The sequence below is a fragment of the Phyllostomus discolor genome, chromosome 13 (assembly GCF_004126475.2).
Source record: "Phyllostomus discolor isolate MPI-MPIP mPhyDis1 chromosome 13, mPhyDis1.pri.v3, whole genome shotgun sequence".
NCBI lineage: Eukaryota > Metazoa > Chordata > Mammalia > Chiroptera > Phyllostomidae > Phyllostomus > Phyllostomus discolor.
In genome coordinates, this window is record NC_040915.2 from 40,930,732 (window position 1) to 40,998,806 (window position 68,075).

The 68,075-nt window shown below is 65.5% G+C and overlaps 2 protein-coding genes across 2 annotated transcripts; both read right to left on the reverse strand.

Annotated features, from left to right (window-relative positions):
- Positions 1 to 3,982: 3,982 nt before the first annotated feature.
- Positions 3,983 to 5,927, reverse strand: FOXL3 (forkhead box L3). Its single transcript, XM_028528909.2, has 3 exons — positions 5,594 to 5,927; positions 5,046 to 5,214; positions 3,983 to 4,767 (listed from the first exon to the last, which is right to left on the reverse strand). The coding sequence occupies exons 1-3, from the start codon at positions 5,830 to 5,832 to the stop codon at positions 4,384 to 4,386; spliced, it is 792 nt and encodes a 263-aa protein (XP_028384710.2). The 5' UTR covers positions 5,833 to 5,927; the 3' UTR covers positions 3,983 to 4,383.
- Positions 5,928 to 13,957: 8,030 nt separating this feature from the next.
- FAM20C (FAM20C golgi associated secretory pathway kinase) lies at positions 13,958 to 35,040 on the reverse strand. The gene is given in 13 exon segments (XM_036013646.1): positions 13,958 to 14,397; positions 15,059 to 15,118; positions 15,806 to 15,834; positions 15,836 to 15,888; positions 16,120 to 16,229; positions 16,784 to 16,964; positions 19,138 to 19,253; positions 19,946 to 20,038; positions 27,470 to 27,545; positions 27,950 to 28,139; positions 29,899 to 30,089; positions 32,535 to 32,713; positions 34,411 to 35,040. Coding segments are annotated over 13 exon segments (2,130 nt in total). The 5' UTR covers positions 35,013 to 35,040; the 3' UTR covers positions 13,958 to 14,147.
- Positions 35,041 to 68,075: the final 33,035 nt, after the last annotated feature.

Sequence of the window (68,075 nt, forward strand, 5' to 3'; positions counted from 1 at the left end):
GGCGTGGAGGGCGCCAGCCGGCCCCGAGGGTCCCACGGGTACGGGTGGGCGTGCTGAGCCAGCGGGTGTAAAAATGGCTGCTGTGAGCACAGCACCCTGGGGCGGCACGTGCGAGGGGACGGGCCCAGCGGCAGGCCGTCCCCTCCCGGGCGAGTTGTGGGAGGTTCGCCGTCCCCTGCGGCCCCCTCGCGGCACCACATCCCGCACACACCGCCGGGGGAGGGGAGCAAAGTTCCAGAGCTCCCGCCGGGGTCCCTTTTCTTTGTAGCACGGCGCAGCCGCACGGCTGCTGGTGGGGAGGAGCCCGCAGTGCAGGCGGCAGCTGCGTGCAGGCTCCTCTGGCTTGGACCCCGGCCCTCGTCGCCTGGAACCGGCTGAGTCTGATCTCGCAGAAGCATGGGGGGTGGGCGTTGGTGCTGGCGGCAGCCTGGTGAGCGGCACCTGCGGTTCTGAGGAACCAGTTTCTCCGGCACAGCCGGGACCAGGCCCATTTGTGTGCCGCGAGGTCGGCCTTTTCCACTGGACACACACACACGGGATTCCGCACGTGCTTATGGGTTGTTCCTGCGGCCGGGACAGGATCAAGCTGCAGGTGATAGGCTGCGCTTCCCCATTCTGGTTCCCCTCCAAATAGTCAGGTGAGGGCTGCTCTCTACGCTGATCCTGTGGGGGGCAGTGTGGACCCCCCAAGGTGTGGCCAGAGGTCCACACCCTCACTTCATTCCAGGGTTCAAGGTCCCCGACACTCAGGGGTCGAACGGTGGCCACAGCCAGTGGGCAGAGAGTCCCAGGAGTCTGATTACTCCACCCTCAGCCAGGCACTGGGAACTGGGGGGCGGCCGAGGACCCCCGTCTGCTCCGACAGGCCCTGGGAGCCTCGGTCCTTTTCCGTGAGGGGGCGCTGGGTGTCTGCCCATCCCCCACTCACAGCGCTGCTAGAGCCCCAGGAGGAAGTCAGGGAGATGCTGTGGAGAAGCACCCACATTTCAGGACCTCCTAGAGGGCCCTGGCGAGGACTTTGGCTCTGGGGAGACAAGGGTGGTCGCTCCAGGCCACCCTCAGCACCTGCACCTGGGCCCTGGGTCCCTGAACTCCGTGTGCCAGGTCCAGCATAGGACAGGTCTGCTAAGAAGGCTTGGGGACAAGAGCAGAGGCTGTGGTGGGCGTGTGCTCGGTAAGTCAGCCGGTTTGGAGGCCACATTAACCGAGATAACTGCTCGGAATGCGGGAGGTGGTTGTCCGTCAGGCGTTCTGGGCAAAGTGACACACAGGCACTTCAACAGTGAAAGAAAAGGGGACTTTGGCCTGGACTGGGGGGCCAGGAGGGCAGCCTGGGGCCCTCTGGTGCACTTCTCCCTTCCGGCACCTCCGGCCCACCACGTTGGCCCTCGTCTCTTCTGCAAGCCCCTGCCCTGGCTCCTGCCCAGCACAGGGGCTCCGCCCGCTGCCCCTGCCTGTCCTAAGGGGTCCCGCCCGAGCATAGTCCAAGCTGGTTGTCATGCGCACCCCGAGGGCTCGCAAGTCTGCGTGTGCCCGGCGGTGGCTTCGCTGCCTGCGTCAGGAACACAGTCGATGCCTCCGGTTCGTGGCTGCGCCCCAGCACCGTGCCCCAGCTCACAGCACCCGGCACGGCTCACGGGTGTTTGTTGAGTGAATGAACGAACACCCCCAAGTGTGCCCAGCAAAGGGAGGAAGGAGTTTGGAGAAAAAGGCGGCCTTTCTGCTGCCCTGGGGGAGACGGGGGGCCAAGGGCAGCAGCTCCGTGTGGGGGCAAGTGCCCGACCTGGTGCTGCCCACGGAGAGGGGCCCCCCGGGGAGGTGCAGACCCACCCAAGGCTGGTTTGCACTCACACACCTGCCCGCACTTCCCACCTTCTGCCCTGGCCTTGCACAGGCGGGCCCCTCCCCTCTCCAGCAGGGGTCAGGGCCGTCCTGGCTCCAGCTGCCCCCGGCTCCCGAGGAGGCCCCTTGCTTGAGCCAGCCTCTGCGAGCAGGGACACCCCACAGTGCCCAGGTGGCTCGGGAGAGGCGTCCCGGGCCCAGGTGCCGCCAGCCCGGGAAGGTGGCTCTGCACGGGAGCCGCTCGCCGGCGTCCCCGCTAACTCGGCTCCGCAGCGCCTCCCGACTCTGTTAATGGAACCTGGTGATCCGTAACCGCGAGTGGCAGCCGTCTGCTCGGGGTGATGGGGCGGCAATGCACACACCGGTGATCAATCAGCGGATTTGCAAGGGAGGCATAAAGTATTTAATTATAATTGCGCTGGCAAGTCGGCGTGGCCGCGGCGACATTTGAATAGGTCAGCGCCAGCCCTCACCCCGCTGTGTTGTTTGGTATTAAATGCCACTCACGGGAAGGGCTGGGAGCCCTTCCGAAGTCGCAGGGTACCACACGCTGGCAAATTGGAAATGTCCCTTCGCTCTTAAAACATGATTGATATCCTCTGCAAAACAAATGTTACACCTTGTAGTGCACCGGTCTCGCCGCTGGGGCCGCCCCCCAGCGCACAGGCAGCCCGGTGGGCTCCGCCCGGCAACGCGGGCGGACCGGCGAGCCGCACCGCTCCTCCCTCCCAGGCTGGGGCCCCCAGAGATCGTCTCTTCAGGGCAGAGGGTTTTCTGTTCTCAATCAGGCTTCCCTCGCCAACGGAACTCGGGCAAAGAGCAAGGACCGGAAAGATAAAATGCATGTTATATCTGCCCAGTTGAGAGCAGAAAAATGGACCTCCGGACACTCTAGACGCCGCTCACTTGTGAATAGCGCACCATCCAGACTGTTCCTGGCCTCGTTTCAGACACTGCCATTAGCACAACCGACAAAGGGAATAAATAGGAGGAACGCAGACGGACACACAGCGCACAGTCACAGCGTGCGCGCGCACGCCTGCCCGCGCACACGCCCGCATCCAGTCCGGCCCACGGCGCTGCCAGCCCTCCGCTGAGCGTGCGGACTGAGTGACAGCTCCCGGCGGGGTTCAGCGCCACCCGCGGCGGGCAGCACACTCCCAGCAGTCGGCAGCTGTCACTCGCCAGGCTGAGGCACCCCTTTCGTCCTGCTCTCGGGAGGGCAGTGTGAGGCAGAGGTTGTAGATGGCCAGCTGGGTCAGGCCGGGGGCGCAGGTGGGAGGGGCGTGGGCCATCGCCAGTGCGCACTCCCGTGAGGGCCAGGCAGGCACCGCATTTCTAAGGGCCGGCCTCCTCTTCTTCCCCAACGGTGGAAGGAGCGCGCGGAGTCTCTGTTTACAGGGCGAGGGAGGCAGCTCACGGGTCAGGGAAAGGTCATCTGAGTCAGAAATGCATCCGCCCGGCGTGGTCCTGTGCGTGCGCCGTCCGCCTGCCTCGCTGCACGCCCGGCCCGTTTTCCAGAGTCCGACAACGCAACTACGCATTCCCCGCGGAGAGAGCAGCCTCTTTGGGCTCCTGTTCACCCTTTACAAAGCCGGGCAGCCCGAGTCACCTCGTCAGTCAGACTGGGGGAATTCTTACTGAGGCTCCAGCACAGTCACAGATAGCAATGGATTCTGCAAAGACGGGCTCATGCAAAACGATAAGACTTCAAAAGTTTCACTGTGCATAACTGTGTTTTTAAAAAATGCCCATCTCTATATGGCAATTAAATAATTTACATTGACAAATGGAAGTGCCACCTCCGATGCTCGGAATCACGCACACCTCCCAAGGGGGTGGGGTTTGTCCCCGGCTGCTGTGGGTGTGACCAGGTGGGTGCACGGGACCTGCTTGGATAGGAGCTCACACACTCCCCTTAGAAGCATCGAGGTGAGCTTTGCCTCCACGTTGTCCCAAATTTGGGCCCTGTTTCTTCCTCCCTCCCACCCTTCCTTCTTCCTTCCCTCTTCCCTGTAGGAAAAAGTGCATGGACTTCCTGAACAACACGAGATGTATTTGTCATTTCCACGGACACAACCCCTAACAGCAGCACGGTCAGAACGGGTTGGGGGGGCAACAGCCATGGGTCGAGTGGCACCTGCCTTCCGCGTTGGCACTTCATGGCCACTTCCACCTGCGAGGAAGAGGCCCACCAGTGTCCCTAGCTGTCCCGGCACACACAGGCGGCTCCAGGGCGTGGCTGTCGGTGACAATGACCCTGTGCTCTCGGTCCCCGTGCAGGACTTCCCCGAAAACCCCCAGTGAGGCAGGCAGCCGGTGGGGTGTCCTGCACGGGCGCCCCGTCCTGAAAGGGCGAGCTGCCGCCGGCCACAGACCGGCTTCCCCTCCAGCCAGGCGGGTCCCAGACTGGGCGTGAGCTGCAGGTTTGTCCAGCGCTGCAAACCCAGCTTCTCGGGCGGACGCGAGGCTGGAATCGCCCAGGAGACCCCCGACCGTGTGGGTGCCGGCCCCTCAAGGAGCAGACAGCCTCGGCACCCCTCACATCGCCCAAAAGTGCAGGTTCACCTGCTGGGCCTCCTGCCCACTGGGCGGCAACCGGGGCCCAGGACAGGGGTCCGGGGAGGAGAGGATGTAGTCGATGCTGAACTTGATGTCCTTGTGCGGCTCCTTGCCCAGGGCGGCGGGGCTGGCGGGGGGCGGCGGCTCCTGGCGGAGGGCGGGGGACCCCGTGGCAATGGCCTGCTCCTGCGGACCAAGGGGACCCTGGGTGCACCCCCCTGTCGCCCCCTCACGCTTGGCTCCGCGCCGGCGCCGGCGCCGCCGGTAGTTGCCGTCTTCAAAGAGGTCCAGCAGCGACTCGCAGCCACCGGCGAACGTCCAGTAGTTGCCCTTCCCCTTCCCCTGGCCCTCGGTCCTCGGCACCTGAGCGAGCGACCGGCGAGGGGGGCTCAGCACTGGGCTGCGCCCACCCGCGAACGCCCCTCCCCCATCGGGGCTCACATGAGGCACAGGGGAGTCCCGGCCGGGGGCGGGTGGCCTTGCTCTCGGAGCAGCTGGGGGAAGCCCAGCTCGTTAGGACTGACCTTTCCCGTTCCTCCTCCTGCCACCCCCACCCCCGCCCCGGGGCAAGATGACTTGACCCAGGTGTCCCCAAGCCTGGGACGCTCGGGGGCGCTCGAGCTGGGGGGGGCGGGGCTCACTTTGATGAAGCAGCTGTTGAGGGACAGGTTGTGGCGGATGGAGTTCTGCCAGGCGCGCTGGTTGGCGCGGTAGTAGGGGAACCTGCGCATGATGAAGTCGTAGATGCCGGACAGGGTCACCCTGCCCGCGGGGCTCTGCTGAATGGCCATGGCGATCAGCGCGATGTAGCTGCGAACCGGGGTGCGTCAGGCGGGGGCGGAGCGGAGCGCCCAGAGCGAGCCCCGAGCGTCCCCCCTCCAGCCCTTCCCAGGCGCCCGGGACTCCTGCGCAGACCACCCGGCGCCTGGCGCGTGGGAGGGGAGAGCAGGGCCCAGGAGTTGTTCCGGGAGCGGCCCCTGGAGCCCCCTGCTCCTCCCCTCCTCCTGACCCCAGAGCCTCTGGCTCTCAGGTCGTCAGCGCCCTGCGCCCCCACCGCGCCCCCATCTGTCAACGTGCGCGGTCCCTTCTCGGAGCTCCGCCCGGGAGAGGGAAGCCCTTCCTCCTTCCGTCCCAGGCAGGTTCCCGCGCCCCGAGTGCCCCGCGGAGGGTGCCCTGACCCCGCGGTCACCTGTACGCCGGCCGCGTGAGCCGCTTTTCCTCGTCGGAGCTGCCCGCGGGGTAGTCGTCGGCGTCGTAGTTGAAGCAGTTATAGGGGTACTGCGAGCTGTCAAACATCCTGGCGCGCGGCGCTGCCGCCTCCACCGCGCTGTCCGCCGGCCACGGGGTCTGCACTGCGGGGCGCTCTCCTCCAGAGCTGGAACCTGGGCTTCTGGGGTCCCCGCCCGTGCCCACCCCGTTCTCTCGCATCCAATCCCGGCGCGGGGGAGGCCCCAGCCACCGTTAAAGAGGCGGAGGGGAGCGGAGCGGCGACCCGCTGACCGTGGGGAAGGGGGAGGAGGGTGGGGCGCTGGGTGGTCCCACAGGCCGGGCGCCGTTTGCTGCCTCCCCTCGCTGCTCAGCGCCCTCCCCAGAGCTCCCGGCGGGACCCCGAGGCGGAGGGGCTGGGTCCCTGAGCCAGAGCTGGGGGTCCCCCAGGGCTACCTGCACCGAGGGACTTCTCCCGGGCGCTGGCTGTCCCATGGGTCCTGGGTGCACCCGGAGACATGCAGGTCCTTCCCGCGCCCCTAGGTCCCCAGAGAGGACTTTCCGGCTGGTGGCTCCCTCCCCTGCCATTCTCCCCCCCCCCCCCCCGCCACCCCCCCCCCCCGCCTCTTCCCCTCTCTCTGCCCCGGAGAGCAGAGGCGGCCAGCTGGGGTGGGGTGGCCATCTATCCGGGGTGTCGCTGCCTGGATCGGAGCCCGTCCAGCCGCCACGGTCAGCACTTCTCTGGCTCCCTGTGTCCACACAGCTCTGAGTCTCACTGCACACGGGTGCGCCTCCTCCCGGGCCCTTGGGCCAGCTCTGAGCCCGGGCCAGGTCAGCACTGAAACCGAGCGCCGTGTGCCCGGGCAGCAGAGCTGTTGCCACTCCTCTGCCCCCGAGGGCTGACGCTCCTGCTCCCCGTGAGAGCGGAAGAGAAGACCAGGGAGTCCAGGGAATATCAGGAAAAAGAAGTGAGGTGGGCCGTGGGGGGGGGGGGGGGGCGGGGCTTTGTTTCCCTGTGGAGATGCCACCCCAAGGAATTTCCACGAATAATCTGCAGAATTCTGCCCGTGGCCCATGTCTGTGCATCCGCCTGGTGCTGGAAGGCCGGACAGTGTCCTCCAGAAAACTCTCCCTTCGAGCAGCGCCCTGACCTCTGGAGCGGCCCGTGCTCTGTCCAGCCAGCAGGCCCAGGGGTGCCAGTGCCGCCTGAGGCCCCGTGAGGAAGGGCGGGCCGGCCTGCCCCGGCGGGCGTGCAGCGGTCTGCTGGAAACTCCGAGGTGGCCGTGCCATCGCCAGTCCCGCTGTGGCGTCGTGGCCGCCCGGCTTTGGCCAGCAGTCTGAGACCCACTCGGCTCCAACGCCCTCCGGGGCCCCCTGCTGTCACCGCAGCCAGGTGGTCGCAGTCAGGGGACCCAGGGAAGCATTGTGGGGTGCAGGGGTGTAACGGGGTGTAGCCCCTCTCAAAAACTGAACATGCTGCAACCACCGCGTGACCCAGCAGCTGCACCCCGGGGCAGTTTTCTGGAGGACGTCACAGAGCACCTGTGTGCAGCCTTCATAGCAGCTTTATCTGCGACACCCCCGTGTGGGCGTCGGCCCAGACGACCTGCCACAGGGAAGCGGTGGGACAGGCTGTGGTGCGTCCAGGCCGCGGGACACCACCCGGCAATGCGAAGGACCAGCTGCGGAGAGCGGGGCACTGGGTGGCTGTCCGACTGGTGAACCGCGCTGGTCTCAAAGGGTTGCATACATGTGGTGCCAAGTAAATGACCTTCCTGAAATGACAAAATGACCACACGGAGAGCAGGCTCGTGGCTGCCAGGGGTTGGAGGAGGTGGGGGCCGCCGGAGGGATGTGGTCCTGGCTGCAGCAGGTGCCCCGAGGGGCTCTGAAAGGTCCGTGTCTTGAGAGCATCGATGTCCTGGTCCCGGTCCCGGTCCCAGTCCCGGTCCTGGTCCCGGTCCGCACTAGGGTTCCCATGATGTTGTCGCTGCAGAAGCTGGGGACAGGGTGCATGGGACCTCTGGGCTTTATTTCTTACAACTGCGTGGAATCTGCAAAGACCCCAAAATGAAGACTTTAATTAAAAGCCTGGAAGGGCTCTGGAGGCCCCCAGAACCCTTTGTGCTGTGGTTACGGGAGCTGCATCCCAAAGCCGCCGACGCCACGGGGACGCACTGACTGGACGGGGTGGCTTGGGTGCTGAGTCACCCATCAGCGCCGCAGGGACGAGCCCCCTCCCCGGCCCTCCCCCACCCCGTGGGGCTTGCTCTGCTGAACCGTGGTGCCCAACCCGACTTGCCCGCCAGCCCCCATCCCCTCCTCCCTCTTCCTCCCTCCAGGAGGCCCGGTCCTGGGCTTGTCCTCCTGGGGGCCCCACGGGCAGGCAGAAGCCGAGCGAGGGGGACGAGGGGGCAGGGGCCTGGCGGAGCTCCCAGCCCGTCCCCCGTCCCAGCCTGCGTGGTCAGTGACCCCGTGCTGTGGATTAAACGCTCAGCCCTGTGGGAGGTGGAGCCACTCCAGCCTCCGGGGCTGACCCAGACCCCGCCGGGAGGGGAGTCTGTCCTCCCTGCCCGGCACAGCCCTCTGTCTGCGGGACCGCACACTCCGGGGCCCCTGCATCCGAGTGTGCAGACTGTCTTCCCTCGGCGAGGGTGCACTCTGGCCCCCCGGGGACAGGGGACAGGGGTCAGGGGTCTGGGGTCTGGGCCTGCAGCTGGCGGCCCTCCAGCCCGGGTTTGACACCTGCCCTGACTCAACAGCACGTGCTACCCAAACCCAGGGCCGATGGAGAACCCTGAGCCAAAATGGCGTGCCGCGGAGGCGGAGCCTCCCTCTGGCTGCAGTCTGCCCTGCTTTGTTCTGGTGGGAACAGCCCCAAGCCCCACGAGGCGCTTCGTGACCCCGCCCCCCACACACCGCGGGCGCAATCCAGCTCCCAGTGGGAAGGCGGCGGACTCGTCCCAGGAGGCGGTTCTGCTGGCGCCTGTTTGGGGGTGCAGGCGGCTCGTCCCCCAGCTTCTGCAGGGCCTGACCTGTCGCCCATCCCGGCGGATCCCTGGGACCCCCTCGTCGTACCTGCACCCGGGGCCTGGGCGTCTTCTGGGTCACCTGCCGGCTGCTTCCAAACCCACCCACACGGAAACACGGTTCATCTGCGGCCAGCAACGACAGGAGCCGCCACAGAGGACGGTCGCAGAACGACCCGCTGAGTGAACCCGCCGCCGGCCTCTCTCTCGGGAAGCCGAAGCCAAGCCCTGGGGCCCCTCCGGCGTGAAAGTGCTCCCGCTCATCCGGCACGTTCTCTGAGGGTCGCTGGGGCCGGCGCGGCTCAGGGTTCTCCACGTGCACGAACTCACTCGACCGCCAACAGCCGCCGGTGAGCGGCACACAGCTCGTACCTGGCAGAGGCGGGGTGTCACGCAGACCTCGGCCCCCCTTAACAAAGACCTGGAAGAAGCCGCCCTGACGTGGTAGCTCGGGTGACCTCTGGGGAGAGAACAGCCTCGGAGCTTTAATTTTTATGAGGACGGTGTACCTCTCGTGAAACAAAATGATGTGCGAATCCACACTGATTTCTGGAAAGTCGTCGATTGCTGGGTAACCCACCGCCACAGGCTTCGTGGTGTAACCTACTGCGTGCTCACCAGCACGCAGCTCTGCGGTGAGCAGCCAGGCACCGCACACAGAGCGAGGGCACCCTCGGCGGCAAGGCCAGAGCTGAGGGGGCAAGGCAAGAAACCCCACTGCCCGGAAACGCCACCCCAGGCAGTGCATCTGAGCCTGGCTTACCTGCAGCCCATGGCCAGGGGGAGGCTGGAGACCCCGGGAGGCAGAATTGGGGGGCTGGCCCAGCAGCTCTTCTCACGGCCCCCTCTGGATGTGCAGGACGCCCCCCCCCCCACCATGGTGGAGAAATAGCCAAACCGTTCACTTGTTTAATTGAATAGAAAGCCAAGGCTGATGGGTTAGAAAATCTTTCTAATGAATTTCGGTTTCTTTGAGTCCTGAAACGATTACTTCTTTTTATTTTTTTTAAGATTTAATTTATTTTTAGAGAGGGGGAAGGGAGAAAGGGAGAGAAACATCCATGTGTGGTTGCCTCTTGCGCCCCCTACTGGGGACCCTGACAGCAACCTAGGCATGTGCCCTGACTGGGAATTGAACTGGCAACCCCTTGGTTCATAGTCCAGTGCTCAATCCACACCAGCCAGGGCTTACTCCTAAAAAATAATTTATTAATTAATTTGGAGCCTGGCAGTGGAAAGCCTTCTCTAATCTTTAGCCACACGTTTCCTTAAAACACCACCAATAATGGCAGGCAGTAATGTCCCACGGTGTTTTCACAAATACCAGCTTCTCGGACGATCTCACGAGTGAGGTGCTGCCCTCGGCACCAGGGCCGCTGGAAGTCCAAGTTCAGAGCCACGAATCGGTACTGCCGATGGATGTCACACAAGACTCCCAACACCAGAGCGGAGATGGGCGGGGCCTGGGACCTCGGATCCCGGCTCTGACGGTGACGCGCCACTGCTGGTGGGAGCCTGCGGTCTCCCAGCGCAGCCAGGGCACACGTGCGTGGCTCACAGGGGTGTGAGTGCCAGGAGGAGGGACCTCAGGGCTCTGCCTGGGGGCTGCAGCCCCACAGGGGAGGCACGCCCTCGGCTCCAGCAGCGTGGGGCACGGAGCACAGGGAGGGTCAGAAGTGCCCACACCAGGACGCAGAAGGAGAGCTGGGTGTGGCGGGGGGCCCGTGCCAGGGCCCAGTGCTGATGGGGGCCAGGTTGGAGGGGGTGGGGGCGTGGAACCTGCCACGCTCAGCGGTGAGAGACAAGCAGCAGAGGTCCGCAGGGCCAGCTGTGCAGACCTGCTCCCCAGCCACGTGCAGAGAGGACCTGGGGTGTGGGGGGCTGTGCGGCAGGTGCAGGGGTGTGCACCTGGCTCCAGCCTCGTGGGGAAGCCACATTGGCTACGTTGTTCCAGAAAGGCACAGCCCGGACCGGGCGGGACGGCCTGAGAGAGGACCTGCAAAGGCGAGGACCAGACAAGCCCTCTCCCAGGGGGATGTGGGAGCAGCACTCAGAACCGGGATCAGCGCTGTGCCACTGGCCTGGAGCGGGGGGCTCTGGGCTGGAGGCTGTGCTTCTGGAAGCTTCTGGAGGCCCCGAGTGCTTCCGTGGCTTCCATCAACTTGCAGATGAATTCCAAACTTCTGGTTGAAGGGCGAGTCTGTAGATGTTCACTGCTGTGCCAGATCCTGGCAGGACGGTGGAGGGTGGGATGCCTGGGGCTTCCGGTCCAGCCTGGGCCGGCCGCAGGAGCCAGACGCTGACAAGACAGGCTGGCCTGCTCGGGGCTCGGACGGCTGGCAGGGGCCTGCCTGGCTGGGGCCCCACCTGCCCGGCAGCAGGGGTCTCTGTGTCACTCGGACTCGGGCTTCCTTCCTGGCAGCTGAGCCTCAGGAGCAGGGGGACCCCCACCAGCACTGGTTCTCTGCCCTGCAGTTCTCAGGCTGTCCTCCAGATGGCGCAGTGGGACTGCGCATGGCCATGTCCCTCCAGCCAAGGGCGAGGGGCTTGTGGGGACCTCCCACCAGTGCAGTTGGAGAAGACACTGGTGTGCACCCCTCACCGCCTGACCGGGCTCTGGGCCGTCAGCCCCAAGGGCTCCGCCCCCCTGCTTCCTCTCCCCACTTACCCCATGAAAGCCTCGAGGCCAGGGGCGATTGCCCTCCTCCAGTCGGGGCGGGCCCTGTGCCCAGCTCCCAGAAGGCCCGGGCCCCAGGCCGGCGGCCCTCCTGGCCCACAAACCCCTTCCTCACAGACACCACCTCCGAGTAGGGTGAGCAAGGCCCCTTGCGGCCCCCGGCACACACAGGGGGGCTTTGTGCTTCTGCTGCACGGACAGGTCTGAGGTCTGCCTTCCCCCACCACGAACCAGGCCCCCGCCCCTGTCCCGCTGCCCACAGCAAAGGCCACTGGGCCCCTTTGGGTGGGGGCTGTGACCCATGGTGACTGGGCAGGGGTGGGGGGACAGGCTGAGGTGAGTGCACTTGGGGGCCAGTGTGGGGGCCCAGCGGTGCCCCTGTCCACAAGGCGCTGTCCCCTTCAGGCCACGGCGGGTGGCCCTGGTCCTCGTCCGTGTCAGACCTCTGGGCGGGCGCCGGGGGTGGAGTGCGTCCCCGAGCCCACGGTGGGCCCCGTGCACACCTCCAGGTACCTGCCCACTCACTCGCTCCGACCCCAGGAGTGGCTCCTGCCCTCAGACCCACCCCCCCCCCCGCCCCGTCTGCTGGCCTCTTGCTCCTCCCAAGTGAGGTCCCAGGCCGTCCAGGGAGGGGATTGGTCTTGATTTTTCTCCGTTTTATTTATTTTTTAAATAGTGTTTGGATTCTCGCCCATGATTTCTCCTGGACCCTCTGGCAAATGCTGCCCCAGCTGCTGACAAGGCAGGCGGCTCAGCTCTGGGGGAGGCGGACGTTTGCCGGTCGGGGTGGGGTGGAAAGCCATTTTCTTCCTGTCGGTCGACTCCCTCAGCCCTGGGCCCACACACCCTCCCCCGTCTCCGCCCCACACCGATCCGTGGGCCAGAGGATGGGCGCACCGGGTGCTTGGGCGGGACCCCGGCGATCCAGCCGTCAGGCACACGTGGGCCCCAAACGCCACTCTCTTCTCCCAGAACTCAGGAAGCCCGCCCACCTGCCAGAGCCTGGGTCAGACGTCATAAACCGGCAGGACGGGGCAGGGTCCCGGCGGCAGAGCCCTCTCGGGGGCGCGGCCCCAAGGCAGCAGGGAGGGTGCCCAGGAAGCTGTGGGCCCCCGCACCAGGTGGCCGGGCGTCACACCCCACGGCTGAGACTGGCGGACGGGGTGCCCATGCAGAGGCCGCGAGGCCACAAGCATGTGGGGCAGGAGTTGGGGTGGGGACAGGCGTCTGGGGGCCGCCCCAGTGTCACGTCCGAGGCCTGGCACTCAGCTCAGCTGTGTGGGTGAGCCGGCCGGACTTGAGCTTGGCCCCAGGCGTCCGGGGGCCCGGGGCCCAGGCTCTGCCATTCCCGGAGCCCAAACTGACCTTTGCACAGAGAGAGCTCACCCTCCCGAGCCTCAGTTTCCCCATCTGCGAGGTGAGGGAAACATTGACTTCTCAGCTCAGCTCTGGGGACCAAGGACACTGGACAGGGACGGGGCCATGCCAGGGCCAGGACACGCCCAGTGAGAGGCCGGGAGGCTGATCTCCAGACTTGGCTCCGGGGTCCCTCAAGCTCTGCGAGCACTGAGGCTCATGCCACCCCTCGGGCCGGGCGTCACGGTGCCCCGTGCGTGCTCTCAGGAGACGGACGCTCTGGCGGCTTGGAAAGAGCCTGGACCTTCCCAGAAAGGGCTCACCGAGGCTGCCTCATGGCCCATGGCCAGCAGGCGAGGGGAGCCTTTGGTTGGGGGGCTGGATTCTTAGGCTCTCCTTCCTGCAGCCACCGCTGTCCCGGCTCCCCTGGGTGACCACGGTGCGCCCACCCGGTGCTGCCCTTGGGGGCCGGCCTGCGCGAGGGGCAGTCTCCACCTGCCTCTCAGAGCTGCTCCCTCAGGAGTGGGGCGGGTGGTGCCCCGCCCTGCCCTGCGCGCTCTCCCCCCAGAGAGCTCGGTGTTGCTCCAGGCCCCTCCTTCCAGCCCCAGGTGCCTGGCCAGCGTGGACACTGCGAGAGCTGGGGCCTCGGCCGTGCCCATCGCCAGCGCTCGCTCACCTGGGGGCAGGCGGGATGGGCCCCACGGAGGCCCCAACATGCACTGGCTGTCTCTTTATTGCACTTCCGTCACATTGCAGACTAATCGGAGAAGGGCACCGGGGTGCCTGGAGGCCCGTGTGACGCGCCATCGCTGAGTCTCCAGAGCAGGGTCAGAAGGTGAGCTTCGGCCTCGGCTGCCACCCGGGAGGGTCCCAGGTACTCGTGGGAGGTGCTGAGAGACGGAGTAACTGGCCGTTTTTGCCACTTTAAAACATACGCTTGTCTGTCCACGCATGTCCGTGCCGGCCGCCAGGGCCGTGGTCTCGGAGGGGGCCCTCCAAGTGCGGCAGGGAGGGCGGGGAAAGAGCTTTTATTCTCAGTTCGGCCAGGAGCCTGCGGGCCCTTCGCGGGGAACGTGGCCCAGGAGGAGGCCCCCTCTGTGTGGACCCGGGGTCTGTGCAGACACCTCTATCCACACACGTGTGATCTGTATATACATACAGAGCAGTGAACCAGGTTCCCGTCTGTGTGCAAGGGCGGGCCGCCACTGTCCTCGGGGCACCGTCCCCGACGCTCTCTGGTCGGGGAGACAGACAGAGCGTGTCCTGTGGGGCCCACTGCCGGGGGGCGCCTGTCCTCGGGGCACCGTCTCCCACACTCTCTGGTCGGGGAGACGGACAGAGCGTGTCCTGTGGGGCCCACTGCCGAGGGGGGGCGCCCGTCCGAGGCTCCCGGGTCCAGGAGCGGCCCGCGGGCTGGCGAGCGCGCAGCGTGGGCGCTCGTGTCCGTCCTCGGCGCCGGCCGGCGGCTGCGGTCACTACCTGTCGGCGGAGCCTCTGTGCCCGGGGTCCAGGTCGTCGTCCACCACGCGGCGCAGCCCGTCCCTCCCCACGCAGTCCCCGACGGCCTGCAGCACGAGGCGCAGGCGCCGGTCCAGGGCCTCCAGGTGCGGCTGGAACAGCACAGGGGCCACGCGGTCCCGGCGCAGGGACTCAGCCATCAGCAGGCTCAGCTTGTACTCCTCCTTGGCCAGCAGCTGCAGCCGCAGGTAGGTGGACTTCCTGATCCTGCGGGGCAGGAGACGGCGCTGACCGGCTGCACTCGGGGGCCGGGGCACGAGGGGGGCCAGCGCCTCGTCAGCCCCAGTGGGTCCCGCCTTGAGGCTGGTGGCGCCCGTGGGGCCCAGCAGGCACCGTCACCCCAGGCAGACCCCGGGGAGAGAGGGACGGCCTGCTTCTGGGGCGCAGTCCCCAGCTGGGAGCTCAGAGCAGGGGGCACGGAGCAGGGTGCACGGTGAGGTGCTCCCCTAGCCCAGTGCAGGTGGTCTGCCCACAGCCTGTGCCCCCAACTGGGGGGGGGGGGGAGGTGGGGTGGGGCACCCCGTAGAGGGTGGCAGAGAGGCCAGAGTCTGCACGAAGGGCCGTGAGGGTGACAAGAAGCGGAGCCCTGAGCTTGGGCTGGGCAAGCGTTGGGGGACGGCTGGGGCGCTGCGGGGCAGCCGCTGGGCGGCGGGAGGGGCTGTGGGTCGTATCTGGGGCTCGGATGCCCTCGTTTTCGATTCTGGCGCAGCGAGGGGCGGGGGCGGGGGCGGGGGTGGGGGTCGGGGGGGAGGCGCGCACAGCGGCTTGGCCTGGTCTGTGGCTGGGGCCACGGGGCCCCTGCAGCCGGGGGCGGGGTGGGGCGGAGCGGGGGGCGGGGCTCCCTGCGGGGCGGGGGCGGGGGCGGTACCTGCAGCATTGCTGGAGAGGCACCAGGATGGAGAGCTCGTCGTGGGAGTACTTCCCGAACCTGCGGGAGGGAGAGCAGGCCTGTGGGGAGGGCCGGCAGCCCAGGCCCCTTCGGGGTCAGGAGTGTGGGAGGGGGGCATTGGGGGCATCTCCGGGGCGCCCAACACAGGGCCTGGGGCGCTCTGGCCACTGGGCAGAGCAGAAGCTCATCCCCGAGGCATCAGGCAGCCCCGGGAGACGGCGTGAGGCCTGTCGGCCGGGTCAGCGTGGCGGCACCTCTGACGGCTGGGACCGCGTGACCCCCACACGTGAACCACCCAGGCGCCCGGAGCCGGTTTCTCTGAGGCCCGGAGCCCTCGCAACTCTGACTGTCGAAATGGGGTCCCCTGCCCGCACACTCCCTTCCCGACCCCCAGGAATGAACGACTCTCCCGCAGGGGGAGAGGGGCAAGGGGGCCGTTTGTCCCCGTGTGCCCGTCCCGGATGCTGGCTCGTGGGGTAGACGCCCCTGCCCGCTGCTTGGCCAGCGGCCTCCCTCGGCCCCAGTGTCCCCACAGCCATGCGGGGGCATGTAGCAAGGCCCCGCTCCCACGGTTCCTGCGAGGATTAGGCGGGAGACTGTCGCAGACCCTCCCTGCCTTCGGGGACCGGCGGGGCACAGAGTGGGCCCTGGGGGAGACCCCGCCTCCCGTACTGGGCTGGATCTCCGGGGAGGTGGGGGCAGGGCAGCAGTGGCGGCAGGGCTCACCCCCTTCCGTTGTCCAGGTGGATGATGAACTGTCTCGTTCCCGAACTTCTCGAAGGTCTCGTAGTGGTGCCGGTCCATGTTCCCTGGGGAGACGCAAACCCGCCACGGCTCAAGCCGCACGTGGCTCCAGGGGGCTTCCCTCCGCCCCCCCCCTCGCCGCAGTCTGCCCCCCGCCCCGCGGAGCCCTGATCGCGGAGTGAAAGTGGGGACTGGGCGGGGAACGGGCCCCTCTCCCCATCGCGGCTGCAGGGGCGTCCCTGCGGCCTGGCGCCCGGAGCTGGGGGCTGCATCGCACTGGGGCGGGCCGGATGTACCCATGAGGAAGTCGAAAATGGTCATGTCCATGACGTCCAGGATGCGGTGGCTGCTGTCGTAGGGGGGCGTCCGCTTCACCTCCTTGCAGTAGTCGGGGTCCACTTCCCACCTGCGGGGGGCCCGTGTGAGAGGCTGGCCCTCCCGGGGCAGCAGGGGAGGCCTGACCCCCTGCTGGAGCGGCAGCCGCCTCACGAGAAGGGCTGGGTGCGGGGAGTGGGCACCACTGTGAAACGACAGGTCTGCAGACGGACATGCCCCGGCCGGCTGCCGCCGCGGCGCACAGGGATGAGGCAGCCGCTCCGCTCTGCCCTAGAGTGGCCACAGCTGGAGGCTACCATCGGCCCAGGGTGCCTGGTGTTTGGAGGGCCACTGTTTGGGGACATGAGGGACCGGAAGGGCGGGAGGGGTGGACGCCATGTGTGAACACAGAGGCCGAGCAGGCAGGGGGTCACCCCTCAGGGCCACATCCAGCTCTCGGAGTGAGGGCACCTGCCGGACCGTGCGATCACGGGGTGGCCCTCACACACACACACACACATTCCTGTGGACAAGGCCCACACCCCTGCGGCCCCTCCTTCCTGCTGCGAGGGGGCAGAAGCAGGCCCTCCCGAGACCCCGAGAAAGCCGGAATCGGCCGCCACAGCCTCGGCGGCTCACACTCACTCTGCCTTCTTGCGCTTGTGGTAGGAGCGTCGCCAAGGGTTCCGCCACGTCTTCCTCTTGGCCAGGGACAGGTCCGGCAGGAAGGCGGCCAGCGAGCCCTCGATCTGGTCGGGCCGCCCGCACAGGGCATGCTCGGTGGAGCAGTAGTAGGAGCACTCCCCGTAGAAGCAGACGTTGTTGGCTGCGGGCGGGGGCACGCTGTCTGAGGACCCCAGAGCCACGGCCCCGCCGGCCCCACCTGCAGTGACTGCCCAGGCCAGGCCCGGTCCTCCAGGGAGGCTCCCCCAGCTCTCCCCTTCCGCCTCAGCGGCCCGCCCCGACCCCACGCTGCAGGAAGCTGGCGCCAGGAGGGCGGCCGGCCACCGGGGAAGGTGGCACGAGTGTGCGGGAGGGTCGGAACCAGGAGCTCCCTGCTCGCCCTCCGGGTTAAGGGCCCGAGTCTGCGGGAGCCCCAGAGCCCGTGCTGATGGCTGGAAAAGGCGTTTGTGCTGTGAGGAGAGTGGGGAGACAGCCCCCCCCCCATCCCTGAGGGGGAGCACAGCGTTGCCTGACCAGGACCCGGCCTTTCCCCCCTGCAAACAGCTCTGGCAACTCCACACGAGAAAAAAAAGTGGCCTGTTCACCAGTGGGCGAAGGAGTTCGACGACCATTGCTCCAAAGAAGACCCTCGAAAGGCCCGCAAGGGTGTGAAAAGACGCCCGGCCTCACTGCTTGCCGGAGAAACGCACGCCGGCTGGTCAGCAGTGAGATGCCACTCCCCCCCACCCCCACCCCACTGGGGCGGCTCGGACCAAAAGAACCGGCCGGAGCAAGTGTTGCAGAGGACGCGGAGGAACCGGAGCCGGCGCAGTGCTGGTGGGAGGGTGATGCAGGCGGCCACTCTGGAAACAGGCGAGTGTCCTCAGAGTGAGACACAGAGTCACCGCAGGACCAGCGAGCCCGTCCCAGGCTCCCCCTATAGAGCGGGGCAAAGGTGGGCCCACGGCAGGCACCTGGCGCCCACGGCAGCTTGGCCCCCTCAGCGCTGGGCAGACCCACCCGAGGCTGTCAGGCGGTGCACAGACCCACCGGACACAGACGCCGCTCCGTGTTGGGAGGAGCGAGGAGCTCAGTGGGGGCGGTCGGGCCCGAAAACCACGCGTCTGTGACTGTTCTCACGCGCAGGGCCCAGAGCAGGCACACCCGGACAGGGGTACTGGTGGGCGGCCAGGGCTGGGGGAGGGGACAAGGGGGGTGACAGCCAACAGGGACGGGGCTGCTTTGGGGGGGGGGGAGCGTTCCGGAATTAGGTAATGGTGATGTCGCACGACGTCGCAAGCTGTTCTAAAACCACCGAGCGGTGCAGTTCAACATGGCGACCTTTACGACACGTGACCTGTGTCTCAGTCTAAAAGGAAGAGTAACTTAGAAAGCGCACACGCTTGCTGCCGGACCCGCTGGGTGCCACTGTCCACCGCTGTCCTGCGAGGCCACGGCCGCTGCCTCCGGCGGACCGGCCCGGCGGGGCCAGCTTGCTCGTGCATCTCCCGCCGGGGTGGGCGCGTGTGCTCCGGGGAAGCACCGCACTGGTGTGCTTGAGGAACCTCGGGAGCCTGGGCGGTGCAGGAACGTGGGGGCCGAGCACCCTGGACCCCATGGTCCAGCCCGAGGGGCCACACCCACAGCACGTTCTCGGCGGTAGCGGAGCCTCCAGCCCCTCTCTGCCTACCCTGAGACTGTCTCTGGGGCGTCTCCATGGAGACAGCCCTGGAAACATGGCACGGACACGCGTCTGACGCAGGAGGGCGCCAACTGGGTGGTGGGCGCAGGGGAGCCTGGTGTGGTCTTAATTTTCGAAGCTCTGAAATGCGTCCCTAGAAACGTGGCCACAAAAACTGCACGAGAAAGCGGACGGGCGCGGCCAGGTGCCCAGGCAGCCCAGCAGAGCGGTCCCGGGGGCGTGGCCCGGGCCAGACCCCAGGCGGTCGGCACCAGGGACAGCAGAGTCTCCGGGGAAAGTTTGGAGACCAGCGGTCTCCCTGGCTGGGCCACCTGGAGAAGATTCCGGGGAGCTGGGCGGTTTCCCAAAATGATTTCCTTTTGCCTTTGAAAACAAGCAAACGGTAGAAACAAACCCTGTGCCCACCCAGGGACAGGCCGAACAGGCGTGCACCGCGGGCGTGGCGGCCCCTCGAGGCGGGAGCGCGCGCGCAGGCGGCGGGAGTGAGCGCGAAGGCGGCGGGAGCGCGCGCGCAGGCGGCCACCGGAGACTGACGCTCCACAGTGTCTCCGTCGCTGGGAAAGGGAGCCGAGCTCCTGACTCCTGTGAGCAGCAAGCCGGTTGGGGGGGGGGGTGCGCCCCCAGGAGAGCTCACCTGGAGAGATGAAGAAGGTTCTCCACAACTTCTTGTCCCGCGTGACGTCCCGGATTTCCCTGGTCATGTTGATCATCCTGCCGGCCACGGGAGGGACCCGGCGGAAGTCCAGGATCCTGGCGGGACAGGGGTGCGGGAGGGAGGCTTCACCTCGTGCCCCTGTGGCCAGCCCGAGGTGGGGCCCAGTGCGTGCCCTGCCCCCCGGCCCTGTGGTCTGGCTGGTCTGCAGGACCGGGGTCAGCCCGGGGCTCTGTGCTCCAACCAGCCTGGCAACATCGTCGCTCTGGGCCCCACACCCCGAGCGTGAGGCTCCGGAGCCAGGCATGGGCACTGCCCCTGGAGGAGGCAGAGCCGCATGAGCCCAGGGGCAGCTGACTGTCCGTCCCTCCCTCCCAGTCACACACTGGCCACCTCCGCAGCAGCAGGAGACCTCGTGGAGATCAGAGAGGAATTCCTTCCGCAGGTGGAGGTGCCCCCGAGACAGGTGCCTACGGCGGGGGTCCGTTGTGGAACTTTGTCCCTCCCGCACCCCCCAGAGAAAGGTACCCGTGCGACCCCTGTGCCAGACTCCCGGCACGTGATGCCCCCTCCCCTCTCCCTTCGTTCCCAGCAGGCCACCGCCCCGCCCCCCCAGGTGCCCGGCCACTCCTGAGTCTGTCCTGCCGATGCTGTTTCAGGGGTGGGCACAGCAGGGCATGTCCGTCTGGGCCGCCATGCCGGGGGCGGGGGCCAGCCCTCCGGCGGGGGAGGGGCAGTTAGGCGCAGGGGCCACCGGCCTCCGTGGGGAGCGGCAGGTGGGCGGGCTCACCTGTCCAGGTGGAAGGCAGCGATCTCCGCGTTGTGCCTCTCGTAGTCCGAGAAGTAGAAGAAGTCAGGAGGCGTCTCCTGCTCTCTGGTCTGCCTGGGAGATTGGACGAAACGGGAAGGGCTCGTCCCTGGGGAAACCTTCCCACAGAAGGGCACTGGCGGCTGAGCCCCGTCCCGCCTGGACCCTGGGGCCAGGTTCCCCTTCTCACCGGCTCCCAGTGCCCCCCAACCCAGGACAGTCACAGTCAGAAATCTCCCCCCTCCCCCACTGGTGCCGCTCTGCTCCCTTGGCCTGTGGCTCCGCCACCCACCGCTGACTCCCAGCAGCCCCCGCCCTGGTCCTGCCTGCCCCCGAGCCCTCCCCGTGCTGTGCCCACTGCGCCCCGGCCGGTCTCGGCCCCAGGGCCCCTCCCAGCAGCCCCCGACAGGCTCCTCCACACCCCGGGTCGCCGTGTGCAGGGCCCGGGCAGGAGGGCCTGGCTTAGCACCTGCTCCGAGCGGGTGCTCAGCAGAGGGTGGGCCGAGGGGTGGCTGGGGAAGACTCGAGGGGGAGGGGCAGAGATCCCTGTGCGGCGAGAGCTCTCTCCACTGTCGTTTCGTCACACCCCATCGTCACCACGGCCATCGTCACCGTGGTCACCACCATTGTCACCACTGTCACCTTCATGGCCCTTGTCCTCAACACGGGGCAGCCTCCCACTGCCTGGCGTGCAGGGCCCCGGCTGTGACGCAGAAAGGTGAGCCTCTCTGCCAGGCAGCACTCTGGCCTCTGTCCGCTCTCCCTGCCTCTGGGAAGGTCACACACTCGGACCTCGGGTGGCTCTGAGCCCTGTGGCTCTGGGAAGAGCCCAGCCACTTCCTGCAGGCACCGTGACCGGGCAGCAGGGCTGTTCCTGGTTCCCTGCCACCCGCCACCTCAGGCTTCCCCCGTCCCTGCTGTTCACAGAAAGAGGCAGCGCGGTCCCAGCCTGAGGCCACACGGGCCCGGCTGCTCTGGTGTCCTGACACCCCTCCCTGGAAGGCCCGGAGCTCAGGGTCAAGGTGAAATGTTTTTCTGTCCGTGCACCTGCAGGCTGTCCTCACACCTGAGGGGGTGAGGGGCCCCAGGGCTTCCGCGCCGTGTGGGTTCCCCCCCCCCCCCCGCACCGTTAAGGCTCCCACGGACCGGGAGCTCCCGGGGCAGGGGCCCAATTCAACCCGATCAGGGAGGAGGGTGCACAGGCTGGCGGCCGACCCTGGTGGGGGCCTCCCCATCCCTCTCTTTTGTCGGACGCCCACGGGTGGGTGTGGAGGTGCCCGAGCTGGCGGGGGGCTGGCTGGGCCCCTCAAGGAGGCTGCGGGAGTGCACTCCGGCCAGCTCCTCACCCTCGGTCTCCCCGGCCAGGACACAGGGGCCCTTTCTGCACATCTCCACCCTCACAGCACACTCAAGCAGGGCTCCGGGTTGCGGCTGGCGGACCCCGGCCCAGCTGGTCCCCCCACCCCCCAGGGAGGAGCAGGAGGAAAGGCCTGGACTGGCAGGAAGGCCCCCGTGAGGGGTGAGGCTGAGAGTGTGGCACAAACCCATGAGCCGTGGGCAGCCAGCAACGTAAGGGAAGGAACAGGGCCCCCCCCCAGACATCTGAGAGACGGTGGCCCCTCGAACCACCAGCTCTGCCCCGGGCAGCTGCCCCTACCGCCAGCCCACGCCTGAGGAGAGTCTCGGAAGGGCGAGAATTTGCCACAGGGGGCGAGACGCTGCCCTCGGGGCCCAGCTGCCCAGCAGGGACCCCGTGAGGACGGGCGCGGGGAGGCCTGCGCCCCCCCCCCCCGGGCCACGCTGCAGAGCAGGAGGCGCTGCGCTGACTCAGCCATTCCGGGGAAACACTTCGGAAAAGTACTGACCCCGCTGCCCCCGGCCGGAGGCTGGACTCGCTGAACCTGGTCACCTGGCAACCTCCCTCCTCCAGGTGTCGGGCGGAAGGTGTGCCCAGGGTGGGGGCCGGCGCAGGGCAGGGCCCAAGCGGCTGTGGGCTTCCTCCTGGGGCCGGGGGTGGACACGGTGAGCAGCCGGCACCTGCCCAACGAGGTGGGGGAGGCGAGGAGGCCGGGGACAAGCGTCTCCTGGAACAGCCCCCAGGAGCGCAGCACGCAGAAGCCTGGGTGCCCTGCAGACCACAGGGGCCAGCGAGCGGGCGGCCTCCTGGCCCGGCCCTGGGCCTCCTCGCCCCCCGAGGGGCGGGGTGAGGGCCCTGAGCCTGCCCAGCAGGTGGTGGAGAAGGCCCAGAGGCCGACGTTGTGCAGTGCACGCGCCACGCAGCCAGACACACCAGCGTACAAGCACCGCATTCACACCAGACTCCCCAGGCGCCCTGCCGCGCTCTCTCTCACACAGGCCGCCAAACGGGCCCGTGCAGGGACCCCCCCCGTGTGCTGGTACCAGGGCCTCGAGGACTCGGGCGTCTGAGTGGCCTGCAGGGAGCCCTCGGACCTGGGGGGCAGCAGGGCAGCGGGGCAGGGGTCTCCTAGCAACACGGCTCCTGTTTTGGCCAAAGGTCTGTGATGCCATGAGCCTCGCGGAGACCACCCAGGGCCGAAGTGGCTCCCTGCCGGCACTTGGTCCCTGAGGCCAGACCGGCACGGCCCCCGACCGCCCGGCCAGCGCTTCAGAACGGTGGCTGGCCGCCACGCAGGCAACCACGAGGGGGCTTCCGCCTGCCACGCCGCCGGTGGCCTTGGAGAGACAGCGAGACCCCTTCGGAGCGGGAGGCAGACAGAGCAGGGCCCCGCTCTCCGGTCGGGGCAAACAACCAGCCCAGAAGAGGCTCCCAGGGCCTCGGAGCCCGATCCTCGGAAACCAGGCGTCTGACGGGGACTCAGAGGTCGCGCCCCTCGGGAGGTCTGAGGCGTGTCCTCGTGACGATGACCGCGGTGACCGGGTGGGGTGGGGGGCAGACGTGCTCTGTGACCTCGGATCTGCCGGGTCTCTAACGCCCGCTGTGGCGCGTGCAGCGCTCGCGGAAGTGACTAAGGCACGGCACGGAAGTGGGGACGGGAGCGCCTCCCCCGGGGCCCCAGGACGCAGGTGGGCACGCGTTCGCCGTTTCACGGAACGCGGGGAGAGTCGAGGCCGCTGCCGTGCTTTCCCCCAGCAGGAGGGGCACTCGGGCCCTGGCGGCTGGCGGGCGGCTCCCCCTCGGGGCCGGGCCGTGCGAGGAGCTCTGTGGACACCGCCAGGCGGGTCACACGGCTCCTGGGAGAAACGCCCCGACTCCCACTTTCCTTCTGTATGAGGAGGATGAAGACCACACCTTCTTCCCCGGCTTTTCACCCCCCCTTCATGACAAGTAGGGTGCCGGCCCCCCCCCCCCCCCCACCCAGGGGCTGCAGCAGCCAGAGAGAACACACAGATACACTCTGGACACTGCCGTGAAGGGCGGTGGTTTGGGGGGGCGGGGAGACGGCTCACTTGCTTTGAATTTAAATGGAGGGGGCAATCTTTTCCAGAAGCCCCCAGGGAAACGCCGCCTCGGTCAGCGAGGCGTGGGGAGACTGAGGCGGGGAGGTGGGAGGCCTGGGCACAGCTGCCCACCCGCGGGGCAGGCCCGGCGCCCACTCTCCGGGTCTCACTGCGCTCCTGCCCTCCGAGCAGCTCCCTGCGGGGCTGCAGGAGTGTCGCCGGTTCCCTCTTCCTCTCACCTGGCGAGCAGGGGGTTCTCAGGGCCACACAGAGCGGCTGGCTGACTTTCGTGGCCAGCCCGGCCCGAGGTGCGCGAAGGGGTGTCTGGGGAAGCCCGGTGGCCTCGGTGGGCAGAGAGGCCGGCTCGGCCCCCCCCCGCCCATGGAGCGTTCAGGCCGGCCAGCGCTGGCGCCACGCACTCTGTGAACCGGCGGCAAGGACAGCCACTTTCCAGGTGGCTGTGAGGGCTCGGAGAAGCCTGCACCCACCTTGCCCCGGGGTCCCACTCCTGGGTCCCAGCAGAGGCCCCACCCGGCCCCAGGGCATCCCTGCCTCGAGGCTCGGCCGGAGTCCTCCCCAGGGATGGACCCTCTGACGCATCCCTGCTTCTCTGTCCGCCCACTGGCCGTCGGCTCCCGCGGAACTGCAGCTCCGTGCCAGGCAAGACTCCACGTCCGGTCGCATGGCGGCAGCTGCCGTCGGCCCTGCCGGCTCTGCCAGGGTCAGGGGGCGGGGCCGGGGCAGGGATGACCCTGGCCTCCAAGACTGTAAGGGCTGGCTCTCCTCCGCACAGGGGCAGGGAGGCCCCGGGTCGGCCCGGTGCTGGCAGATGCAGCCCACGTGGGGCCCGGGGCCTGGAAGCTTCTGTGGAGCCAACTCCGACCTGAGGGGGGACCCTGGCTGGGCCCCCACCCCCAGCGGGGAAGGTGCCGAGCTCCTGGAAGTCAGGAGGCGGCCAGGCGTGGGTTGGAGGCAGCCCAAGCCCCGTGCGGACACAAAAGGGTCCTTGTCCACCCCTGGCCAGGGCTCCCCCTGTCTCCACACCCAGCGGCGGGCGGTTGGGCAATCTGTTTGCCTCCGGGCCGAGGGAGGGCACCTCTCAGAGAAAACAGGGAGTGTTTACCGGGAGAACGCAGGACGCGGATGCTCCCAACCGAGAGAGATCGCCGGCCCAGAAACCCTCCTCCCCGGGGCTTCCGCGCGTGAGCCCAGGGGCAGCTCCTGCTCCCCCCGCAGCACCCCCTCACAGGCCTGCCCCCCCCCCACCTGGCTCCTTCCCGCCCCCTCCCCCCGGGGCAGCTTCCCACGGGGTCCTACCCTGACTCATGCCTGGGTCTGTCCACCCACCGCCAGGGCACCATGCGCCCAGCACCCCGACCACGGGACCCGGCCTCCCGCTGCCCTGCCCTCCTCTGCCTGGGCCTGGCGGCCTGGTGCACGCGGAGCAGGGGAGGCGGGGGGGGGGGGGGGGCTCCAGCATCTGTGTTTGGAAGCGCCGGGCTGCCACCGTGCACGTGTCTCGGCCACGAAGGACCCCTGGGCCCCGAAACCCCTGTTCCCAGGCGGTTTCACTGGGACACGTGCCTGCTACGTGCAGAAGGAAGGGAAGTGGGCGCCCCGTGGGGAGGCTCTGGGACGTGGGGTTGAGTCTGCGCGACGATGCCCGGCCTGGCAGGGCACTGGTGGACCGAGGCCGACCGGGCACGCCGCCCAGTGCGGGCGGGGGACGAACCAGCAGACCGGGGGCCCCTGCGCCGTGCGGTGACCCTGGAGCCGCTGACGTCTCAGCAAAGACGCCCCGGGCGGCCTGTCAACGGCCGGACGTCCAGCCTGGCCGCGGCCCTGGTCTGCGCCCCACCCCTTGTTGACACTGAAGCGCACCCGATCCCCCTGACGGACAGTCGGCGGTGAGCCTGCCCGGGACGGGAGGCCGAGAGACTCCGAGCGAGAAACCGCGTCAGCGGCCCTGGCGGGTGACGTCCGGAGCGGAGACGGTCAGGCACCACCACCCACACGAGGAAGCAGCTGTGGCGGGGGCGGGGGGGGGGGGCGCTCCACCGGGCAGAGCAGCCCCCAGAGGGAAAAGAAAGGGAGGGAAAGCGGAGCCGTGTTGGGCGGGGCGTGTGGCCCTCTGTGCACGGGCGGCGGCCAGCAAGCCGGGAGGGAGTGGACAGAGGACAGAGGCCCCGAGGAAAGGCCTCCTGGCCCGCAGGCGCTTAGGGGACTCCAGCGGGAACTCCAGAGCTCCAGCCCCACACGCCACCTGAACCGCTGCTCACGGGGCAGGCGTATTTTTCCACATCAAAACTGTCACACTGCCCTGGCCCGTGTGGCTCAGTGGGCTGGGTGTCGTCCCGCCAGCCGAAAGGCCGCCAGTTCGAATCCTGGTGAGGGCACGCACCTGGGTTGCCCGAGCCGGCCCGGTGGGGACACATTCGAGAGGCAACCGACGGAAGCTTGTCTCTCCCACTGAAGTTCTCCTCCCTCTTCCTCCTTCCCTTCCCCTCTCTCTGAAAGTAAGTAAATGCAACCCTTAAAGAAACCCTCAGGGTGACTCTATCATGAGTTACACTCCAGCAAAGTCACAGGCACCAACAAGACCTGACTGCACGTCCTCAGAACCCAGGACACCACCACCACGTGGAGAGGGCCTCGCGTCTGAGAAGTCGGCCGACCTGCTCCCGAACCCGCCCCGCCTGCCGGAAGGGAAAGGCCCGGAGCAGCACTCCTGCGAAGACCGGCCTGGGCCCATCGGGACCCGCAGGCCATGGCGGCGTCAGCCAGCAGGGACACGCAGGGCGAGCCCACAAGGGGGCACCGCTTCCCGCCCGCCGGCGCGGCCCCAGACGGAGGAAAAAAGGGCAGTAATGAGGGGTGTCGGCGAGCGTGCGAGGCTCCCCCAGGATTACGGGGTAACTGCTGCGGACAGCAGTCTGGCAGCCCCGCGGGCAGGGAGAGCCGGTCATTACTCGACCCCGAGTTTGTGCGCCTGGGTGTTCGCCCCGAAGACACAGACACAGGTGTCCGCTCGGAACCAGCAGGCGAACGTCCCAACAGCAAGACTCACGCAGCAGAGCTCCGGGATGACCCGCACACCCACAGCAGAAGGACACGTGGCATTCACCTCGGGGCGGGGGGGGGGGGTCAGCCCGGCCCACCCCCGAGTGCAGCCCCGTGCACGGCCCCGAGGACACGCCGCCGTGCTAGAGGCGCGGTCACAGAGCACACACGTGTCATGACTTGGTTCACGTGAAGCCCCAGAGCAGGAAAACCCACGGAGACGGGGGTGGGCAGGGGCTGTCCAGGCCCGGAGGAGGGCTGGCGGGAATCGGGGGCACCGCGGGCCCCCGGCAACACTCTGCCCCAGGTCTCTGGGGTCACGCTGATGGGGCGCGCGGGGAGCTAGGTCCCATGTGCGTCACTTAGCCGGTGGTGACACCTTTCTTCGCCACCTGCCCTTTCCCAGAAAGCTGCAGAGCCCCCTGAGGCCGCTGAGCGGGGACCGGCTGTGCGGCTGCTCTCGGGAGCCCGACACCGGGCGCGCCGACCGCCACGCGTGCACCGAGGCTGCTGAGCTGTGGCTGTGAGTGGGCGACGCGTGTGCCGTGTGACCTGTGTCCTGACCGAGCTGTTGAAACACCCCGCACGCGGTCAGGAACTCACGGGCTAGCGTGCTTGTTACCTGCTTTTCAAAACACGTACGTGGCCCTTCAGCGGCCAGGTCGCCCACAGGTCAGGACCGCGGGCCCCACCAGTGTCACCGGCGGCCCCTCCCAACTTACCTGCTTCAAGATCTGGGCGTGGGGGGGACACCACCATCTAATTAATTCACACTACTCTGCCAACAACTTAGACAGAGTGTAGGTTTGTAAGAGAAAGTTTTTAAAATTTGAAGATTAAACAGAAAAAAACCTGTATTTATAGCTCACCTCGAAAATCAGATCTCAGGGCGGGTGTCCAAGACCTGCCGAAGCTGCCTTCCCAGCAGCCCTGGAGCTGCCCCCCCCCCCCCACCCCCGGCAGGAACCCCCCCCTCCACGCCCCGCCCCCCCCCCCCCCCCCCCCCCTCGCCGGCGCCGCACTCACTTCATGGGCTTGAACAGCGCCTGCCCGTAGTTCTGGAACGTCATGACGAGCTTGAGCTGCGTGCCCCCCCGACTTCATGGCTGCAGAGGGGGCAGAGAGACAGGGTCACCCGCTGCCCCGGCGAGGCCAGCTCACCACCGACCCCGAGGCCTGCACCCTGGTCGTGGCCGGGGACCCCTCTCCCAGGGAAGCGTGGGGCTTCCCACAGTGCTGCCCTGGGCCCCGCCTTTCCCTCCTCCCGTCTGGGGCTCACGTCCTCCACGACGCCTGCACTCCCGCCGCCAGGCTTTGGCCGCGAGGAGAGACGTCTGGAACTCTGCCCTGGAGGCCACTGTGTCTCCCTACAAGACCAGGCACAGCTTCCGGGGCCCTGGCAGCACCCAGGGTGGGCAGGGGCACAGCTGCCCAAGCCTCATCCCCTCGGGACGGGCCTGGGGGTGGTCAGGCCGGGGGCCCCGGCAGTGGAGCTGGGACACCAACGACGGGCTTTGGGGAGCAGGGTGCGAGGAGTTGGGGGGTCCTTCTTGCAGAGGAGCCGCAGGTGGCGGGAGAGGTGCCGTGGGGGCACAGGCAGACCCCAGGCGAGCAGGCTCAGACCCCAGGTGAGCAGGCGCAGGCCCTGGGCCAGAGCTGCTGGGCACGCCTGCACCTGGTCGGGTCTCCAGGTGTCCTGGGCACAGAGGTCCAGCCAACCTCAGCCCTGGGGAGGGACCTGACGGAGGGGCGCACCCCCAGGGGCAAGGGGGCAGGCACAGGCCAGCGGCCACGTCCCCGAAGTCACTCTCACCCTGAACGTGTCCCTGTCACCCGCCCACTTCCCGCCACCTCCGCAGCCACCACCCAGCCACTGGCACCTGGGGCAGGCCGGCTCCCCCAGCATCCACCGCAGGCAGCCGCACAGCCTCACCGAGCCTCTGTGCCCGCCCTGCCCCCTCCCATCGGTGGGCCTGCCGTGCAGACCCTGGGCGTCACCCCGAAGTCACGTCACGTCCCCCATGGTGCCCCGATACACTACTGACTAACCCTGACGGAGGGCCCTCAGCGACACCCGCCGTCCGCTGCACGCGCCAACCTAGTTAACGGAGCGCCCAAACGCGTAAGCAGGGCCAGCTGCCGCCCATCGGCACCGGAGACCCCGGGGCTGCCAGCACGCTCGGCTCCACCACCGTCTCAGGGCTCCGCCCGCCCCCTCGGAGCCCGTGTGCCTGCCCCCCCGAGTTTCTGAGAGGCAGCGGGTGCACTTGTGTTCTGGACTCGCTGCCCTCGAGGGGAGCGGAGAAAGCGGCGCGGGTGGACGCCCAGCCTCCCGCCCTCGGGTGCGCGGCCGCTAAGGGACCCGAGCCCGCCGGAGTCCAGGCCGCAGCTGTCGTCTGTGCAAGCAGAGAAAGCGGGCGAGGGGCCTGGGCTGGCCCCCCAGGGCTTCTGTCCTTGACCTGGGACCCAAGGGCGGGGAGGAGAGTCCGCAGCTTCCCTCCCTCCCTCCCTGCCTGCCGCAGCCCCTCCAGCCCTGCGCCGGCTCTGGCTCTTCGGGCGTTTCCAGTTCTCTCTCTCCAGGTCCTTGACTCAGGCCCCGAAGCCGCCCCCCTGCCGCCTGGGGTGGGCGGGGCCCGGTGGCCTTTCCAGGGCCGGAGCAGAGGCAGGACCGCCACGCAGCCCGTGGCACCCGGGGCTGCCCCTGACCCCGCCTTTGTTCCCCAGCCAGGGGGTCCTGGCCTCCAGCTCCTCCGTCCTCTGGGGCTGCCCCTCTGCCCGGGGACCTCCAAGGGTTTGTCCAGATCCGGCTGCGTTTCAGGCAGGGCTGCCCAAATCCCCCTCTCGGTGCGGCTTTTCCTTGGCAAATCCTTCCAAGCACAGCGTCGTCCACGGCGTCCTTTACTCTCTGCAGCCGCGACCCTGCAGGGCAGCCCTGGCCGGGGAGGCACCGCACGCCTGGCCCCACGCTGAACACAGGAGACGACGTCTCCGGCCTTTTCCAAGGCGGCGGCAAGGCCACGCAGCCGCCCGGAGCCTGGCTGTGGACACGGCCCTGCCGGCCGCGCAAGGGGCAGGAACAGGCCGAAGGCTGGGGGGGGGGCGGCTTCTGGAACGGTCCTGAGAGGGAGCTCGGGGGCCTTGCGGGTGCCGCACTCCTGCAGCGCCCCCACCCCCGCCCCCGGGCAGGGTCAGGGCGCGGGGAACAGCTGGAAGGTCGAAGCGCCCGCCCGGCAGGTGCCGAGGCCGGAACCCCGTGCCGCGCGCAGGCACGAGCCCGCTGCGGGCGAGTCTCTGCTCTCGGAGGCCTCAGTTTCCCTCTTTGCACAGCGGCTGCTGGAAGGTGGGTGGACTCCCGGCTCTTTAAATGTAGAACTTTTTACGCCACCCCGTGTGTCACCGGCACTTCCACGCCTGTCTCTGCTTCCCTCTCACGCTCGGGCAACCGCAGCACTAACTCGCGTCCTCTGGTTGGCTCTGGGCTCCCGTAAGGGGCTGCCATCCATCCCGGCGTCCCCAGGGGTGCGGCCCACCCGGTCCCGCAAGGCCAGGGCCGGGGCCACCCGCAGCAGGCAGCCCCGCCTAGGGGCCTGGTCTCCAGAGCCGCCAGCAGGATCTGCTAAGCTGAGGGCCCAGCTAGAAGCTGTCTCTGGCATCGGCCGAGGGGCAGACACCCCGGGGACAGAGCACTTCCTCTCGGGGGCGGCCTGCAGCCTGGCCCTCTCCTGCTCTCAGGAGGCAGGCGGCCTGGGCCGGCACACCTGAGCGCTGTGCCCCTCTGCTCCGGAGTGGGGTGGGGGGGGGCCTCCCACTTCCCGGACACGGGGCCTTGGCCCTGATGTGAGCTCGCCCCGGGGCAGCTGCAGACCCGGCAGTCACAGCGTCCGGCCCAGTTTCCGGCTCTGGCCGGCCCTCGGGGACCCTGCCCCACGCTGCTCTCACGGTCCTGCTTGCTCTGGGGTCCCCCCCACGGCCCCACAGTGCACGCTCCTCGGGCCGGGTCGCAGCCTCGGGGGGCAGAGCTGTCTGGAGGCTCTGACGGTCTCGGGTGACCGAGTGCTGGTGGTGCAGACGCAGCAGCGCAGGCGGCCCGGCGGGTCCGGGCAGAGCCCTGGGGCTCCACACACGCTGACTTCACTCCAGTGGAAACCAGGGTTTACGAAGTCTCGCCAGTTCAGGTGTGCCCCCCGTGAGTTCAGGATGAGTCAGGGTTTGGCTGGTTGTTTGGATTTCAGACTTGCAGGCTGGCGATGGCAGGGGCCGGGGTGCAACCCCCCAATGCTCCCTGTGAGCACTGGAGAGGCTAATCCAGGTGGCTGCTGACTGGCGGAACCCAGGCCCACTGTCCTGACAGGGTCGGGGGGCACCGGGCCATCGGGGACCCCGCCAGCACTCATCAGCGCCTGCAGAGTGGCCGGCAACGGCCAGCCTCCGCTCCAGAGGGCCCATCGCCCCAAGGGACAGACAGGGTTCGGACACGCCCAGCTGGTGCACCCGGGGGGAAAGCGAGATCCGCTCAGACAGCCTGCAGGACAGCGACAGGCAAGGACTCACCCCCGTCTCAGCCAGCTGGAGCCCTGGGGTGGGGGCACCCCAAGGCCAGGCCCCTGTGGGATGGGAGGGGAGGGTGCTCAGGGTGGGCTAAGCTGCCTGTGAGCCCTGGAGGCCCGACGCCCTCTGCCTCTGCCCCGGGGCCCGGCGCTCTGGCCCCTGACCCTGCCTTTGCCCTCCGTCCCTCCCTCCGTGGGGGGGGGGGGGGCCGCGGAGGCCCAGGCTGCAGGGCGCTGGTTGGTGTTTCACAGGCTCACGGCGCTCGCCATCTGCTTGCACGGAGACTCGGTGCTCCCGGGCAGACGTGAGCCCACTCGCCGGCGGGGGACCGAGGTGGGGAGAGGCGGACACCGCCCTGCCCCGAACCCGCGGAGACGCGGGCTCACCCGCGGAAGCCCTGGTCTCCCCGCGGCTGGGGAGAGGCTGCAGTCGCCTGGGCCCCCCCCCCCCCGGCCGCCTCCTCTCTGAACGCTCCCAGACTGCACCCTACGGCACCCAGAGCGTCTCCTCTTGGTCCGCGTGTGCGTCCCGTGCCCGCCTGGAGCTCAGGTCGGGGGCAGCAGGGTCTCTCTGCGACAGAGTGCACCCCAACTGCGCCCGACCCCGGAGGGCCTGAGAGGCAGGCAGTGCCCATGAAGCCCCTGAACGGATGAAGGAGCTGGTCAAGGCGCTGGGTCTTTCTTTAACAGCCACGGCTGCTCTTGGAGTGGAAGGGGAACCCCGCTGAGGGCGTCCCCAGCCCCACCTCTCCCAGGGGCAGAGCAAGAGGTCCTGGGCCCCGGAAGGGTGCCGCCAGCCGCCTCCCACGAGGGTGCACAGCGCGTGCTGAGAGAGGCCGTCCTCCTGTCTTCCCCCAGCCCGTGCGCTCAGGCCCAGAAGGCCAAAGCCAGTCTGTGAAGGGCTCTGGGGAACCCTGCCTGTCGCACAGGTGACACCCAACTGCCCTTTGTCAGCAGCTGGACAGAACCCCGGGGGCGGGAACAGGGACGCTCAGCACACGCCGAGACGCGGTGCCTGCTCCGTGTGCAGCATGCAGACCTGCACTCAGGCGTCCCCGCTGGGCGGGGCACACCCTGCCAGGCCCCTGGGGCCCAGCCCGCCCCGGGCTTCTCCGGGCCACCAGTGACTAACAGGGACTTTCCTGAAGGATCGCCCGCAGGCCCGAGAGAGGTGGCACCAACCTCCCCACTCAGAAACTGCGCTGGCACACGGTCCTGAAACTGGCGGCTCTGTGGAGCCCCAAGTGCTCAGAGAGGCTGCCTCCCGGAGACTGGGCGTGTGGGCCTCCACCCCGGACAGCAGAGCCCTGGTCGCTCCCTGTCCACAGGGAGCGGCAGCAGCACTTGGCTGTGCTTGGACGCTGGCCAGCCGCAAGGGGCCCGTGGGTGCGGCCGAGGGAGGGGCCGCACCCCCTTCGCTGGAGGAGGGGGCCTGTGGCCTGGAAGGGCCGGCCCCTCCGCACGAGTGCCAACAGCTGGACGTGCCCTGTCCCCTTCCGAGGGGCCTGCAGCTCCCGGGCCCGCGGAGCCCGCGCAGGACCTACCCACGCTCGTTATCTTCTGCGCGCCCAGGTCCTGCAGCAGGGCCTCCACCGCCGGGTTGCGTCTGGAGTACAGCTCGTAGCGGTTGATGCCGATGTGGAACTTGAGCCAGTTGGGGTAGCTGTCCACCGCCGCCTCCCCCGTGGGCAGGAACTCCTCGTCGGCGGGACCTTCCTGGGGCCTGTGGCGGCAGCGAGGTGGCTGGTGTCAGCAGGAGAGGACGGGCAGCGGGAGGGGTCGGCCGCAGGCGCCATGGGTGGACTCTGGGTCCAGAGGACGCGCCCATTGCACGGCCCTGCTGTGCCGGCAGGACCCTGCCGGGTCCGCGCTTTTCCGAGGCTGCTGTTGTGCCGAGTAATAACATGCCTCAGGGCCCGTAATTCCTACTTACCCCCGGAGCCGCCGCAGACAGCTATAACTACAGCAGGGCCCGGCCCAGGGCGCCCGCGCCGGCCCCACCAGGTCTGTCCTGGGGTCACCAGCACAGCCCGACGAGCATGACATCAGCCTGGGGGGACCGGCGGCCTCGGCGCTCCCCGGGGCGGGAGGACGGGCTCACCTCTGACCACGGCCTGACTGCGAGTCTCGGACACGCCCAGTCTGTCCGAGTTGCTCCGGTTCCAGCAACCGGGGCAGGATGATGCAATACGCTAAATCTGGGTCTAATGAGAGCAGGCCGGTGCGCGGGGAGAGGAAGGTGGCAGGACCTGCCCGCCACCCACGAGGCCGTCCTCACATGCGTCTGGACGGAGGGGCCGCTCTGGGGGCTGCAGGGAAAGGTGGCCTCATCTCCGCTCTAATTCACTGGCACATGAGGCGCTCAGGCCCTGGGCCCCCTCCCACAGTGGACGTGGGGGGCCCTAGATGCCATTTCTCCTGGGAAAGCCACGGGCCAGGCACTGTTCCGATCCTTAAGCTTTGAGCTTCTCCCTGGTCCTGGCCAGCAGACAAAGCCCAGCGGCCCCCAAACACACCCCTGGGGGTGTTCAGACACACAGCTGTGGGCCTGGTCTGCTGTCAGGGGACACGGGTCCGTACAGGGTGTTGTGCACACCCGGCCTCCCCCTCCCGGCCCGGCCCGGCCCGGGGGGCCTGCAGCCGGGAGTTTTGCTCCCCCGGCGCGGGGGAGCCTCGCTGCTGGTTAATGTTCCACTGCCGGCGGCAGCACCTGCTCCTCCTGATCTTTGTGGCTGAGGAGGGCCTGGGGGGAGGGCGTGAGCCAGAGCAGCTCGAAGAGGTGTTTCTGCAGGGTGCTGCCCGCCCCTCTCCAAGCTGCCGTCCCGAGCAGCCGGCTCGGAGGCTGGGGGCGCCCGGCGAGGCCGCTTCGGAGCCTGCACGCCCTCGGCGGATGGCGGCTCGGCGACTGGCTCCCACAGCTCCCTGGGCCTCTCCAGACGGTCCCGGTGTGTCCGCCAAGTGTCTGAAAACCCGGCAGCCAGCAGCTTCCCGGGAAGGGGTGGGGGTGGGCTGGCCCTCACTCCTCACTCCCTCGCCAGCTCATTCATTCACGGCCTGACTCCCCTTCCCAGGCCGGCGCCCAGGGCCCTGCAGGCACGGGCTGTCCCGGCTCCGCTCGCCCAGCGCCCGGCCTGCCTTCCGGGCCCGCACCCCAGGCCCAGCCCTTCCCGGTTCCCGGGGAGGCACAGCCGTCCGCAGACAAAGGCAGTGCCCTGAGCAAGGGGAGGCCTGAGGGCGGAGGGCACACAAAGCCCCCTTCCAGGGGCCGCTGGCTGCTGGCCGGGCACACAGCGCCTGGGATGCAGAGGGGCCTTCTCCAGGCACAGGACACAGGCGGGTCTTCGCTGTCGAAGGACGCGCGGCTGTCTTAGGGGTCGGACCTGCCTGCACCCACCCCCAGCGGCCCCGGACCCCACTCACCAATTGGGGTTCTCTGCCGCCGCCTTGGGGTTGAACCTGATGTCGCTGTTCACGTTGAAGAGAACGTCGTCCTCCGTCAGCGGCGGGACGGCGACCTGGTACAGCGGGTGTTCGAACAGCCTGGCCAGGAGGGAGCCGTCCCGGCTCGGGCCAGGGGGCGGCGCGGATCGGCGGGGACCGAGGTCTCGGAGCAGCGGCCGGTGCGCGGGGTCGCGGGGCCGGGGGGCGCCAGGTTCCTGCCGCCGCAAGGCTCCCTCCGCCGGCTCGGCGGCGGGAGGCAGTTTCTCCAGGGAGTGGGACGTGAGGTTGGAGGAGGGGTCGGAGCTGAAGTCCTGTAGGATGCGCAGCGTGTGCTTGTTGGGCCAGCCGGAGTCGCCGGCGGCAGAGGCGGGGGCCGGAGGCTCCCCCGGCCGGCCGCGCGCCTTGGCCCAGCCAGGTGCGGCCGCCTCCGCCGCGGGCTGCGCGCAGGAGCAGCCGGGCTCCCCGGACGGCCGGGCGGCGCGCCGCTCCAGCTTGGGCAGCAGGTCCAGCACGATGTGCAGCGCGCAGGCCACCAGAAACACCATCAGGATGAGCACCCGGAACCTGCGCACCAGGATCATCTTCCCGGCCGGCGCCGAGCGCGGCCTGGGACTCGCGCCCTCCTCAAGCGGGCCGGCCCGCGCGAGCCCCTCTAGTGTCGCCCAGGCACGAGGTCGGCGCCGCGGCTCCGGTCAAGGTCCATCTGGCTTCGGACAGCTACCAGCTCGGGGGCTGTCCCCGAGCCCGCACCACGTGTACGGAGCCCACCGCCAAAACGCACGCTCGCCCGGCCATCTCGGGGCCGTTCCCTCTCGACTGTCCGGAGCGGCCGCGCCCTCAGCAGCGGGGCCCAGTGGCCTTCGTCCGCGGAGCTGGGGGCGCAGTCGGGTGAGGCCCGGCGCGCTAAGTGTCCAGCTCGGGTCTCCGGCCGCGCTCATCAGGCGCGCAGGGACCCCGCGCTGCAGCTCATGCCGGCCGCGGCGCGGCGGCCTGGAGGTGGCGGCGACCGTGCGGCGCAATCGGATCCGGGGCTCGGTGGGCCTTGCTAGGCGCCGGGCTGGCCAGGCGGAGAAGGGGCGGCTCCTTCGGGCAGGGCTCGGCTCTCTCACGCTGCGGCCGGGAGGCGGGGACCTGGAGGGGAACGAGGGCGCAGGGTCGCGGACACGGAGGGGGAGGCGCGTGCGGGGGGTGGGGGCGCACGGAGCGGCTGGCGAGACCCACAGCAGGTGCAGCGGTAGTCCCCAGAGCGCTGCGCCCTCGCGGACGAGCCTCTCCGCGACCCGCGCCCGGGCGGGCAGATATCCGAGCGCGGCGGAGCCGCCCCCCGCGTCAGCGTCCGCAGATTGGCGGAGCCGCAGCCCCGCGAGTCACTGCCGGCCCGGCCGACTCCGCTCCCTTTCTCCTTCCTCCTCCCCTCGGCCGCGCCCCGCTATGCGTGTGCAGCTCCGGGCCGCTACGGAGAGGGCGCCTTCCCTCCGCGGTTTGCCGAGAGGAGCCGGAGACGCCCGAGAGAGGGCGGCGGGAGCGCGCGGGGTCGGCACTCGGGGCTCCTGCGGCCGCAGAGTGTAGCGGCGCCGCCACGGACGCTGTCCCTGTGGGCTCCCCGGCCAGGCCGCCGCACCCAGCGCTTCTGCCCGCCCGCCCGGGGCCTGCTGCGGCCTCTGTCCGGCTGAGCGGAGGACCAGAAGCCCAGGCCACGTACCTCCCCGGAGCCTCTGGGCGTCTGCGCCGGCTGACGGCGACCTTGTGCCCCACCCCTTCGCCGCGGGAGACGGGGCGGAGGAGGGGATGGCAGGGCCACCGTCGGAGACCACGAGAGGAGCCAGGAGCGCGGTATTTGATCCAAATCCAGAGCGGGCCCTAGCGTGGCGAGGCTCCAGCAGCCGGCCGGGCCCCACCCTACCCAAGGGGACCCCACCCGCGGCTTAACTCTGGCGACGCCTGCGCTGGAGCTAGGACTCGCTGGGCAGGGAGAGGGGCCGGCGCGTGGTGAGGCTGCCTGTGTGTCACTCCTCCCAGAAGCCCAGAGGCAGCTGCCCGCCCCGGGGCGCGTTACTTCCACCTCGTGGCCTTTACTGGGCCCACAGCCTCGGACCGGCAGCCTCCAAGAGGCTCTGTGAGGGAGAACGTGCACCCAGCCCAAGGCCGGAGTGAGGAAGGGAAGGGAACCTGGCGGGCCTCCCCCCCACCCCCAGGCCCTGCCGGGGGAACCGCCCCAAACGCAGCCTCTCCAGCCCACAGCGCAGGCAGTCTCTGGAGGGAGAGCCCCGAGGTGGGAGCCCCGCACTCGACCGTGCACTGGGCACCCACTGCCCCGAAGGGCCTCAGCTTGCTCTCCCTCGAGTCAGGGCCCATTGTCTCTGATCGCCCTGGACTCCCAGATGCTGGTTCAGGGAAGGGGGGGTCTCCCCTCACTTGGCTGGAAATGGGTGAAAGGGCTGGAGCTGGAGGTCGGGGAGCAGTGGGAGGAGGAGGAGGAGGCGACGGTGCATTTGAGTGGGGGTGGACAATGGGGCAGTTTTGTCCTTGGAGCCGGAGCTCCCTCCCTCCCCGTCTGTCCTTCCCTCCAGCCCCCCCCCCCCCCCCCCCGCTGACAGCACCATCTGTGTACAGGGAGGCCACCTTGCACCGGTCACTCAGAGAGACCGGGGAACCAGGGTCGCAGCTGAAGCGCAGGTCAACCGTCAGGCCCCGCCCAACTGCACCTGGGACCGGGGGACCGGGGAGCAGGGCGAGCCTCCTGGCACAGGAGCTTAGGTGGCCACCCAGCCCTGCCCGAGCCTCGTTGGCCGGGGGGCTCTGTAGCTGCCACACCCCCACTCCCCTCCCCTGGTCAGTGTCCTCAGGGAGCAGGTGGGGTGGGCCGACCCTGGAGACGGTGGACACGCTGAGGCCCCCTGGGCATTTCCAGCACTTTGCACCCTGCAGCCTGAATTCCCACCCCCCCCCCCCCCCGCCCTTGGGCTCACACTCCCTTCACACAGGACCCTCAGAGCATGCCGTCGGTGGTCGTGGGTCCACAGGCTGGGGTGCCAGGGGTGGACTGCGCCTCCGAGAACTGCACTCCCCAGGAGGGCAGGCTGTGAACAGCCCTCGGCCGGCCCTGTCGCCTGGTTCCTGCAGACTTTGCTCCAGGAGTAACTTGATTTGGTTCGATCGATCCGTGTGGGGAAGTCACGAAGAGCAGACACGCACACAGGCACTCAAGGGCCGGCAACCCCGCAGGCCTCTGCCTCACGGTCTGCAGGCGGGGGTGGGGGGGGATGTCTCTGGGAAGGGGGTCAGGGGGCTAACATGTGGCCTCACTGGAGACCGGGGAACGATTCTGGGGGCTTTGTCCCCCCAAAACTGGCATTCCAAAGCCAGTGTGTGGCATGTCAGGTGGTGACAGAAGTCCCGTGGAAGAATGTGTCCCTGGGAGGGGATCAGATGGTGGCGGGGGTGGGGGGGGGCAGGGAAGGCCCCTGGGAAAGCGACATTTGTGCGGAAGCTCATACAGGAGGGAACAGGAACCTGCAGGTCTGTGGGACAGTGTTCTGAGTGGGGGGCCCAAAAGTGCCAAGACCCTGGGGGTCCCAGAGGGGCATGAGGGCCTTGAGCCGGGAGGTGAGCTGGGGATGGGAGCAGAGACCCCCCAGCAAGATGGGCCCCTGAACTGGCCGGCCTCCTTCCCCTGGAGCAGCCCCACCTGCACCCCCAGGCCAGGCACAGGGGAGGGGACCTCAGGCACCCACCCACCAGTCTGGGTCCTGGTGCCACACCTGCCCGGGTCTGCACTGCTTCCCTGAGGGTCACTCGTCTCAGACCTGCCACGGTCAGTCCTGGGGCCGGTGGCCACAGGCTGGCTGCGGCTCGTGTCCTAGGCAGCAGGGAGGGGGTCTTCACTGAGCACTCACCGGGGGCCCAGACGTCACGGGGTGTGTGGTTTAACCTCTGTCTGGTGGCACCAAGAACATTTAAGAGGCCTGACCTCCCCACCCCCCGCCCCCGTGCCTGGGACTCGGCTGGCGTGGGGCTGATGGAGTGGAGAGTCACGCTGGGAAGGGTTCATGGGACCGGCCTCCTCTGTGCTGGGTTTGAGGGCCTGGGGGGGCTGTGGACAGAGGGGGCCTGTCCAGTGGGCGGAGGTGGCCTCCTCCCTGAGCCGCCAGCACAGACCCGAGAGCAGGAGCGCCCCCTTGCTGGTCCTCTGGCCCTTTCCTTCTCCTGCCGCGCGGCCACAGCCTGGGCATCACCGGAGAAGAGAAACTCTTCACTCTAATTCAAAATGACAGATCGAGAAACCCCAAAACTAGCGAATAAAACAATGGAAAAGCTTGACATTATTTTCTATGCCTTGTATCATTCCAATGCATAATTTACATTCTTTTCTATCATTCGTGAAATAACCACAAAGACTGTCTATTGACCGTTAGGAAAATGTCAAGAATTCTAAAGGCAGGCCTTGGCTGGTGCGGCTCAGTGGACTGAGCACCAGTCTGTGAACCAAAGGGTTGCTGGTTCGATTCCCAGTCAGGGCACATCCCCAGTAGGTGGGTTGCAGGCCAGGTCCCCAGTGGGTGGCATGCAAGAAGCAACCACACATCGATGTTCCTCTTCCTCTCTTTCTCCCTCCCCCTATCTCTAAGAGTAAACAAATAAAATGAAACAAAAAGACCTCCAAAGGCAGATATCAGCCTGCTCACCGAGGGGATACAGACACAAATGCAGACAGGCGGCATACGGAATCTGCAGCCTGCTCACTGAGCACAATGCAGCTTAATAAAATATAAGCTAAGCCCTCAAAATACTTCTATCTGGGAGTTAACGCCACAAATAAAAACTCTCACATGTAATTTGTGAGTTTTAAAGGAAACCACGGATGGTTGAAAAATGAGCACGAATGATAACAGCACCTGGTAGAACCCATGAAACGCCACCCAGGACGTGCTGGGGGGCACGTGGGGTGGCCTCCAGCCTCCGTCGCGGGAGGGTGGTGACCGAAGACGGGAGAACTGGGCTGCCAGCTGGCGAAGCTGGAGAAAGAGCAGGGAGCTCAGGTAAAGAAGAAACGGGTCCATGCAGGACAGGCTGAAAACAAATGTGGTCGGAGACAGAAAGTGGCTGAGCTGGCCAGAGAGACCAGGGCGTCTCCCGGAAGGGACCAGCACAGCAGGCAGCGTCACCGGGGGCGGGGGGGGGGGGGCCCAACGGGGGAGGGACGGGGAGACAAAGCAAGTGTCCAGAGTGGGGGCGGTTTAAAGTCCCAGGAAAGACGGTACCCTGACATCCGACTTTAGAGAAAAATTACACCGACTAAAATGGACTCGAGAGGCACTAGAACACGGAGCCGGACCCATCTTCTTAGGGGCAACTGAAAAGGGTCACATGTTTGTCCCTGAAAGTGGAAGCTGGGCTAGTTTTTTTGGAAGCTCCCCCAGACATTCCTGGGGGGCCTGGAGATTCTGCCCTGTGGCCCTGCCACCTGGGAGCGCAGCCGACTTCACCGTCTCCTTCACCGGAGAAAGTCCCTTATCAACGGTGTGGGGGACTGCTCTGTGAAATTCCACGTGCCCCTGCTGGGTCGAGCAAACCAGGCACCGTGGGGAGTGGCGGCTCTGACAGATGACCCTCAGGGACATTGGCCTGTCTGTCCTGGGAGGAGGGGAGTCGTTCTAGAAGGGGCATTTTGTAAAGTCGAGTCAAACATTTTACCGATCACTCTATGCAGGAATGTGAAATCTACAGTCTGAGATTACAGAGGAGCACGTGAACAAGAGGCAAATAAGCTTTGATACCTGGAGGCCAATGCAAAGTTCAAGTGAGAATAAATTACAGCAGGACATCTTATTCAGAACCCTCAGATGCCCGGGTCTGGAGCTGATAAACTGCATGCTGGGGGGACGTGCCAGGGGGCGGGGACCCAGGCCGCCAGCGAGCCTTGCTCTGCCCGCTCGGGCTCCCGTCTGGCAGGCCCGCCCCCAAAGCCTTCAGACTGGGCTCTGGGGGACGTGTCCAGCGGGTCCCCACCACCCACGCTCTGTCTTGATGTCCCCTCAGAGACGAACAGACACAGGACAGGGCCGAGCTCTCCTTCCTGGCCACCTGGGGCCACTCAGGTGCCCCTGTGAGCACACGCGCCCGATGGCGCCGTGTGTGAGCCCGGCGCCGCTAGGAGTCAGCCCCAGGGACTCCCCATGGGGAGTCAGCCCCAGGGACAGGTCCTGGGCCCCCGCGGCGGCCAGGCAGGTCCTCGGCACGTCGGTGCTCCTAGGGCCGGACAGCGGCGCGGTGACCGTGTGCGTGGAACATGGCTGTGCAGAGACGGCCCTGCAGACGGCGCCTGGGGTGCGACACGTGCTGGAAAGTGAGCTTTGGGGTCGCCGTCCAGACTTCCACAGGCCGTCTCTTGGCGGAGCCCCAGGAGAGCTTGGGGCTCAGGGCTGTGCTGAGGCTGTGTTTTATGGGTGGCAGATGGCTTTTATCACACCTCTGCGTTATCGCTTACGGCGACGGGGCTGGCGGGCCTGCAGCTGCGGGCCCCAGAGCAGGGTCCAGGTACAGCTGGCAGGCCCAGCCCGGGGTGGAGCCCAGCACGGAGCTTAAGGAGGCGGGTTCCTCACTCAGGCAGGCCACAGCGAGCAGTGCAGGCGGATCCCCCCCCCCCCCCCCCCCCCGTCTTCTGCTCACTTCTGCGGGCCGGCACCGTGCCCGGGGCTCCCAGCTTGCCCAGGGCGGCGACGGGAACGGAAGTGGAGAGGTGGATGGAGCTCTCAGTGCGAGAGTGAGCACATTTGGCCGCAAGAGGCCAGGGCTCAACCACCCTCGCAACCAGGCTCCCCACCTGCTCTCACCGCCTGCGCAGGCGTTGGTCCCGCCAGAGGGTCCCGGTTCCCTGGGCCCCCGCAGCAGTCAGGGCGTGGCGGGTGGGGCCGGCAGAGAAGGACCCAGACGCTGGGGGGGCAGGGGGGAAGGACCGAACGGGAACAGGGGTTGGGACAGATCGTGGGGTGGGCGTGCCGGTCCGTCAGAGGCCTCCCGGCAGAGACGCCCGAGCACCCGGCTGGGGCGCCCGCTGCCCCCCTCTCCCTCCGAACGCTGTCACTGCCTGAGTCTCCAGCTCAGCACCTCGCGCCCCCCACAGACACCCCACCGGAGCCTGCCAGACGCCCTCCCCACCCTCGGCCAGGTGGCACCTCTCCCTGCCCTCTGAGCAGAGCCCCCTGGTCCAGGCTGCCCCCCAGAAAGGACCGGACCCTGATCCACTCTGGTGCCACCCAGGGGGTGGCCTTTGCTCTCTCCATGGAGCCAGGAGGACAGCGGAGACCCCCACAGGCAGCCTGCCCCCCCATCCCATCGTCCCTTTTGGAGTCTTGACCTCCTTGGGGACAGAAGGCCACGCTGGACGCCTGCCTTCCTGCATGGGGCCTGTCTGTGGCTCCTCCCTGCGCAGGGCCGGCAGCCTCGCAGGCCAGCTGTGCGGTTTCTGCTCAGGTCTCCGAACGCCCTTGTGGGTGGGTGGGGCGGCCCGGCAGGCCCGAGGGCGGTCCCTCCGAAAGTGGCCACCGGCCGGGAGCTGGGAGATGGGGCGGCGTTAATGAGGTGCTTCCTGCATGCCCTGCAGTGTACAGACAGAGACTCAGGTCCAGGGAAACGCTTAAAAACACTTTGCGTGAGAAGATAGAAAAATGTAGCTACTTAAGTGTGAGGCAACGACAGCTTAAGCAATGACTCGGTCACAAGACACCGAGTTTCTGCTTTCGGCTTTGGGGACGGCACCCCTGACGCACACTCGGGGGCATTCTGTGGAGTCTCGGGTGCCCGACCACGGAGATGAAGACACCGGGCGTCAGGGCCGGAAGCAGCCGGCCCCGCCCGTGACCCCTCACCCCCAACCCCCGACCTCTGCCGTGAAATGCCTGATGACGGTCACGGGTGTGGGGGGGGGTTGGATTTGGGGCGCCAGCCGCTGCTCTCCTCTCTTGGTGCCGCTGAGACTGCTCTCACTTCTCTTCTGCAGAGCATGGCCGAGTGTGCGGCCCCTCTTCGCGGAGATTGGGCGAAACTCTGCAGGTTCGGTGGCTCTGTCCCTCCCGAGGACCCCCGCCCTGGCAGTGGGCCTGGACCCCGGTCCAGCACCCCACCCCCACCTGCAGGGGACGAGTGCAGCGGGGGGAGCTGGGGGTGGGGGGTGGGGGGGTGCCTGGACACAGGCAGTGCCGGCTGTGCCCCTCGGGCATGCTCCCCCCCCCACACAGCCGGCGAGGAGCGCCCAGCAAACACCGTGCAGGGCGGTCCGGTCGAAACACTGTGCCAGCTTTGGGGGAAAAAGGCAGAAACCTCCTCTGCAGGCCAAGGGTAAACCCGCTGAGGACAAAGGCAGCAGGATGGTCATTTATCACGGGGAGCGGGGAGGACGCTGGGAGCCCGCGCTGTCCCCGTGACTCAAGGTCAGAAGCTCCTGCTTTCCCTCGTTATTTCTATTTTTAACAGCGGTGTTCGGGCCTTCTGCAAAAATAGCAAGAGGTGAGAACATTTCAGGCACGAACATGCTCCCCTTTGTCAGAAAACCACAGGGATGGAGGGAAACCGGCCAGGACGTGGCCTCGCGGCCACAAGCGCTCCTCCCCCGGAGCCAAGGGGCCCTGGTGGCGCCCAGATCCGTCCACGTGCCACACCTGGGGGTACACTGAGGACAGCCAGGCAGGCACCTGCCCGAGGTCACCCGGGGAGCGAGGCCCCCGAGCCCCACGTCCCCCCTCCTGCCCACCTTGGGGCTGCCAGAGGAGTCAGCTTCGCCCCGGCGTCGGCTGTGGGAGGAGCTCCGAGTGAGGGCGCTGCCGCGGGTGAGGAGGGCGCCAGCCCCTGGGAGCTCCCTGGTGGGGCCCACCAGGGTGAGAGAGACGAAGGTCAGTGATGGTGACATTCTCCCTGAATGATGGTGCAGAAGCTTGTGACCGAGAAACGGTGTTTGCAGAGGATGGAAAATGAGTCGTGATCACACGCACAGGTTCAGCTTTTCGTCAGTCGGACTTCGAGAGAAGCCACGGCCGGGTCCCTTCCTGGTGTCTGTCCCGGCCGTTTCGGAACCGGCCCAGGGGCCGGAAAGCCGCCGTTCCCCTCACCCCACGGCCCGTGCCGCAGGCGGGGAGGCGCCTGGCAGGGAGGGGTGTGGAAACGCAGCCTCCACTGCAGCAGGCTTTGACCCGAGAGGCGGCGGGTGTCGCCGTTACAAAGAGGACAGTGTGTGGCCGCCCGAGCATGTGGGACCAGGGGCCCCACCCACAGCCTCGGCGGCCGCCGGCCAGCACAGTCGGGACCCGGCCCGTGGCTGCGAGGACTCAGGGTCCTGAGTCGTTGGCCCCGTGACCGTCAGCTCAGGATCCACCAGGGAGAGTCAAGTGCGCCCCTCCTGCCCGTCACACAGGAAGGCACCCCCCCACCCACCCCCGGCCCCTGGAGCCCTGTCACCCAGGCGCTCTCCCTCCCCCGCACCCTGGCCTGGCACAGATGGGGACCAGTGGCCACGTCTGGGGGAGTGAGAGGTTTGAGAATGCAGGGGCGTTGCCTGACACCCCTTCTTTTCAGGAGATGCCCTGACCCAGCGGCTCCTTCCTGAGCACAGGCACCTCTGCAGGGTGGGACGGCCCCTCCCCCCACTGCGCCCCCCCTCCCCTCGAGACCACGGCTCCCAGGTCCGCATTCTGGCGGATGGTCAGGTCTGGCCCTTGCAGCCGAGACCTGTCGCCCAAAGCCCCAGTGTGGTGTCCCTCAGCGGGACTTGGGCTCCTGCCCGTGGGCCTGGCAGCCTCTGACCCCGGGCAGGTGCCCAGTGAGAAGATACCTTGACCACCTGTCCACGCCCACTTTCCCCACCTCCTTCTGCGTGGAGCCAGGCAGGGGCGAAGCCTCAGGACAGGGGTCTCGCAGACCACCCACTCTGAGTGCATCCAGCCCCCGCCCTGGCATCGGGCACTCAGCGCGCTCCTGGCCGCTGGCCGGGGCTCAGGGCGAGGCTCCTGCCACCCCCTCCACCCCTGCTGCTTTAGCCCTGCCGGCGGGTTGGCCGGACATTTCCAGGGGAGACGGGAGGGCCTGGCCTGTCCGCACGGCCTGCCTCGTGCGGTGCCCCAGCTCTGAACCGGGCCTGTGTGTCGGGGCCGAGGACGGCTGTGCAGGAACCTGGGGCGAGGGGGTGCAGCCCTCAAGGGGCTGTGTGCTGCCTTGAGGAATTTTGCCTCAATCTTGGAGACACAGGCCTGGGAACCGTCTCACAGGGGCTTCCGTTCATGAGCACCCTGGCACTTTGCGCTTGTGGCCACAGCAGACAGGGCACGTGGCTCGGGCTGCAGGGACCGGGGCGCTCCTCGGGTGCCGTTCCCCACGTACCCACGGCAGCCCTGGGCGAACGTGGGAAGGGCCTCTCCCGATGGGTTGCCGGTGGGTGCAACGTCGGCCGTGCACCTGCCTGAGGGTTGGGTTTCTCCTCTGGAGCTGCTGCCACCCTCGCGGACCCCGAGGAATGAGATGTGCAGAGCAGCCCAGGCCCAACAGGGCACCCCAGAGCCAGGGGTGTTGGGGTGGGGAGAAGAGGCAGCTCCCCCAGCAAGCTCCCCCGAAGCCGCAACAGAAGCCGTGGCTGCTCTGCACTCGGGGGGGGGAGGTGGGGGGACTCGAGTCCGCACCCGTGGGGGCCACAGCCCGAATCACTGAGAACAAGGGCATTCCCGTCCGCTCCCTCTGCATGCCCCCACCCCCAGGCGAACGTGTCCTGTGTCCCCCCCCCCCCCCCCCCCCCCCGCAGATCTGCACGGCACGGCCTCGCCCAGGACACAGAGACCTGAGCCGGCGTGCCGCAGCAAGGGCAGGAGCAGCCCCACGGGCCGCCCCGGGGCGTGTGCTGCCCCCCCCCCACCCCGCCCCTGAACCCCGGGAGAGACTGCTGCGGGCCACTCGCTGCTGGGGAAGGGTGCCCTGAGCAACCTTTATTCTGTGAGGTAAAAATAAAAAGTCCCTGGACCTTGTCCACCGGAAGAAAAAGAAATAATAGTCATCAAAGGCAACAATGTGTCCATTAAACTCGTATAAAGTACACATTTGAAGTGTCCGAATGCTTCCTGACGGGGCGTTTTCAAGGGCATTTCTCGCAGCTACGGCTGCAGTTGGCCACCGCAGAAGCTGACCTTTACCTTGAAGAAGGGCCAGGAGGGATGTGCGTGTGTGCGTGTGTGGGCCAGCCCCGCGACGACACCCGTTCCCGTGGGTGCCTGGCCGGCAGCCGCTCTCAGCCCCGACGGAGCCCCTGGCCTGGCCTGGCCTCTCTGCAGGCCCCTCGGGGCCACCCCAGTGCCAGGTTGCACGAGCGTCCATCTCGGCTTTGAGGGGAGGCACACCTTCCGGGCCCAGCGAACGAATCTCGCAGCCGCTGGCCCAGCGCTACTGCCCGGACGGCCGCCTGCTGCGGAGTTTGGGCCTGTGCGCCAGGCCCTGCCCAAGCGCTCGGAGCTGTCACTTCGGAAACGGGGACCCGAGAGCTTCCTGGCAAATGCACAGCTTCCCCGTGGTGTCGCTCCTGACCCGTGGGGAGTGCCTGGGGGCCTGGGTCTCAAAGCAGAGCCGGGGGAACCGACAGTGCTTTATCAGTGAGCTGAGTGGTCAGTTCTCAGTGTCACGTCTGCCGAAAAGCACGGGGTCGACTAGCACCTCTTCTTGCAGGAAACCGCTGTCCTCTCCTGGTCAGCGGCTGCGAGGGGGTCCTGAGCCCTGCAGTCAGTTTGCGAGGAGCTCTCGGCGCTGGACCCTGGCCACAGCATCTTCTGGGGTTTCATCCGATGCCGGGACAGCCTCCTGTGACCCAGACAGACTCTGCTTCCCCGAGGAGCTGAGGGAGACCTGCCCCCTCGCCTCTGGGCCACCTGCTCACCAGAAAGGACACGCCAGCCAGGAAGGATGAGCTGCTCTCTGGCCTGGACTCCGGCCTGGACTCCAGGAGCCCTGGCCGCTCACAGGGGCCTGCTTACACCAAAGCCCCGAGTCCTGGCCACAACGGCTGAGGGGGGGCTTGCCACTCCCCAGTCTTTGCATTTGAAATCAGAGCGAGCGTACCCTCATCTTCCCGTCCCATCCGCCACCAGCTCCACTGGGTCCACTTTGTCGGGGGCTGTCTCCCAGGCCAGCTGCAGCAGGGTGTCATACCGACAGAGCCCCCAGCAGTCAGTCGGAGAGCTGGGGCTCTGACAGGGGCGGGGCTGGCACCGGGCAAGTTTGTTCACGGCAGCGTCTCCCGGGAGTCGGCGTCTCACGCTCAGCTGCACTGGGAACACCTGCGTTCGCAGCTGACGTTGGCAGCTGACATTGGCAGTAGGTTCTCCGTGCCCGGAGCTGGTGGGCAGGTAGGGACATCCGGCTTTCCTGAGGCTTAGGTGCCCAGAGGGGTTACGCTCTCTAGGAGCACAGGGCCGGGACGGCCCAGAGAAAATAGGTGTCGCCAAGTCTAACAGTGTCTCCTGGTGGCCTTGGGGACCATGCACCCCGTGTGTGAGGATGGCTCATCCCAGGCTCCACACTGCTGGCCGGGGAAGCAGGTGTTGGGTGACCAGACAGGGACACAGCAGGGGCTAAGGCAGGGACCCTCCTGGCTCAGCAGGCTGGCAGTGCTGGCCCGAGGCAGCTCCGTTCCAAATGAGGCTCCTGGGATGAACGGTTGGGGGACAGGGGAGGGGGCGAGGGGCTGTCAGCCTCCCACTGAACCCAGGCCAGAGGGTCTCTTCTTAGTGAGCCCCCCGCCACACAGCAAGGCCGCTGAGGAAAATCACCCTGAACCAGTGGCTGTTGTGAACGGCACTCGCCACAGTGGGTCCAGTTCCTTTTAGGTGGACTCGTGGTCACTCGGATTATCGATATGCTTCCCAGACTCCCTTGCAGGGGGTATGGTGGGCAGCTGAGCTGGGGATGATGGTCCCAAGCAGGAATGGTGTCTGGGGCTTCTGGAAACCCCCTTGTACGCTGGGGAGCAGCCAGAGGTGAAGGCCGGGCTCCGCAGCCGCTGTGGGAGGGAGAACGAAAGCCACGGGCAGCCAGATGGAAGCACCCCGGCTGCGGGTGACCCCACTTCGAACCTCTTCTGAGCTGGGAGTGCCGGCCTCCACACTTCCTCTGCTTGAGAGAGAGTACACTCTGGTCTCTTTTAGCCACCGTTATTTTGGGTTTCTGTTTGTGCAGCTGAGCCTAATCACAGGGAACACCAAACCACGTTGGCCGCGTCTGTGGTTGCTCCCAGGCAGTCTCTCCTGCAGTGCGACGTTGCACACAGGCTGCGTCGGCACCCCGCCCCTCCCCAGGGTCACGGCCCCAGGCTGCCGTCTGGGGGGACTGCTCCTTGCTCTGCCCCTGCTGGTTTCATGCTCAAGAGGCAGCGTTCACATGTGCTGGGAAGCCCACAGCACTCAGCTGTGGTTCTGACTCGGCGTCCTCTGGCTTTGTCCTCCCCACTCACTGGTGTCTCTCCCCCAGATGGCTTCAGGTCCTGCCTTTCTGATCTTGTCAGTTGTAGAAAAATTAACTGAGCCACGTGGCCCGACATCTCGCTGCTCACCCGTTTGAGTCTGGTCAGCCACGGGCTGAGCTCCTGGGCCAGGCTTCTCTGTGCTGCAGACCGTGCCCCCATCACAGCCCTGGAGGGCTGCTGGTCACCCTGAGGCAGGGACAGGGACAGAACTGGGCAGGGACAAGTCTTCACAGAGGCCTGGAAGAGAGATGTGCACAGGGACCAGGTTTGTGGAGGCTCTCCGGGTGGCCCCTGAGGTGGGCGTGAGTTGCCATCCCAGCTTTGGAGACAAAGGGTCAGGAAACAGGTGCACAGCAGGTCTGCCCAACTCTCCAGGCCGCCCTTGTCACCGCTGCTCTGTGTGTGAGCCACTATGGAGGCCACACCAGGCGCTGCTGTGAGGTCACAGGTGCCTCTAACTTCTGTGCCCTCTGAGGGGGTGTGTCACCTGCACACGCATCCCCGAAACAAACATGTGTGCATTTACTGAGTTTAGAGAGAGAGGAAAGGGAAGAGAGAGACACACATCGATTTGGCGTTCCACTTACTCATGTCCTCACTGGTTGCTTCCTGCATGTGCCCTGCCTGGGGACGGAACCGGCAACCCAGGTGCCCTGGGACGACGCTCTAGCCAACCGCGCTGCCCGGTCAGGGCCAAAGGCGTCCTGTGCAGAAGGCAGGTCTGGGGCGTTCCCCAGGACTGGCGGTGGGATGTGAGGGGAGAAGAAACAAAAGGGCACCAAGGAAATCCATGTTCTCAGACTAACGCCTGCTGGACAACGGTTGGGCAATATTTCCAGACCTTTTGTGTCTCGATAATTGAGCAGCTGGTTTATGAATCATTAAGGTCACCGGGCTCACAATAAGGGGATCTCCAAGAGGCATGGAAAAAGGGAAGTTACCTCGACATTCCAAAGGTGGGTCATCAGAGATGCAGAAAGATGACAGGGTCCGTTGAAGAGTCCCCTTTGTCGGGGAGAGACACTGGCCTGAGCCATGAGTGGCCGCCTTTAGTTAACAAGTTTCCATCTCAGACCATCCTATGTGGTTGCTTTAGGTCTCTGGGTTTGTGAGTTGGAAGCTTCTGGAAGGAGCTGCAGAGGCAGTTCCATTGGCTGGGTCTTCCTGCCAGGCTACGCCGTGGTGGCTCCAAGCAGGTCACCGGTGACGGACATGCTCTCGATTTCACTCTCCATTCACAGCAGTGAGAATCGCATAATGGTGTCGTTAAATACCCCACAGTTGTTATTAACTGTGATTAGCCAATAAAACCTCAGTGTAGTAAGACCTTGATTAACCAGGACTGAAATAGCCATGCTGGAACCAGGTTTTTTTAAGAGAAAGAGAAAAATCAAGCAGAAATAGAATCTAAAACCAAACTGTAATGCAAAATGCCACCTGACATCCCGGGATTGGTATGCGTTTAGCCGGGGCTAACAGTTTCCTCAGCTGCAATGCAGGACACACTCAGGTTTGGCCTGGGGGCCCTGCTTTGGCTGGGTGGTCCCCTCTGTCCTGCCGGCCCTTGGGGGTGCCAGATGCTCGCCTCTTCCCCACGGGCCTGCTCGTTCTCATTGCAGCACCCGGCTGTAGGCCTGGCTGTGGTTGGTGCATCTTGGCTGTAATTGTCCTTCGCGGATATACGCTCCTGCCCAAGAGCCATTAGGACGGACATGCTTCCCACCCCCACCCCCCCAATACCGCAGCCCCACAGATCTCAAGGAGCACACGTAGTGAAAGGAGTTTCGCGAGAGCGTGGGAACAGGGGGTGGGACGCGGGAGCCAGTCGCGCTGGGACCTCTAAGCCTCGGGTGCGACTTATTTTTCAGTCCCGAGGTGTGACCATTTCTCAGTGTTAATTTTCAGTCCCCGCGCTTCAAGAGCTCGGAGCTGCGCCGTGCTGAGGGCTCCCGTCTGGGTTCAAGCTTCTCATGGCAGTCGCTGTCCACACGGTCACGGAGTGTACTTGATTTTTAGCGCGAGGTTTTTCTGTAGCAAGGACTTCACAAGAATTACATCTTTCTAACTAAATACTAATACTCTTTCTTGTACTTAGTTAGGGGCTGTCCCCTAGGGCCCTCGGTGCCACTCGTCCTGTCTCCGTGGAGAGGTCATTTCTTCGAGCGGTTCTCCGCCCCGGAGTCCCAGCCCCAGCCAGGGGTCCAGCTGGGGGCTCCAGCCCGGAGAGGGCGTCGCGTGGGGAGTGCCAGCCCCCGGATGCAGAGCCACCCCGCCCCATCCCCGGGACAGGCGGCCCGGGGGGCCAGGGTGCGGGCAGGAGGGGCGCCGCCCGCCACCGCCCAGACGGCCGGGGAGGCGCAGGTGCCAGCTGGTTAGAGGGAGCCGGGCGCGACGCAGGAGGGGGCTCCCGAGCCCGCGAGCCGAGCCGGCAGACTCCGAGGTGGTCCGGGAGAGGGCCGCACAGCCCCTTTCCGGGGGGAAACCCCGGCGGAGGGCGGGCTTCGTAACCGGGCGGCCCAGGGGTCTCGGCCGCCCGGACTCGCACGTGCCCGCGGCAGGGGCGCGAACACGGCACTGCGCAGGCGCGGACCTGAGGCCGCGGGCCCGACGCTCGAGGGAGCGGGGTCCCCGGCACGTCTCCCCCGTTTCCTCTTCAGGGCACCCTTCCCAGGCGTTTATCTGCGCCTGACCCGCGCGGCCGCCCCCAACCTGGGGCTCACGCCGGGGCCGCCCCACCCTCCAGGAAGCGCCCTGCGGTGTGACGCAACCACTTGCGTACCTGTGACGCAAGCAGAAGGCGACGGGATTCTGGGCCCGCTCCCCGCCCCGCCCACCTGCTTCTCTCCGCCCCGCTCCTGACGTCAGCTCGGCGACACGACGCAAGTCCTCGTCCCCTCCCGCCTAGGCCCCTCCCCCTCCGCCCGCGCGCACGTGGCGTCCGCGGTCCCGGGGCGCGTGCCCCGTTCGGGGGTCAGTGAGCAGATCCGTCCTTGCGCGCGTCCGTGCGTGCCGCTCGCGCGGGAGGCCCCCGGGCCCCTGGCCTTCCCTTCCGTTGTTGACGCGGCCCTCCTCCCGCACGGGGAGCAGAGGGTCGCTGCTCCCGCCGCGCCCCGCCCCTCAGAGCAATAGGGTCCCTGCGGGCCGCCTGCCAATGGCTGGTTAAGGGCCGTAAGTCCCCAGACAGTCCAGTCCTGCAGGAGCCGAGAGTGCTGCGGAGAAGCACAAAGCAAGCGAAAAGCAGCTCTGTGGCCTTTCAGGAAAACCCCCAAGGGGCATCGCGTCCGTGAATCTGTTTCCCGCTCCTCCTGCACTTTCCTCCCCCCACTGCTGCGGGCATCTGGCACGGGGCTCGGTCTTGCTCGCGCAGACCAGCCTCTCACCGGCTGCACCCCAGCTCGACCTGGTTCATCGTGACCAGAGACCAGGGGCCCCGGGTCCCCCCACTCCTCACTCCCTGGGCGAGCTGCAGGGCCAGGAGTCGGGGTGGGGAAGGCGCACGCGTGCGTGCAAAAGAAAGGTGTCTAAACGTGGAACTGTTTGTGTTCCCTTTATGTTTTTCTTGTGCCCTGTTTTCAAGCCTGTGCTTTTTGTAACTCTTTGTTCCAAGCATTTTGATGTGTAGCAAATCAGGATTACCACGGAGTGCGTAGGCGGACCGGGGTCAGGGGGCGTGCTTCTGAGAAGCTCTGATCTAAAAATACTTCTGGACCACCATCTGTCTCACCACCTCCCCAGGGTAACCGACACACACCTTGGGGGAGAGGCTTTCAGGCTCTGCCAATATCCTGTTTCTCCTCCGATTGATTTTCGCCCGGCGGCCGGAAGCAGTTTCTACGATGTTGTTTGCCTGATGGTTGTGTTGTTTCCCTCCGTCCTTCAACATTTATTAGCAAGAGTTTTCCCGCAGGAGAGCACTGTTTCTCTTCCCTCATTTATTTGTCCGTTTGAGTATTTCATCATACCAGTATCGACTCAGAGACCTTTCGCTCTGTGGGCGATCATCCAATACCGTCAGTGTTCATTTTCCCCTCAAATCATCCCGATTTTGGCCCTTGGGAGCCCTTGGAGACTCCTTGACACTCCATGAAGTCCTCAAGGCCACCCTTCCTCCCGGAGAGTCGCACTACCCTGACTTCACACGTGGGGAAACTGAGTCTGGGAGCTGCTGCCCCTCAGCTGGGTTCGCCCAGCTGAAGAAGAGGAGGGGCCCTGGGAAAGCGCGCCCCCTCCCCGTTGCTGGCGCGTTCACAGCGGACCAGCGCTCCGGGGTCCAGTGGCCTAGTGCTCCTCCTTCAAAGACACTCCTCCCTCGGGGGTCCAGCCACTCGGAGACAAGGACCCTGTGGTGTCTGTGCCCACGCAGGCGCTCCCTCCCAGTGAGCTCTGGGAGCTCAAAATAGCCACGTGTTTTCTGTGTTGTGCAGAAAAGAGGAAATGTGCAGTTTGTTTCGTAACGTTTACTATTTTTGAAAAGCTGAGTTTTTTTCACCTCGTGTATTCTTAACACGTTTCTGGAGGTGTCTTTGGAGGAAAGGTCAGGATGCAGGTTTCACCACGGGTCCCTCCACTGTGTGATGCAGGTCCTCAGGGAGCAGCTGGGCAGGCCCTGGCGGGCAGCTCGGCTGCTCAGCCTCCCCATGCGCCCAGGTTGTGGGTCTGACCCCTGGTACAGGAATCACCCGGTGAATGCGTGGACGGGCGGGGCAAGGAATCAATGTTTCTCTTTTTCTCTCTGAAATAAGTTTTTACAAACCAGAGCTCAGATAGAGGGTTCTGGGAGAGGAAAGCCTGATTTCAACATGCCTGGCCAATGGATACAGGTCATCTGGGGGCACAGGAGGAAGGAAAGCTGGCTCTTGAAGGGCTGGGGGTCTGCAGCCGCGGGTGGGGGGGCGAGGTGCCTGGACTGAGGTCTCTCCGAGTCCTGTTCCCTGGGCAGGGGAGAGGTGCCTGTCCCGCAGCCCCGGACTGGAAGAGGCTGGGCTCCGTGGTCCCGAGATGCCAGCAGGAGGCCGCAGCCCTGCTCAGTACCCACAGTCTCTGAGGTTGTGTGAGCTTTTCCTTCAGTGAGAACGGCCCTGAGACACGGCGTGAGGAGGGTCTGGGGGGTCTCTGTTACGCTGTTGGGGAGACATTGGCTAATAAGGGTGTATAGGTTTCAGGCGGACAGTTCGGGAACCTGTCGCGTGTGTACTGTAGTGTGTGCCCCCCCCCCCAAGCCCTGGCCCCTCCCAGCCCCACTTGTCCCCCATCGCAGTTGTGTTTAAGGGCCCCCCGTGTCAGACAACCAGGGCTACTGGTGTTCAAGGGTGCTTCCCGGCCTTTCTTCTCACTGAAGTAGTGGAAAGCTGAAAATATAAAAATAACAAACTAAAAAGAGAGACACAAGTTACCCACAGCAGGAAGCTGGGCACGCAGGTGAGCAACCAGAGCACCCAGCAGGGGGGCTGCATGTGGGCGTGGGCAGCGCCGTGGCGGAGGGTGCGTGCCCACTACCCGAGGCCGCCAGGGTAGGCACCCCCATCCGGCCGTGCAGCCCAGACTCGATGTGCTGCCAGGAGCAGAGCCGCCTGGGATAGGGAGCAGGAGCAGGAAATAATTGGTAGGAATATGTGGAGAGAACAATGGTGTCCAAGTGTGCCAAATGAATGCACTGTCACAGAGAAACACAGTCATTAGTGAGGTGGACAACGTAATAGGGATGACCCCAATAGTGACAGCCCGGGACCAGACTCACTGGGAAGGACACATTCGCACTGCGGCTGCGGAACAGTCTCAGGGAGGCCGAGACGCACTGACCTGGAGCAGACTGAACCGCAGATACGTGAATTCTCCTGGGTTTTTCACGAGACTCAAAGCAAGATTATACCCGGATCTTTTAAGACGCGTGACTCAAAAGCTTATCTGGGAGAATAAGTGAACACGAAAACCTCAAGTGTCTTAGCAGAACGGCAAGGGCGGGGGTACTGCTCCAGGTGGCGCGAGCTGCAACTGCTGGGAGGCGTGGACAGGTGCAGGAAACACCTGCCTTGTGTGCGGGTGACAGGGGCTGGCACCAGGCACGTGCCAGGCCCCTAGGTGGCCTTGGGCCGCTCAGGGCAGGAAGGCGAAGGGCTGTGGCTGGACTCGTGTCACTGTCCATCCATGACAGGGCCACCCTCTGGTGGTGGCTACTACAGGACGGACAGTGATCGAGTCTTGCCCAGCCCATCAGCACGGCTCGGTGCCCAGGAGTGAGGGCCCATCGCACAAGGTGGTTGAGACCAAGGGGTGCAGAACTATGGCCGCCTGCGTCCACAGTTCCTGAGCGGCCTGCTGTGCTCCTGCTCCCCGGCCCACAGAGGCCAAGCACCCAGCCCCCAGGGGCACCCGGGCTTACAACTTGAGGTCTTGGTGTTTTCAGGGTTTCTTGCTGGATTAATCAAGGGTGTCCAGCCGGGTCCCTCTGAGGGTCGCAGGCACCAGCTCTGACAGCTGGACAATCCGGCCCGGTGTCCAGAGACTGCCCTGACCTGGGGTCTGCTAGTGAGCGGGCCCCAAACACACTGGACCCTCCCCGTGCACTGAACACAGCCCAGCCTCCTCTGTCCGCGTCAGTGCGGGATGAGCACCAAAGGGGCTCCTTTTCAAGGAGACTTGCCAGTTCGCACCTTTGGGGTCACAGCTCTATCGAGCTTCCTCATCAGCTGCCGGAGCGCCTGCCTCTGGCCGGCGCAGGTTACCACAGGGACCCGCGCCCCCGCCCCCCCGCGGCGAGCCCAGGCAGGGAACTGACGCGCAGCTCGACTGGCTTTCCGAGGTGTCCTCGTCGTCGTCGCCCTGTGGGAGGGTCGCGGTGTCAGCAGGAGCCTAGAGACTGGGTTCGGACATCCCTTCTCTCTGCCTTGTCCACTCTGGCATTTTGTGCAGGACAGAGGGACTTGTCTCAGCGCCCCTTCCCCGGGAGACCCGCCCCACGGGCTCCCTGTGCGGCAGGTGCCATGCTGTCCCACCTGGCAGAGCAGGGCGGCCGGGACTTGCCGGAGGCTGGCCTGCGGGATCCTCTTCTAAGCCCCTAGACGGGGTGGGGGGCAGGGAAGAAGGAAGGAGGGAGGGAACAAGCGACCGTGGGGACCCTGCTGCCAGAGCGACAGGCAGGGGAAGCCAGAGGGGCCTGGGGGCTCCCTGGGGTGGAGCAGGGTGCCCGTGAGGGTGGGCGCAGGAAGCAGGAGCCAGTCACCGATGGGCCCCAGGGCCCTCGGAGCAGGCGAGGGGAGACCCGTGAGGCAGACACACCAACTGCCTGAGCAGGACCTGGTCCTTCCCTGGGCCTGGACCAGGCTCCAGCCCCTGAGACAGAGGGTTTTGACCCAAACCCCAGCGTGAGGCTCCTGGAGCACATTCCTGGCTCGGGAGGTGGAATCTGTCTGTAAAGGTAAAGAACTCGCCTCCGGGAGCAGGTGTCACACGCCCCCCTCAGAGGCTGGGCACCCCAGTGGGGCCTGGCCCTGCCCCCACCCCCACCCTTGTCTACTCCTCTTGGCACGAATGGGGGGCCGGCCTCTCCACACTCCTGGGGACAGGGCCTGACCACGCCGAGCACTGAGCACCGTCTTCCTGACAGACCCGACTCTCCCCGGCCTGTGGTGCAGACACATGGAGGTACATGCATGTACATACAGTGACACACCGAGAAACACGTGTGCACACACACAGATAAACACACACACACACCTCTCCAGCTCGAGGCCCACGGCCGCCTGCCCCTGCCTTTCCAGTGAAGGGAAGCGGAAAACCTCAAGTCTTAAATACACTAAAAATGCTCCAAGTATAAAATAAGAAGTGGATAGCTCTGGCCGGGTACTCAGTTGGTTAGAGCATCGTCCCGGTGCTCCAAGGTCCCAGTGCTCCAAGGTTGTGGGTTCGAGCCCCAGCCAGGGCACATACAAGGATCAGCCCATGAATGAACACATAAATAAGTGGAAAACAAATTGATGACCCTCTCTCTCCCCGCTCACCTTCCTCTTCATCTAAAATCAATAAAAAATAAAATAAAATAAGAGATAGATAAATTCAACTTAAAAAAACACAAAACCTGTTCATCAAAATCACCTTAAAGACACTGAGAGAGAAGCTAAAAATGAGGAGACATTCACTAAGGAGACGCTGACACAGGGTGAGCCTCGGGAACTTGTCACAGAATTTCCGTAAATCTGCACGACTGGGGGCCAGGGCCGCGGTTAGAAGACGTGCAGACAGACGCACGTCACAGGAGGAGAGGGACATGCAGCGAAGGGCGGGCGTGACTTGTGTCTGGGCTGCGGGCGAGGCTGCGGAGGAACACCAGGTTCCAGTCTGTCCTCGGGCCTCACAGCCCCCCACCCCCAACGGCCGGCCCCCCGGGCAGGGGTGCTCAGGGCCCAGCCGGACCCTGGGATCCGCCTCCACACAGGCCCCTTCCTGTGTCCTCGAGTGCCCTTCCCGGGACACGTCCAGCTGGAGCCGGCCGGGGATGAGTCAGGGCTGCGGGTCGGGGCTGTGGGCGCCTGTGCTCCCCAGCGGTGGGGTGGGTGCGGGCGGGCAGGAAGCGGCTCTGAGTCAGCACGCCTTGGGTTCGTTTTCCAGGACACTGACCTCCCGGTGGCCCTGACCGAGAGCCAGACAGAGGAGGGCGTGGGCTGTGGCTTCGGACTGTCCTGTGAGCCAGGACACAGACAGACACACACAAAGGCCCACAGACCCACGGGTGCACACAGGCCGAGACAGAGGCCCGCTCGCCCTCCCCTGGGCAGATCTCAGAACCCAGGCTGGGGCTGGCCCGCAGCTGTGGGGCTCGGGCGGGGGTGGTACCTGACTGCCGTTCCAGGGCCCTCGGCTCCAGGCCCACCAGCCGGCGGGGGGTGTGGGGGGGAGGGGGGCGGAGGCGGTCCTCGGGGCCGTCTTCAAGAGTGTGGCCCTGAGCAGCAGGGACGTGGGTGGAGGGGTGCAAAGGAATTTGGGGTTCCGCACGAAAGCAGTGGAGAGTCCTCAGGTGGAGACAGCAGGGAGCAGCCTGGGGCCTGCCCACCGCCCTCCACGCTGATGGAGACCACCCTGGACTAGGGTCGCTGACCAGGCTTTTTCATCCATTGGTCAGGAGACCCGTCCTCACGGCGAAACAAAGCCCCCAGTTCAGGGCCACTGGGCCGAGAGCCGTGCGCGCTCTGGCTGCTCCGGGAGCTCGCTGTGCGTGTGCTCGAGGGAGATGACCGGTCACCTCTGCATCCCTCCCCCGCTCACGCCAGCCAACCCCTGCAGGCTGCTCACGAGTCCCAGTGCTGTGCCCAGGGCCGGTGCGCACAGCCCAGGGCCTGCCTGCCTCCTCCGGGTGTCTCGGCTCCCTGTGGCTTTGAGGGTCAGGGGTCAGGGCAGCGGTGACTCGCAGGGCCCAGCTGGCCTCCCCCGGCAGCCTGCTGTGTCTGCCTGAGGGGGGTGGTGGAGAGGCCCCTGGCCCTGGGCTGGGCACTGGCCCCCACCTGGCCCGAGGACTTGCGGGGCAGGCACAGGGCCCACCCAGACCTGATGCCCCGCTGCCCGCAGCTCTGGGTGTGCGCGGCCAGGGCCCCGGTGGCTCAGGTGGAGGACGAGCAGCTGATGACCAGACGGGCGGGAGTCCAGTGTGAGGCGGTGGCAGGGACAGCAACGGGTGTGAGCAGCAGGGGGTGGGGGGGGCAGTGCAGAGTCTGCTCCCATTTTCTCGGCTTCGACCCCTTCCGGGGGCACAGCAGCAACGAGCTCAACCAGAAGACGCCACTCTCTGGGGGGTCAGAGGAGCCGAGGCTGGAGAGCAGGGCCCCACCCGGGGTCTCGGGCGGACCTGGCTCCGGGTAGCCAGCCGGGCGCCCGCGCAGAGCTTCCTGCTCTCAGTGGGCACAAGCCCGGAGCCCCTGCTCTGGCTCAAGGTCAGCCCGGTGTCACCATGTTTGTGGCAGGCTCTCCTGGGTCTAGGTCTCGGGGCCCTGGGCAGTGCCCAGCCACCGGTCTGGGTGACCAGGGACACAGAACGCTGGCGGGGAAAGAGCTGGTGGGCTCTTGCTGGGGGCAGGTGTGTCGTGGGGGCAGAGCCGGGCACCTTGCAGGGAGGCAGCCTGGGCCGCGCCGGGACATCCGGGCGACCCATCCCCCCACTTCGGAGTTTCCATGGCAGCCACGGGCCGGGCCCAGGGACACGGGGAGGGCAGGTCCCCACGCGCGTCCTGGGACTGAGCATGCAAGGGCGAGGGGGTGTGTCTGAGAGTGAGCGGCGGCACCTTTCTGTGCGGGCGTGTGACGAGTGTGCGAGGCTGCGACTGTGAGAGACCGTGGACCCGCGGGACCCGAGGTGTCGGCCCGGGGTTCCTCGTTCCAGGTGCCCCGTCAGCCCTGGGTCATGTGTGTGGCGGAGGGAGGGGGGACGATGGGCCGGGTGCGGCGCTCAGGGCTGCGCTCACCCCAGCAGACGTGCAGCCTCCTCCGGGCTATCGTTGCCCCCAGGCACTTCCTGTGGTCGGCTGTCCAGCACCGCCCCCCACCCAGCAGCCTTGTCTCTGGACAGCTCACCCCACAGCTTGAGAACGGGCAGGCGGCTGCGCCCACACCGACACCCACATCCGGGCCCGCTTCTGGCTGCCCCGCCGGCCTCCTGGCCTCATCCTGCAGCCCCCAGCCCCTCACAGCCCCCCGCCTCCGCCCTGGCCCAAGGCTGCTTCTCCCTCCCCCCCCCCACCCCATCAAGCACGCTCTCTTCCTCCTGCCACAGTGTGCCAAGTCCTCATGCAAAATTAAGTCGGAAACCACTTCAGGCGCTCCCGGCTCCGAGACAAGTTTTAAAACGGCGTCAGGATTAGCATTCGGCTCTCGAGCCCAGGGCTGGAAGGGACCCTGGGGGTCGCTAACCCTTCACCACCTGCGAACTCCCAGTGTGAACCGAATCCCGCAGGCAGAGGAAACTGCTGATCCGCCTCACTTGCCAGCGCTTGCTCGAGGCGCCCGCCCCCTTCCCACGGGTCCAGGGGGGCCCCCCCGCCGTGTTCTCGCTTCTTTCTGCCCCTTTCCTTAAAATTAAACGTGTGAATCAGCTTGTTGCCTTTATCGATCAAGTCCAAAATTACGCACATAAATTACCCTGGGGGGGACTGTCGGTGCTGCCCAGACGGAGGGGCAGCCTTGTCCCGGCGACACCCTCCTGGGGGGGCTGGGCTCCTCCTGTTCCCGTGGAGGCCTCTGCACTTCCCGCCAGGCCCCCCCAGCCGGGATCGGGGGTGCAGGTGGCAGGCGGCTGGCGGGGCTCCACGTGCCGGTGTTCATCTCCGCAGCAGGGACGGGCCTCTTGCCCCGCCCCTGTGGGCCGCTCGCTGTCGGGTCCCAGGGTCGTCTCTGTCCGGCACAGACGGGGCGGCGGGGAGGGGGGTGTCCAGGTCCCCGACGCACGTCTGGGTCAGGACAGAAGGACGTGCAGCCCACCCTTTCCCGCGGCGGGTCTGAGGGGGGCTGTCCCCTGGTGCTGCGGCGCGTCGGTGGGAGAGGCGCCGGGGCGTTCCGGCAGCTGCGTGCGCACACCGGGCAGGTCCAGGGGAGCCCAGGTCTGTGTGGGTGCTCAGGCGGCAGGAAGGCCCTTGGGCAGCTGGTTGGAGGGGGAAACTGAGGGAGCCGTGTGGCGGGCAGGGTCACGTGGGTGGGTGACGCCCTACGTGAAGGCGCTGGCTGGCTGGCCGGGGCTCTCGGAGCAGGCCCAAACACCTCCAGGTCTCCGCGTCTCCCCGCTGTCATCCGACTGGGGACGTCCGACCTCGCGGGACGGTCTCGCTTTCTCCGGAGGAAGGGCCCAGCCGCTCGCCTCCGGGAGGCCCCGTTCCCTGGACGGCCACCGAGGACACGCCCGCTGCGGGCAGCTGCTGGGGGGCCCGCCTGCTCTCAGAACCGGGTGCTCCCGGTCCCTCCAGGGGCGGCGGCACCCCCTTCACGAGGCCGGGGCGGCTCCCATCCCATTAATTGGCAGAAAGAGTGTGAAGCAAAGGCTCTTGGTGAGCACTCCAGAAATGGAACGAAACAAACGTCGATGTGAGTTGCTGATAGGAGCTGAGCTGTGGGCAGGGCCTGGCTGCGTCTTTGTTTCCTCTGCCGGGTAGCCACGCCCCTGCCCCACAGCCCCTGGGGGGCTCCGGACGGGCAGAGGGGGAGGAGGCAGAAGCGCAGGAGCAGCCCAAGGGGAAGGGGGGGGGGGGCCCGCCTCCCTGGCCCGCAGGCTGTCCCTCTGGGGCAGGGCAGCCTGGGGGGTGGGGGCAGCAGCAGGTAAATCAATGATGCACCTGTCAGGGCGCGTGCTCTCCCCCTTCCTCTCTCTCTCTAAAAAAGAAAAAAAAATCACTAAATGTATCCTCTGGTGAGGATTAAAAGAAGACGAACTTTAGTAAACGATACATGTATATTTCACGCATCCATTTTATGCACGTGTATTTTATACTGAAAGTTCACTCATGTTTTTAAAATCCTCACCCAAAGATGTTCATTGATTTTTAGAGAGAGAAGAAGGACGGGAGGGAGAGAGAGACATCGACGGGTCATCCCCCACACCGGCCCTGACCCGGGGAGACTGGAGACCGAACCCACGGCCTCGGCGGTGGGGGGGCGCAGGATGCTCGGAGGGGGCCGCAGGCGACGCGGCCGAAGCAGAGGCGGAGGCCGAGCCAGCGAACCAGCGCAGGGAGGCACGCGGGGTCGCTGCCACGGTTCGTCAGAGGACCGTGGGCGAGGATGGCCTCACTGAGGTAACACCAGGCCGTTCTTTGGTTGTCTAAAGGCAGGGAGGAGGATTCCACTGTGCTGTTTGCTCACGCACTTCTGTTCTTGGTGCTTCTCTGGGTGCGCGCAGCTGGCTGCATGGTGTCCGTCCTCGGGGTGAGGGGACCGGGGCTGGTAGGGAGACGGCCCGTGAGGCGGGCCTAGTGGGATGGGAAAACTGACACAGACAGTTGAACACAGTGGCCGGGCAGTTTACAGCCAGACACAGAAGGTCACCTCCCTGGAGATGACATCAAGGCCTTGGTTGTGTTTCAGCTCCAGGCCCAGAAAAGCAGCAAAACCAGGTGCGCGACCAGCCACAGAGACTGACTACCCACTGCCCTGCCGCTGACCAGTCAGCGAGACCACAGCCCTGCAGGCACACACCTGGGGGCATTGATGGACACCTGCTGAGACCCTCCCCGGAGACCTCCCGTAAGATTCTCAAGAGAGATGGAATCCCAAGACACAGGACCCAGAGTATGGCCCTCCCGCTGCGGGGAGCGGCCTGTGCCCACTCCTTCCCCCTGAGGTTTGCAGTTGGGAGCAGCGGGCAGCGGCAGCTAATCCCAGGCTGACCCCCAACCCTGTCCCCAAAGCCCCATTTCTCCGACCTCCCACTGAGCTCAGGCAGCCCCGCCTGGCTCTCCTGTCACTTCTTCTGCATTGGGCCCTTCCTCGTTCCACTGTCCTCAGCTTTAGGAAAGGTAGCAGCACAGTCACGTGGACTTGTGTTGAGAAATCTTTTCTGCACGAAGTCAGGACCCCACGCACTGCTGGCCGGTCCCGGACAGCCCCACTCGGGGCCTGGCCCCTGCCCAGTACCGGGAGCACCGGCGGCATCACTCAGAACACAGTCTTCTGTTGCTTCAGGCCTTGCTCCAATTTCTTTTTTTTTTTTTTTAAAGATTTTATTTAGGTAGTTTTATGGAGAAGGGGAGGGAAAGAGGAGAGAAACATCGACGTGCAAGGAAAACTTTGATAAGTTGCCTCTCACACAACCCCAACCGGGGACCTGGCCTGTAACCCAGGCAGGTGCCCTGACCTGGAATCGAACCAGCCACCTTTTGGTTCCCAGGCTGGTGCTCAGTCTGTTGAGCCACACTGGCCGGGGCCACACTCTGTTTCTTCGCTCTGACAAGAGGCTTGATTTAAATCCCAGTCTGACCTCCGCGGCCGTGAGCCGGCCCAGCGGCAGTGAGGGTTCCGCAGGAGCTGTCCCCACGTCCCTCCCAGTGAGGGACCGCACGGCTGCCGGCGCCCGCTGAGGACCCCTGCCGGGGCGCTCCGGCTCCCACCGCACCTGGAGGTGGGCCTTGCAGTCTCCTCTTCACCTTCTGCTGCCCTCCGAGTGTCTTTGGGTCTGTGTCCGGTGTGTGCAGGGCTTGCTCGTGTCAGGGAGTCCGTGCACCGACGCCGTCACCCCGCACACGTGTGCACCTACACCCGTGAGCCCTTGAGTCAGCCTGCGTCCCACAGGTCAGGGACTCGCCGGCCGTGCTCTTCTCAGGGGTGTGAGGGCCGATGGCGCGCCTTCAAGTAGAGAGAGCCCTGAACGGGCTCCAAGCCATCGCCTGCGGGGCGGTCACTGCCCAAGGTCCTCGGGCCCTGGGCCCCGCCGGCCACACAGCAGGTGGCCCTGAAACTGCTTGAACCTGAGCGGGTGGGCCTGCACGCTGGGCACGGCCCTCACCAGCAGGCAGCTAGTCCTCAGGTTTCAGAGATTCTCCGTGTCTGCTGGCTTTTTAAAAACCTTAATCAGCCCCCAATAATCCTCGCACCAAAGAAGCATGTTTTGGGGCCCAGGGCACATTGGGGGAGGGGCAGGGGACGTCCTGAGGTGAGTCAGGGTGGGGAGCACAGACGGGGCCAAGACTGGCCTGGGGCGCCCGTCTCAGGTCCCCGCGTAAGTGGCCAGCTGCTCGGGCCGCCGTCCGGGAGCACCTCACGCAGACGGGACACCGGGTGCTGCGTCTGCTCCAGTCCTCGCACAAACCACGGACGTTCCCTCCTGTGCAATCGACGGTGCAGCCCGTCCGTTCCAACCAGCAGCTGAAAACAAGTTTGTTTCCGCTTCCAGGGTGTTGAGGACACTTCGGTCTGCGTCACGCTGAATGAGTGAACAACCGTGGGAGCCCGACACCCTAAGGCTTTCACCGCAGAACGTGACGCTGTTCTCCAGTGTCACCCGCTGGGTGCCGAGTGGAGCGTGCACACAGACCGTGCACGGGCTCGCTGAGGTCGGCCCTCCGAGTTTCATCTCTTTTGTTGCCGTCGGTTCTTTTCGATTCCGTCTTCAACTCAGTGTTTCTTTATACGTGTAAAGGGTATTTACTTCCCCTCACTGTAATAAATTCTGTTACTTGTAATTATTACGTTGCTGTTCGTGATTCATCAAGGTAAATACAGTTGTGTTACTTTGGCTATGTAAAACTGTAAAAATAGATAAAACTTGGAAGAAATCATAATGAGGTAATGTGAGGAGTTAGAGAAATTTTGTGGGTGGCAAGTTCACTGATGATTCAATAAAACAGGAACAGGAGACTTATTTTTAAGTGCGTCCAGGGCTTGGACCCTGGTCTCGTGGAAAGCAAGAGTGTTTGGTAGGTGAAACGGCGCCCCCTGGAGGTTTCCTGAGGAACTCATGACACCGCAAATGCGCGTTTTCGGTAAGGGAGATTTCGGATGGTGAAGTTCGGAATCTAGGAAAGCAAGAGTATTTATTGTTAGTGACGTCACAGGACAGTCATTAAGGAGTGACGTGTGAGCAATGACCAGAAAGCCGTCCTCCTCGGACGCCTGCAGCGCCTTACCGCCTGACTCACCTCCCCAGGTGCGCGGTCCCTCCCTCCTGCTGCGCGTGGGCAGGTGTCCGCGCAGCCTGGACGCTTCCACCGCGTCTGGGCCGGATGCCGGGCCCTTCGCTGCCATGTAGGTCTCGGCGTCCACGCCGCTTCTTCAGAGACGGGTTTTTTCCCCGATCACTCATTTTTCTGTCTGAAAGTTCTGTCCTTTTTCTTCGCAGCAGTCACCTCCGTATGAAGTCATGCATTTACTTCCTACCGCTGTGCGCAGTGGGCCCCGCGAAGGCCCGTGGGTCCTCCCACCAGTGTGCGTCCCGCATGGCACCCGAGACGCCCTCCCCGGGCCTGACGCCAGTGGATGCCTCACACGTGTTTACCGAGGGAACAGACCTTCCCCGGGCCGCGTCCTCCGCGTCCTCCGTGTCTGGGTGGGGCCGCACCTGCCCCGCTCCGCCCTTGGCCTCCCTGTGGTCCTGCGGGTCCCGATGGTCCTGCCGGTCCCGGAGCCCTTCTCAGACCCAGCCCGACCCGCGTCAGCATGCCCGTCCCCTCTCTTCCCTCCCAGCAGCCACAGGATCCGGAGGCGCAGGCAGAGGGGCCCGCGTGGGCAGAGGGGCATCTGCGGGGCCGCGTGGGGGCGAACGTCCCGCGACCGAGAGTGGAGCGGGCGCAGCGATGTCTGTCCAGAAATTTCGGGGTCTTCGGGGGAGGGCCGACCAGGACGCCGTCCGGTGCGGGACGGAGGGGCCGGGAGGGGCGCTGAGGCTGCGGGGGTGCAGGCGGGGTGCGATCCCGGCGGGTCGGGGCCAGGGTTCGGGGAACTAAGCCTGGGTGAGAAGGGGAGGGCGGCGCGTGTCTGGAAGGACTGGCCCCTGGCGGGCGGTGCTGGGAAGCGGCGGGTACAGACGCGGTGGGGCCGGGACCCCGGGGGGAGGTTTGAACGGGTTACGGGGGGTGGGGGCGGGAGGGGAAGGGCCAGCGCAGAATTTGGGTGGAGTGGAGAGAGCTGAGGTTTGGGGACGCGGACCTGCGGGTGGGCGGAGGTGCCGGAGGACGTAATAGCCTAGGACAATGGGGCGACAGACGGGATCCGGGACCGCGCGCTCGTACGGTTTGGGGGGCCCCTGTGCCCCGTGGGAAGGAGGAGACGGCGGAGTGGGGCGGCCCCAGCGCGAACTAGCGGGAGGGGCGCAGGGCTCGCGAATTCGCGAAGCGGAGCGGACAAGGTTCACGTGGACGCGCTCTCCAAGGCCACCTCTTTTTCCTGGTTAGGAACAGAAGGGAAAACGGGAAAACCGGCGTCGCGGGAGCGTGGTGAAGGAGCGAAGGACTTCTCCCGTTTTCCGCGGTGCGAGAACAAGGAGAGAGTCGCGCTGCGCTGGACCCCACGTGCCCACGTGGAGGCTCCGGACGCCTGAGCCAGGGCCGGGGCACATGGCGGCCTCCCGACAGCCGGCTCTTCACGCGCGCGCTCTTCTCTCCGGACCTTTCCTCGGCTGTTCGGTGCCAGTAGGGAGGGTCTGCGTTCCTACATCGGAAACGTCCCTGGTGAGAGAACGGTCCCTGTCCGAGCGGACGATGCCCCAGGGGACGTCTCGTGCTCACTGTGTGCTCTGCCAGGGGAAGGCTGAGACCGAGTTTGGGGACAGTTCTGGTCCGATCAAGTGACATGATTGACAGAAAAAGTCCTCGCTGTAGCCACGGTGACCAGTCCTCCCTAAAGACGAAAGTTAATGTTGATATTGTAACAAAACGGGGCGTGTCCCCCTGGTCTTGAGGAGTCCGGGAGAAGGTGTCGGAGGGTGGCTGCTTTTCCCTCCGGGTGTGCAATCTGGGACTTGCTTGCCAGGAGCTGCTGCATCTGGAAGTCCTCGGAGCTGGTGCTGCTCTGCGACTTGCTACTGTGACCCGTCCTGATCTCCCAGCGGCCAGCGATGTGGAAACCGGGGGGCCTCCCTTCCTGGGGGCTGTAGCTTCCAACCCTGTTTTAACCGTTTTAGGAGAAGTCATGGAACATGTCGGTTCATTTCAGCTGGAACTTTTGCAAACTAATGGATTTAAGCAGGACGGCTGGAAGGGGGCCCCGGGCCGGCCGCTGAGCTCTGAGGTGCGGGCCACATGGCCTCTGGGGCCACCTCCACATCCCACAAGGCACTTGGGCACTCCTATGGGGTGCTGGCATCTCTTGACGCCCAGAAGCCCCCAGCTGACATCTCCTGGGACCAGGAGGAACAGGTGAGGTGCAGGGAGCATCAGTCTGCAGAGGACCAGCAGAGGTGAGCTCCTGGTGGAGAACTGTGGCGTTTTAAGGTTTTTGTGTGGTGTAAGGGAGTGGGAGTTTATGTGAGGATCAGGCTGATGGGACACAGATATATTCGTGTTTTGCTGCAAATTATAGAGGAACTAAGGATGTTTGAGACTACTAGTTAACTTCTCTTGTGGAATATTGAAAATTGTGCTATAAGTAAATATACCTTTAGCAGTGATTGAAATTGTTTATAAACATCAATCAAAAGCATACTGGTATAACAAGCAATCCACAACTCTTTACTCTTGGTTTTAATTAGAAATTGAGGTTTTTAAAAAACAATTCAGGCCCTGGCTGGCGTAGCTCAGTGGGTTGAGTGTGGGCTGCGAACCAAAGCATCGCAGGTTCGATTCCCAGTCAGGGCACATGCCTGGGTTGCAGGCCACAGCCCCCAGCAACCGCACATTGATGTTTCTCTCTCTCTCTCTTTCTCCCTCCCTTCCCTCTCTAAAAATAAATAAATAAAATCTTTTAAAAAGAACAATTCAGTATTCTAATTAAAGTACGCAGAAAAGCAATAGAGAAAAACAACTGTGTATAATAGAAAAACAAGATTTGTTGTTACTGAGTGAGAAGGTATGAACTATGGGCATGTATTTTTCAGAGACAGGGAATTAATTTTGTCTTAAGTGAGAGAGAAGAAAAGCAGGACACAAGCGGAGTGTGAAAAGGAAAGTGGCAGAAGGTCTGTGAAGGGAAATGCAGAGAGAAGAAGTTTTATCCATGGCGAAGCTGAGTACAATGGGAATGAATCTCATTAAGTGAATGAATGCAAATATGAAAAGTGAGCTGATGGAGAAGCAGAGTTTGTTTCCATTTTACTTTGATAACAGGACAAAGTTTCCCTGTATTGTGCAGCACCGAGTAAGACAGTGTGGAACATTTTCTGCCTGTAAAGCAAAGAGACTGTGTTTCCTTAAAATGTGTCTCTGTTTCGTGTTGTTTAAGCAGGTCTTTGATTGCTGAAGAAGACGGCCTTCTCAGTCCCAAGAACAAAGATGTGCCAACCACGTCTGGACCCACAGCCCATGTGTCTGGACCCTGGGTCTCAACGAGTGGGACCCCTTTTCACACTGCAGCGCTCCGCCATCTAGTGTGCATCTTTGGAATAGCATCTGAGTTGAGACCAACAGGAAATGCTCTTTTTTGTTGCCACCTTGTGGACATGTTGGGAATAGCACCTTTCTCCCAAGCAGCTGCCCTTTTGTTGAATCCCGTTTGCTGCTCATGATGTTTCTTACACGCTTACTGAATTTTTTGAGGTGGTCTCTTGTGTCTGAAAGAGGTATGCCCTATCTCTGATTAGAGACTTTTGTCAAATCTATTATGATTATAAGTTTTTAATTTTGTCTTTCTGTTCTATATAATTTAAGTTTATGACATTAAGTACACGGTGATTTTGGATCTTCCTGGTGAATGAAACTCCTTGATAGGAAGTGCTCTTCATCTCTAGTCATGCTTGTGACCTTGAATCCCACTGCATGTGATTTTCATGTGTGGTTTATGTGTGCATAACACAGGGTGGGGCAAAGTAGGTTTAGAGTTGTGAGGATGAGAAACAAAGCTTATTGTTGTCTTATTATTTAATAATGACGACATTATTTTCCATGTGAACAACTGCAAAGCTGCTTTTGCACCATCCTGTGTATCTGTTCCTATTCTATCACTTTCGATGGTTTTTCACCCCACGTTTTAGGTAATTCATGTTTTCTCCCAGTTTGTGTCTTGTCCTTTTATTCTCTGAACTTCTTCAGAGTATTATTTAATTTTGTAAAGTATACATTATTAATGTATTTCTTCATTACACGGCATGTCCACAAGTATACATGATTCCTGGCTATTTTTGTTAAAATGGACCACTCAACCTCAAAGCTACAGATGAGGGGCGGGGCCTAAGGTAGAGGCAGGACTGGGCTGGAGGTGGGAGTGGGCCACAAATGGGGCGGGGCTGGGTGGGAGGCGTATTTAGGCTGGCGAGCGTGAGGGGCGGGCAGTTGTGGTGGAGAGAGGAACAACTACGTGAACTGGAAGTTAGGTGCTGCCGCCTGCCAGTCTCCATGGTCACGAGGTGATGCTCACAGGCTAACGTGATGCAAGCAAGGCGGTCCAGGGGCAGGAGGTGAGCTGGGTGGGGGCTATTAGGTGAGGGAGTTGGGGGCCAGATACAGCCACCCTGTGGGGAGCAGAAAACGGGGGCCAGACTGTTTCTGGGGTACATGTCTCAGATCCCAATTTAGCTGATCACTTCCTGTGGGACCACTTTTTTATA

Excerpts from the sequence above, each read along its gene's own strand:
- FOXL3 (XM_028528909.2), bottom strand. The coding sequence starts at position 5,832 with ATGCGAGAGAACGGGGTGGGCACGGGCGGGGACCCCAGAAGCCCAGGT. Across the intron at positions 5,215-5,593 it reads CTCACGCGGCCGGCGTACAG|CTACATCGCGCTGATCGCCA; the intron begins GTGACCGCGGGG and ends CCCGGTTCGCAG. Across the intron at positions 4,768-5,045 it reads TCAACAGCTGCTTCATCAAA|GTGCCGAGGACCGAGGGCCA; the intron begins GTGAGCCCCGCC and ends TCGCTCGCTCAG.